Source organism: Alligator mississippiensis, chromosome 5, assembly GCF_030867095.1.
Source record: "Alligator mississippiensis isolate rAllMis1 chromosome 5, rAllMis1, whole genome shotgun sequence".
Taxonomy (NCBI): domain Eukaryota; kingdom Metazoa; phylum Chordata; order Crocodylia; family Alligatoridae; genus Alligator; species Alligator mississippiensis.
The window spans coordinates 4,367,327-4,438,382 of record NC_081828.1 but is presented as its reverse complement, the minus strand read 5'-3'; the positions used below and the strand labels follow the sequence as shown (position 1 = coordinate 4,438,382).

Here is a 71,056-nt window from a genome sequence, read left to right as displayed (position 1 = left end):
CCTTCAATCTGGTGTCCCATGATCGCCTCTTGGAGAAACTGGCCAATTGTCGCCTTGGGTCCTCCACGATCCACTGGCTGGAAAACTGGCTCCGGGGTCGGACCCAGAGGGTAGTAATTGATGGAAGTCACTCATCGTGGTGTCCTGTGACCAGTGGGGTCCCCCAGGGCTCTGTCCTTGGACCCATACTGTTCAACATCTTCATTAATGATGTGGACACTGGAGTCAGAAGCGGACTGGCCAAGTTCGCCGATGACACCAAACTTTGGGGCAAAGCATCCACACCAGAAGACAGGCGGGTGATCCAGGCTGACCTGGACAGGCTCAGCAAGTGGGCGGATGAGAATCTGATGGTGTTCAACGTCGATAAATGCAAGGTTCTCCACCTTGGGAAAAAAACCTGCAGCATCCTTATAGGCTCGGCAGTGCTATGTTGGCTAGCACTATGGAAGAAAGAGACTTGGGGGTCATCATTGACCACAAGATGAACATGAGCCTGCAATGCGATGCTGTGGCTAGTAAAGCGACCAAAACACTGGCTTGCATCCATAGATGCTTCTCAAGCAAATCCCGGGACGTCATTCTCCCCCTGTACTCAGCCTTGGTGAGGCCGCAGCTGGAGTACTGCGTCCAGTTTTGGGCTCCACAATTCAAAAAGGATGTGGAGAAGCTTGAGAGAGTCCAGAGAAGAGCCATGCGCATGATCAGAGGTCAGGGAAGCAGACCCTACGATGACAGGCTGAGAGCTCTGGGGCTCTTTAGCCTGGAAAAGCGCAGGCTCAGGGGTGATCTGATGGCCACATACAAGTTTATCAGGGGTGACCACCAGTATCTGGGAGAACGTTTGTTCACCAGAGCGCCCCAAGGGATTCGAATGGTCACAAACTACTACAAGATCGTTTCAGGCTGAACATAAGGAAGAATTTCTTTACTGTCCGAGCCCCCAAGGTCTGGAACAGCCTGCCACCGGCGGTCGTTCAAGCGCCTTCATTGAACACCTTCAAGGTGAAACTGGATGCTTATCTTGCTGGGATCCTATGACCCCAGCTGACTTCCTGCCCTTTGGGCGGGGGGCTGGACTCCATCTTCCGAGGTCCCTTCCAGCCCTAATGTCTATGAAATCTATGAAATCTATTGAGGTCCCTTCCGACCCTAACATCTATGAATCTATGAAAGTTGGAGCGCACGGAACCAGAAAGGTTTACTTAGCTTCAGCCTACATCTTGGTGGGTGGGCAATATCTTCAACAAGGATTCAAGATTTGGCCTATGTTTTAGTCCCTGGTGAAAAATCTGTAGTGAAGCAAAATCTACTTTTGTCTGAACTAGCCGTTGTCCTAAGGTTGCCAGATGTTAAATGAGTTCAAATGATGCAATGCATGGACATCTGTCAATGACCGCTTATCTCCTCAATCAAAAGGGGCCTGGTCCTACATACTTTGGGCACATATGAACCTCCCATTCTTCAGATGAGTAAACCTGCAGAAGGAATGGATGTTTCCTGTTCAAAAGAATCTTCCCAGTCTCAAATAGTATAAAAAAGGAAGTACCTCTGGATTCTCCCAGAATATGCGGTTTCTGTGAAGACCATAAATACTTAGCGTGACCACGAATCCTGTTAAGCATGACAAAAAGAAGTAACTAGTTACCAGCAGAGTGATATGTGCCATAAATCAAGCTGTTTTGTTCATTTCCATTTGGTAATACATCTTATTTTAAGCCTTGTTTTAAGCAATAGGTTTCCATAGAGAATTTCTTATCCTTTAATAACCATTACCCATGGAAAAAAATCCCTTTACTAAAGAATATTTTACTTAAATTCAATACAGTCACAACAGGGAAACAGCAGGAAAATTCAGGGGAAAACAACACTCAGTAGGTGTTAGAAATGAAAGAAACCTGATCCACATACCCAGCGGTGCAGGGTTTTTATTTTAGTGCCTTCCTCAGCCCATTCTCCTGTCTGATTGTACAGGAGTGCTGTGTTGGGTACCGGAGGGTAAGGACGAAGAGCTTCTTTGATACACATAGTACTATAAATCACCCATAAATCACCTGTCCAAGGTTGTCCCTAAAAAGAACAAAAGAAATAGTAGAGACACCTGGTGGTGGCCAATGGACTACAGCTCAGGTTTGCCAAAGAGATTTACCCTGGGTAGGAGCTGTGTGACTGTAAAATTGTCCGCAGGAGGAAAAATTAGATTCAGCAACTAGAGTAGATTTGAAAAGGTTGGGAGCTCTCACTGAACCAGCTACGGTGGAAGGAAACTGTGCCAGCATTGCTGACTCAGCTCAGGTAAAGAAATGAGAGTTCGCCCTCTTACTTTAATAGAAAAAGCCCTCGCCTCCTTCACTATTTCTGGGTTTAGAAGGAGAAGAGAGATTATAATGTACATATTTGGGTAACCTTCATTAACTGTCCATGTATATAATATTAGGTAGAGCTCATAAGGATTAGGGGCCTTGTTACGTGGTAATTTTAGGCAGGTCCTGGAGCTCTTAGCTGGGGTGTGCAAAGCAGGCAGTATTCGATTCAGATTTAGGTTCGGCCCAGTTTGTGATGTGTCGGCACATTTTGCATTTCTTGTCCTGGTATGATCTGGATCCATTGGGCGTGGTTTGGGTCATAGGGAGTTTGCTTCTGGTGATGAGAGCAGTGAGGTTTGGTGCTTATTTAAAGGCTAGGATGGGTAGTTTGGGGAGGATCTCTTTAAGAATTGTTTCTTCTTCTGGAGGAAAGTGAGTCATTCATCCTCCTCCCCTTGCACCAGTAGATGAAAAGAGTCACATGGATTGGGGGACGGGGGGAAAGGATGATGGTCCTCTTCAGAGGGTGTTGCAATGGATCCAGTCCCCTGCACACTAGGCTGTTCTAGAGGAGCAGTTCCTTTCTGCTCCTAGAGGTCTCCCAGCATTGCGAGGCACTACGTGACCCTCTTGCGAGGTTTTTCATAAAAAACTCTGCAAGTCTTTCCGCTGGTAAGAAATGCTGATCTACACAGGAGAAACCTATTCATTGAGTTCAATTTTAGAGGCAAATCTGCCTGGATTCTTCCCTGCGCCACCATCTGAGCCCTTTCAAGCTTCCCAAATGCACATCAGCTTATCTGCCTCCCTGACAAACCCTAGGGCTTCATGACTGCTTAGCTCCATGCTGTCTCATCCCCTTCCAGGTAGCCTGTGCACACGTACCTAGGGGAAGCAGCCAGAAATGCCCCCAAATAACTTTTTTTCTCCTAGGAAGGGATGTATCTAGGGAAGCTTTCTTCTGAAAATTTCTACAGGGAGGATGTGACAGATCAGGAAAGGACATTGCTCCCCTGATAGGGTGTAGCAGCAGATCAAGTCTTCCTACTCACTGGGACACCAGAGGAACAAGACTCTAGCAGTGATGTGGCTTCAGCCCCGTACATAGGACTCTGCAAATCACAACACTGCAGATCTGAAGCAGACTTCACCCCAGTAACAAACTTGTGCTCCACAATTTTGCTTTTTGTTTAAAGGGCTTCTTTGGCTTGATTATGAATTTGACTGATTGATTGTAATCTTATCCCTGAAGGAAATACAGTACAAGGAAACTTTTATCTTGAGAGTCTAGGTATTTTGCCTAGATTAATACTTAGGGCTACTGGAAATATGCACATCTATTGACTCTGATGATACTCAGGATACTCACTTTGGCACAGAGAAGAATATCCAGAAATCCAGATGCCTTTTCTTCAGGATCTTATCAAGTACTTGCTCATTTTTGAGGACCTCCTTTCTTTCACTGATCATTTTATCTATGTCAGAAGAGTGTAGAAGTCGATTGTCACATTTGATTCTCTAGAATTCGTGGGTCACTACACAGGCCACAATCGGAGTTTCTTCTGATTTTGTTTTTGCCCTGAATTGATATCAGGCATGTGAGGCACGTGAACGTATTGAATGTGCTCCTTAGAATCAAAGCTAACTTTTTGTCTTGTTGAATATACTGATGGCAATTAATGCACAGCTTTACTTCAGATTTCAAATATATTCGGTGCTGACCAACATGGCAGCACTTTTACTCACATCTATGGCTTGAGTCTCTTTCTTTGCAGCAGCATTTAGGTGAACGCAAGAGGGCAGCCTTTATTCATAAAATCGATAGAAAATAAAGAATAATGAATGACCAGCTTATAACAAAGGCATTTTGGACCAAAGAAATTGTAAAAGTTTCTGGATTCAAAAGTGTGTTTGTGAGATATCATCTATTGTCCAAATCCTATGAGCAACCAATGAAACTAGTAGGGCTGTGCAAAGCTTCGGATCACAGTTCGGATTTGGAGATGACTCAGATGATTTGGATGATGAATCTATGAATCTGAATTGAATCACTGGAAGTTTTAGGCTTTTCAAATCGATTTGGAGCTTCCGAATCGATTCGGAAAAAAATCGGAAAAGATTTGGTGATTTGGCCATAGGGTATAATGGGGAATCAATTAAATATCTACAACTTTGTTGTCTTTTGGATGATTCAGATGAAACTTGCAAGGATAGAAGCCTCTGCTATAGCATGATGCATGCCAAGTTTCAAGGTGTTAGGTGCAGGGGTTTCTGGGAAACTGCACCTCAAAGTCCTGACGGCAAAACTCATGTCACGTGTATGTGTTAAGCCACAGTGAGGTAAAAACAGCAGGGGTGGTGGCCCCTGCTGAGGCCACAAAGCCTGCCAAGTTTCAAGGAGATAGGTGCAGGGGCTTGGGGGAAAGTGTACCTCAAGCTGCGGACAAGCAAAACTTGTGACGTGGGTGACACTGTGTGGGTTAAGGCGCAGCGGGGTGACAGCTGCAGCATTTTTTTGCAAGAAACCAACCAACTAACCCACCCACCGACCCACCCACCCACCCACCAAGCCCCCTAACTGTGGGGGCCGCAGGCATGGTTGCAAAGAGGCATTGTATCTTTGCTGCCCACAAAGCTTAGGGAGGGGTGGAGGTGGGCCCCGGGTAGGTGGTGGGTGGCTAGGTGGGTGAGAAGGGTGTAGGGAGGGAGACATCCTACACCCCCTTCCAGGTTACTGAAAATGTCCCACCCAGCAGGATGGGGTTGGGGGGGCAGCCAAAGGAGGCCCTCTCAGGTGCCCCCCCCCGCCCCCATGCACAGTTGGGGCCCCCTTAGGTCCAGATCAGTGACGCAATCGAATATAATCCTCATAGACTACTATAGCAAGAATTATTTTTAAAAGCACACATGCTACAGTAGTCAATGAGGATTTTCTGTAGCGATTTCCTGATGTGCAGAAGTGCATTTTTTGAGACCTGTCCAGTAACCATGAAGGAGTTGCTAGAGAGGGAGTGTGCCAGAGCATCACGGAGGTGAGGTCTTTTCCAGCAGCCAAGAAGAATTTGTGATATTGAGGAACGGAGAAGCATTGCTTGCACCAAACTGTGAACAAGCCTGGTACCAATGCAGGACATGGCCAGTAACCAGGAGGACGGAAAGACGACTATTATGTGGGTCTGCAGAACTCGTGCAAAGTTCAGCCCGTAGCACCTCAGCTTCCACCACTTCAGCAACCGAAGGCCTCCACCATCCAGAGGAGAAACTCAAGCCGCAGCCTCCTTAGAAAATGTAGAGATGTCCTGCAGTTCAGGGAAATGAACTGCTCTCAACTGCATGACTGATTGAGTATTAGATTGATGGCGGGTGGGTTTGTGTGTGTGTCAGGGCCCCAGCCCAGCCGGCAATTCCCCGCCCTCTGATTGGTCACCTGCACAGAAAGGTGTGTTGATTAGGAGGTACAGGGGCACATGCGTGTGCATGCACACACACCCCCCGCAAGGAGCAGGCACACGTGCATGCAATCACACACGTGCAATCACACACATGTGCATGCACACACAAACACACCCCACATGGAGCAGACACACACGCATGCAATCACACACACACATACACGTGCATGTGTGCACACGCGCACACCCGGCAGGGAGCAGACACACGTGAATGCAACCACACACATGCAATCACACAACACCTCTGCACAGAGCAGACACGTGCATGCAATCACATGCAATCACACACACACACATGCATCCCCATACAGAGCAGACACACGTGCATGCAATCACACACGTGCAATCACACACACACGCATGCATGCACACACATGCACCCCTGCACAGAGCGGCAGGAGTCACGCCGAGCTCCCCGGCAGCTGTCTGCCCCACTGCGGTGCGGGAGCGGTGCAGGTGTATTCGGGCCTCTCTCCATCTGCATAAATAGTTCGCCTTGTACTGAAGATGTCCATGCAGAGGACCCATGATGAGTCCGAATTCAATTTCTGAGGCCCTGTTCCCACAGGGCTGCTCCTGAGCGTGCAAAGATAGAGTGAAACCGCCTTCTGTGTGGTCATAGCTTTCATTAGGCATTAGTTATGGCAAGGTAGAAATACAAAACTCCTTGTGTCGCAGACCAACTTGACTACCAAATACATCCCTTCATGCAAGGAATTAATTCTGTTCTTTAGCTGGTGCACAAATCTTTTGTCTGATTTAGCAACTGCTCCTTTTTTGTGCTTAATTGGTACGGAAATCTTTTCCTGGCTGAAGTTTGCTGCTAATTTTTGTGCTTACTCATGCAGGAATCTCTCTTGTCCCTGGCTGATGGTCTGTGTCTTCCTTCCAAACATGCAGATTTTCCCCGCTGAGGGGTACCTCGGCATAGCACAGCAAGCTGGGCATCAGCCCGGCGCCAACCTCTCTGCCCTGGATCAGGCCAGGAGGCCGCATGGACACCGTGCCCTACGTCCAATGCCCCCGATTCCTGGGTTAAACCGGACTGAGCTGCGCCTCCCCTGTCAGCCTTTGCAAACCCAGTGCTGTTAGCAGTGCTTTGTGGCCCAATTTCCCTGAGTGTGGGCAGAGGAGGGCGCTCCAGGCTAAGAGAAAACCCACTCTGCACCTGGGCACACCCACTGCACACGCGTGTTTGCAAGGGCCGATCTCTGCATTGTAACATATCATGCATGGCAAAGCAGTCAGCGTGCTGGAGATGATCTTTTTTATTACACCAATAAAAGATATCAGCCTCTAGCACGCTGGCTGTGTGGTTTCTTAGACCAAGACAACTCCAACCTTCATTCCTTGTGCCACAGAAACTTTCACTCTCATTTTCCTTCCAATCAGTCCTGGGCTGCAACAACCTCCATCAATCCAGTACGGAAAAGTGCTGAGTCTCAGGCAAGAAATAAAGCAATTTGCTCCCACACACACACACACACACACACACACACACACACATATCCCCCCCCCCCCCAAAAAACAATGCACCTTTGTTTAAGGAGGAGGTGATCAGTCCCTTGTCCTTGTGCTGCACGGCTTCTGGCTCCCCACAGGACCTGGAAACCAAGCAGCACCAAAAATCAGGGATCTCTCTGCTTCCCTGCCCAGCTGGGGGCTGACGGCAGCTGCCCCAGGATGTGCACGGTACCAGGAGACAGCTGCCGCTGGGGCCGGCAGAGCTCTCCTGGCCCCGTGCGCATCGGGACCAGGCCCCGTGCCCCCTGCCGGTAGCCAGGCTAGCACCCTGGGGACACCTGGAGCTCTCCCTGGCTGCTGCAGAAGGGCAGAGCAGGGCAGGAGCAGCTTCGTGTCAGGTTGCTCCCATTGGGAGCAGATTTGCTCCCAACAGGGTGCACGTGTAGACATGCTCCCAGAGAAGTGTTACTGCACAGTATTTTACGGTGTGGTAAGTCTATATAGCATTAATAGCACAGGTAGATGCACCCGTAGACAAGTGGCTCAATTTGGTTTGAGCACCGTGTCTCACAGCAAGCTCAACCCTACATTGCCTGCACTAAGTACCCCCGGAGCATCCCCTGCTCCACACCATCCCGGCTTCTTGCAGTGAATTGCCATTTAAGCCTCATGTACATGACTATCCCATGCCTGTTGTGATGCAAATCAAATATCAGGCTGAAGAGTCCCCAGTTAGACTGGTTGTGTCTCTACCAGCTTCCCTCAGCTCCGCTGTCCGGGGCAGCTGTGACCTGCAGGCACTCGGGCTTTAGGACAGGTCCAGCCTGAGGCTGAGCCCTTGGTTAGCTACTAGCCCACTCTTTCCCCCTGTCCTTGCAGAGCTACCCAACGTCCGAATGGGCCTCTGCTCTCGGTGGCTCAGAGAAGATCTTGGTTCTCCCTGTCTGTAGACAGCTCCCACAAGGGCTGGACCAGCATGTAGCAGTCCTTGTGTTACCCCAAAACTTTTGCTCGGGGAACCAGCGGGCTGTTGGGAGAGAGAATGCTTGGGACATACCCTTTTTCACTTTACCAGTGTAGCGATAACACCCACCTTTATGCTGAGAAATCCACTAGTTACCTTGCAAATAAGTCTTGCTTTTGCTTTTGCTCATCAGACAGTTCAGGGTTGTGCTGGGATGTTCAGGGCATTCAGTAGTCCAACGACTCTTTCTTCCCAAACTTTTTAAACGGCTTGTGTGACTTGCATATTTATAATTTGTACCATTACTATTGTTCCTACTAGTGGGTCGTTCCAGGCTATTTGCATACTTGAGCTTTTACTATTGGGGTTTTTTTTTTAAACCTAAATACACCCATGCTGGCATCTTTTTTTTTATTACACTTTTTTCTGTTACACATTTTCTTGTGACTGTTCTTGACAACATTTATGCTCGGACAACGCTTACAGCTGCTTGCTTAAGTCTCCCCCCGCCCCTGACTTGGAGGCTGCTGCAGGTGCCGGACAGTCGCTGGGCATGTTTACACGTGCATTTACACTGGCTTAAATTTACTGCTCAGTCAGTGGGCATAGGCTGGCATTTACACGTGCAGGCATTACAGCACATTAACACTGTGTGTGGTCTGACTTGGGAGTAAAGTTAATCCCAAACCAGCCCACACCCAGTGTTACTGTGCGGTAAAGCATCTACATGTGCATTACTGCACAGTAACTAATTGGTCATAGATTTGATACCCGCATAATGCAGGTATCAAATTTATGCTCAAGCCGGCATAAGTTGCCATATTTACTGCGTAGTGCGGGCATGCACATGTAGATGCACGCCTGTACTGCGTAGTAATTTTGGTTACTGCGCAGTAAATGTGCATGTATAGCCACGCATAGATATATCAGGGGAAGGTTCTCAAGTACATTCGTATCGAGATTTCTTTAGGCACCTTGCTTTAAGCCCACTTATCCCCTTGCCCCAGGTGCTGCTGGTCTCATTCCCCAGGGTACTGCTCACACTCAGTGGCAGATTTGTGCTTCCAGCCATAGTTTCCACCCTGTCAAATGTTCTGTCATGCAGATCCTGCCTCGTTTGACCTCACCAAGTCTTTGCCAGTGTACGGACAACAGGCTGCTGCAGCAAAGGCCATTGGGTAAGAGACATCAGAGCCACACACAACAGGAGTGTGGCAGAGCACATTGAGACACCGAGGTGGGCTCTTCTAGGGGGCTGGTGGTGACATGGCTGCCTATAGGACTTGATGCCCCAGACAGGAAGGCAATGCTAGGTCTTAGTGGCAGATTTCATAGATTCCATAGACATTAGGGCTGAAAGGGACCTCAGAAGCAAATCGAGTCCAGCTGTAGCACACTCCCAGTTATCCAGGGATGCCCTTTGCAGCGGGAGCAGCTGGAACGGCCAAGGCTTTCCCAGGGCTGGCAGGGAGCGGGGCCACTGCTTGCCCAGCAAGGCAGGAGACCTTGCACTCACTCTGCAGCAGAGATGCCAAGAGGACCCTGATTCAGATGTGTAACAAAGCCACTGTCTTCTGTGCCGTTGGTGCATCAGGAAGACTGTCCTTCCCCACTCCTGCATCTGCATATGAATCTTGAACTGTGCCCGACAGTTATGGGTGATCCAGTAGAAGATAGCTCCGAAAGCCCCTCGTTCCTCTTGTCCCGGGGTACGCTGTCATGCTGTGAAGGGGCTGGCTTTGAGCGGAGCCAGACGATGCCCCGTCTCTCCCATACATTCACTCACCGTGGCTCTTCTGTTGCAACGCTTGGTCCAGATGTTTCCCATTGTGGACGAGCACGTGCAGAAGGCGCTAGGAAAGCATCTGTTACAGCTCTTTATGGTAAATGCCTATCGCTACTCCAGAGGGTCTCTGGGACTGGCCCTTTTGCAGGGCCAAGGAGGGCGGGGTGGAGGGGTTACATGCACCTTGGGGCTCATGGGCCTGTTTTGGTCTTTCAGAAGTCCGGGAATGAGCAAACCGCAGACCCGGACCAGCCCTGCTCAGCCCCCACCCCCAAACCCACCAGCTCCACTCTACGCCTCCCATGCCCCGTTCCTCCTGCTTCCTTCAGGTTGAATCTCAGAAAATCTTGCAGGATTGGCCCTTCTCCAGACATCTCCCCCAGACTTATGAACTACACAGCCAGGCAGCCTCCCCTGAAAATCACAGGGAAGAGGTGAGAGGGAGAATCAGATCATGGCAGGGGGCAGTGGTTAGTATTTTGGGGAAGAGGTCTCACTATGTCCTGGCTAAGAGTGGGCAGCATCTCCCCGGGGCAGGGAGCAGGCTTTGGCTTTTCTTCAGTTTGTATAAATCTTTCACCTTTTGCTAAAGGTAGCAGTGATTAGTTCTCAACTAATTTGTTGAGGTCCTGCTTCAGAAGGACTGCCTTTGTGGGTACCAAAATAGAGGTGGCGTTACTACAGCTGGAGAGTTGCAGTTTTAATCTCTTGTTTGTCAGGTATTGGATGAGATGCGCATCTGGGCACGCAGTTCATAGAGTCTGCTCTGGAGACAGGGAACAGCAGGGGTAATGCTGCTGGGGCAGAGAGGGGGTGACATGGAGAGCCCTTGGCACCCACATCCATGTCCCTTCTGAGCCACCCCCACTATCCAGAGTTACCTTGACCTCATGAGCAGGTGGTTCTCCCCTGCCCGAAGCCATGCCAAGGTCAAAACCATGCTTCTTCTCACAAATAGTTCACCTTTTACGTTTAGACTTTGGGCTGAGAGCTCAGACTTTGTTAGCGAGCTCTTACTTTGCTTGGGGGGACGGTCAAGGGACAGAACAGGAGATGGGTGAGAGCCAACAGGATGACTGATAGGTGCCAGCTGCTTGTTCATGTGTCCGCAAGGATGCCATTTCAAGCAGAGGCAATGAACTTGGATATGTTGCACCTGGACTTCAACCACCCAGAGCCAAAAGGGGAGCACACAAAAAGTGGAAACAGGGAGAGATCACCAAAGACGAATATACCTCCTCTGCTCACACTTGTAGGGAGGCAGTTAGACAGGCCAAAGCTACCACGGAGCTGAGGATGGCAACCCAAATAAAAGACAACAAGAAATTGTTTTTTAGATATATAGGGAGTAAAAGGAAGGCCCAGGGAGGAATAGGACCTCTGCTAAACGGGCAGAAGCAATTGGTGATGGACAGGGGGGACAAGGCTGAACTCCTCAACGAGTTCTTTGCCTCAGTGTTCCTAAGCGAGGGGCACGACAAGTCTCTCACTGGGGTTGTAGAGAGGCAGCAGCAAGGCGCCAGACTGCCATGCGTAGACCCTGAGGTGGTGCAGAGTCACTTGGAGGAACTGGATGCCTTTAAGTCGGCAGGCCCGGATGAGCTCCATCCGAGGGTGCTGAAGGCACTGGCCGACATCATTGCAGAGCCACTGGCAGGAATATTTGAACGCTCATGGCGCACAGGCCAAGTCCCGGAGGACTGGAAAAGGGCTAACGTGGTCCCCATCTTCAAGAAGGGGAGGAAGGAGGACCCGGGCAACTATAGGCCAGTCAGTCTCACCTCCATCCTTGGCAAAGTCTTTCAAAAAATTATCAAGGCTCGCATTTGTGAGAGCCCGGCAGGGCAAATTATGCTGAGGGGAAACCAGCACGGGTTTGTGGCAGGCAGATCGTGCCTGACCAACCTAGTCTCTTTCTAGGACCAGGTTACGAAACGCCTGGACACAGGAGGAGGGGTGGATGTCGTATACTTAGACTTCAGGAAGGCCTTCGATACGGTATCCCACCCCATGCTGGTGAACAAGCTAAGAGGCTGTGACTTGGATGACTACACAGTCCAGTGGGTGGCGAATTGGCTAGAGGGTCGCACCCAGAGAGTTGTGGTGGATGGGTCGGTCTTGACCTGGAAGGGTGTGGGCAGTGGGGTCCTGCAGGGCTCGGTCCTTGGACCGATACTCTTTAATGTCTTCATCAGTGACTTGGACGAGGGAGTCAAATGTACTCTGTCCAAGTTTGCAGATGACACAAAGCTATGGGGAGATGTGGACACGCTGGAAGGCAGGGAACAGCTGCAGGCAGACCTGGATAGGTTGGACAAGTGGGCAGAAAACAACAGGATGCAGTTCAACAAGGAGAAATGCAAAGTGCTGCACCTAGGGAGGAAAAATGTCCAGCACACCTACAGCCTAGGGAATGACCTGCTGGGTGGCACAGAGGTGGAAAGGGATCTGGGAGTCCTAGTGGACTCCAAGATGAACATGAGCCGGCAGTGTGACGAAGCCATCAGAAAAGCCAACGGCACTTTATCGTGCATCAGCAGATGCATGACGAATAGGTCCAAGGAGGTGATACTTCCCCTCTATCGGGCGCTGGTCAGACCGCAGTTGGAGTACTGCGTGCAATTCTGGGCGCCGCACTTCAAGAGGGATGCGGATAACCTGGAGAGGGTCCAGAGAAGGGCCACTCGTATGGTTAAGGGCCTGCAGACCAAGCCATACGAGGAGAGACTAGAGAAACTGGACCTTTTCAGCCTCCGCAAGAGAAGGTTGAGAGGTGACCTTGTGGCTGCCTATAAGTTCATCACGGGGGGCACAGAAGGGAATTGGTGAGGATTTATTCACCAAGGCGCCCCCGGGGGTTACAAGAAATAATGGCCACAAGCTAGCAGAGAGCAGATTTAGACTGGACATTAGGAAGAACTTCTTCACAGTTCGAGTGGCCAAGGTCTGGAACGGGCTCCCAAGGGAGGTGGTGCTCTCCCCTACCCTGGGGGTCTTCAAGAGGAGGTTAGATGAGTATCTAGCTGGGGTCATCTAGACCCAGCACTCTTTCCTGCTTATGCAGGGGGTCGGACTCGATGATTTATTGAGGTCCCTTCTGACCCTAACATCTATGAATCTATGAATCTATGAACCTTACGTTGCAAAACAATTATAGTTATGCTAATTTACTCTAACTGAGGATCTGCCAGGGTGACTTGAAGTTTATGTGTATGTATCTTCTCTAGCATTTCTGCTACACTTAGCCATAAGCTTAAATGAAAAAAAACAAGGCTACTTTAACTAAGTTAGTCATTATTTTAATTAGCCCAGAAGATCACCAAAGGCAGTGCCCTGTGGGTTGACCAAAGGTCAACAGCCCAACTGTAATCAAGGCTTTTAAAAAATTGTAATAGAGGGACAGAGAGAGATGTTGAGCTGTTCTCGAAGGCCTCACATAAGAAATACAGTGTAAGCAGGGCTTTGAAAGAGAAGGAAGCACGGGCCAGGCATTGCAAAAGGCCTGGAGCACGGAAGAAGGGTGCAGTAGGGTGATGAGGGGAAAGGCACAGGAAGGACAGGAGGAGCCCATGAAAATGGAGATGTGAGGAAAGAGAGCGTTGCAAGATGAGAAAGTGTCTGGGATATGAGAGGCTGAAACCTGCAGTTCAATCCTGTGCCCACTGCAGTCAACAGGACATGTGGGGCACTGGAGTGAACGCCTGGTGCAGAAAACCAGAGGAAGGGTCAGTGTTGGGAGAAGGGTACAATTCCTATGCAGAGTAGAAGTATGTGGTGTAATAAGATCCAATCCTCCTATCAAACCAACAAGGTATGACACATGGGCCCTTCCACTGGTGGCAGAAGGGAAGTTGATGTCCTTGGGCCAAGATGCTGCAGGAGACACGTTAATGTGCATTAGTCTAATTTAACACATATTACGGGTGCATGTCTACATGTGTACACCCTTAATATACATTAAAAATGGTGAAATTAGGCTGATTGTGCCTAAATTTGATACTTGCAAATGCATTAACGCACATGTAGATGCAACCTGGCACTAACTTTAGTGTTGGGTCTGCCCAGCCACTAGGGGCACATGGCAGGGCTGCAGGGACTTGGCACTAATTTCAGTGCCAAGCCTCTGCATGTGTAGACACCTGCAAAAAATCACTTAATACACATTAGCTTAATCCACATTAAATTTAGTTGTGTTTAAATGCATGTGTAGATGCTCCCTCTTAGTCCTATAAACTGATAATCCCTTTGGTTCGATCCCTGCCTTCGTTGAAGTCAGTGCTGTTTCAGCATCACAGGACTTTCTTCAAGTACAGGTGAATCCCATTCTTGGAACGAAGGGTGATCCGAGGTACTTTAATGGGAGGATTTTCTGGATCTGGTGAGAATTCATAGCGCTGCAGGGTCAGGGCCAGCACTACTTTCAGCTCGTTCATGGCAAACTGCTGCCCAATGCAGTTCCTGGGAAGAGAGAGAGAGAGATGCATGATGAGGATTCAGAATCTCTCCTGGCACCAATTGTATGTATTGGGAAACTTGCCTTCTTCAAGAGTTCCCCCTGCTTTATAGCCTGAGAAAAGCCCTTGATTGCACTTTGCTTTGATACTCTGTCAAACACAATTACCATGCTACCAAATGGTTCCAGTGAAGGAGACTCATGCACTGCCTGTGTGAAGATATCGAAACCATTTCCAGAATTAATCCACCTTCTCTAGCTCACGTGTGCCCTCCTAAGCCACTCGAGAAAGTTCCAGTCTCCAGCAATTTTTTTTTTATCCCTCTGTCCCATTTCTGATCAGCGTTTGGCTTCTCACCCTGCAACTAAATTTAATTTGCATTAAGCGAATGTGCATGATGTGATTTTTTGCAGGCGTCTACACGTACAGGGACTTGGCATTAAAGTTAGCGCCAAGTTCCTGCATCCCTGCCATGTGCCCCTAGTGGCTGGGCAGACCTGGCAATAAAGTTAGTGCCAGGTTGCCTCTACACACGCGTTAATGCGCTTTGACTAATCACATCTAAATTTAATACCTGCATTTGCAGGTGTCAAGTTTAGGCACGATTTGTCTAATTTTGCCATTTTTAATGTGCATTAAGGGCACACGTGTTGACGTGCACCCATTATGTTCATTAAATGAGGCTAATGTGCATTAACGTGTCTCATGTAGATGCACCCATTCTGCACCCTTATCTTCACAGGTGATTTCTGAGTGCTAGACAAACCCTTTTGCTAATTTTTTTTTTCCTCAAACTGATTAGAGAATGAGGATGATTTCCTTGCATCTCATCAGTCGGTGCCCTCTTCTAGGACCATCAGATTATGCCTCCTGACATAGTATAGCTCAGAAACTAAGGGGTTGATGCTGTGATTCGTGAGTGAGGTTCTTTAAACTGTGACATTTCCTTTGGCCATTAAAATGTACGTATCTCTACATTTATGCAATCTAAGCATGTCATATATAGTGGTTAAAATGAAAGGAGTTCTCTTCATATTGCAAATGTTAAGTGTCACTCCATTCAAGGCATTGGAGCAGTGACATTGATTCTTTGCCATAAGGTTTATTAAGTAGCTTTGGTACCTCTGTAAGGCTTGAAGCTGCTGGCAATATGCCACCTGAGAAAGCAAGGTGTCTACTTCATCCACAACCTGGAGAGAGACGCTTGGCCAGCCTGGTTTGTATGCTTACGACTCCATAGCCGCATCGATACGAGATGCTTGCTGCGCAGGAGCTCGTTACTACTGTGCAGGAGCTCATTAGTATTGCACAGTAGTGTTGCAAGGCATGAACCATGACATGGTGCTACTGCACAATACTAATGAGCTACTACGCAATCGGCATCACCCAGAAGCCATGCGGGGATGCTACTGCGTAGTAACATCGGTTTCTGTGCAGTCATTTAGTACTTGGTTATGCAAGTACTAAATGACAGTGCAGTAACAACTGTGCAGGCTATGTCTCATGTAGATGTGGCCCATGGCATTATTATTTCTTTTTTCTTTTTTTTTGGAAGCATAAACTCAAATCCTTCCTGTCTTAGACCAGCACCTGTATGGATGCTCTTATTCCAGAGTAAGAGTGTCGCCTTCTGGTATGGCATATTCCTTTGGGACTGGTTTAAGAATAAGGGTGTTTAAAATGGAATTATATCAATGTAACTATAGTGGTATAGTATAAGGTATAGATACAGGACACACATACACCTTGATCTCAGCATAAATGTGAAGCAGACACGTGATGTACAGCCCCGTAATGTAGAAAGTGACTCCACTTTGGAATAAAGCTATTCTTTGGATACTTAAGACTAACGATAAATTAATAGTATGTGCCCACAGTGCTAGTGGGTTTTGTCCTGGAGCAGCTGTTTGATCAATGCAAACGGGTTACTAGCTCCTCTGTCCCACCTAGTGGTGAGGGGATGAATTGCAGGGAGCTACCTCCAGAGCGAGTGATCTGTCCACTCTATAACTCACACTGGTTTGCACATGAATACAAGTACCATCAGTGGAAACGTGGCGTGTGTTTGCACCCTTATTGCTGGTAAGTCTCCCCAGGTAGACATTAGATCAGCTTTCCTCTTCAGTTTCAGGAACAAAAGAGAAATAACTTCATTCTCCTAGCAAGCCAGACCTCCTGTGTTTGGGTGGTGCTCATTCTGGTTGTCCAGGCCTGCCCCTTTCTGATTCACATTGATTTTTGTGGTCAACCTGAGAGAGAGCTAGAGTCTTTAAAGGTATGTCTGGCACTTGCAAGGAAAAGCCATGCACTCACTCCACAGTGGCTAGTTCCCAAACTGGAAGTTGTGTCAATGCTGAGTATGGTACTGCTTTGGGCTGCGGGGATGTGCCCTAAAACTACTATCTCTGGCAGCATTTCATAGAATCATGGGGTTATAGAAAGTTAAGGTGGGAAGGGACCGCAAGAGGTCACATCTAGTCCAACCCCTTCCTCCAAGCAGGACCAGCCCCAACTACATCATCCCAGCCAAGGCTTTGTCTACCTGGGTCTTAAAAACTTGCAAGGATGAAGAGTTCACAACCTGTCTGGGTAGCCTGTACCAGTGTTTTACCACCTTCCTGGTGAAGAAGTTTTTCCTAATATCCAACCTCAACTTCCCTTGTTTCTACTGGAGCCCATTGCTCCTTTTTCTGTCATCTGCCCCCACTGACAACAGCCCAGCTCCATCCTCTTCAGGGAGGTGAAGGCTGCTATTAAATCCCCCTCAGTCTTCTCTTCTCCAGACTAAATCAGCCCAGCTCCCTCAGCCTCTCCTCACAAGTCGTGTCCCCCAGCCCCACAACCATTTTCATTGTCCTCCGCTGGACTCTCTCCAATGTTCCCTTGATCTGCTGGCAACGCTCCTACCAATGCAACCCAGGATGTCGTTCGCCTTCTTGGCAACATGGGCACACTGCTGGATCATATTCAGCTGATTATCCCCTGTCACCCCCGGGTCCTTTTCTCCAACTCTGCTGCTTAACCAATCAGTCCCCAACCTGTACCTGTGCATGGGATTGTTATATCTTAAGTGCAGGACTTTGCACTTGTCTTTATTGAACCTCATGAGATTTCTTTTGGTCTATTCCTCCAATTTGCCAAGGTTTCATAGTTTCATAGCAGCTAGGGTCAGGAGGGACCTGAACAGATCATCTAGCCTGACCCCTGTCACAGGCAGGAATGAATGCTGGGTTCACAAGACCCCAGACGGGTGATCGTCCAACCTCCTCTTGAATATGCCCAAGGTAGGGGCAAGGATCACTTCCCTGGGAAGTTGGTTCCAGGTTTTGGCCACCCTAACTGTAAAATATTGCCTTCTGATCTCCAACCTAAACCTATTCTCCATCAGCTTATGACCATTGTTCCTCGTTACCCCAGGTGGTGCTGGGGAGAAAAGAGCTCTGCCTATTTGCTGTTGAAGGTCTCTCTGAATCCTAGCCCTACCCTCCAGCATATCTACTACTCCCCACAGCTTGTGGTCAGCTGCAAACTTGCTGGACGTGCATTTCTCAACACTTAAATGGCAGCACATATGGTTACTATTAGAAAGAGCCTCCATCCTCTTCCTCTTGGCTCTTCTCATCAGCTAGACCTATAGGATTCATAGAGCAAAGATGAAGGAGAGATGGGGCAGTAGTTAAAGAGCTGGAGGGTCTTTTTTAAGATGGGAGAGACCACAGTATAAGGGGAAAAGGCAGAGTTGTCAGAGGTGAAGGAGAACAGTGAGCGATGGATGAGAGGAGACGGGATGATGGGATGGGATCACTGAAACAAGTTTAGAGGAGGAGGAGGTTAGAGCATACAAACTTCTGCACCGGAGACAGAGCAGACTCCATATAAGACCCAAAGCAAATCATTTAAATTCCTTGTGCCTTAGTTCCCCATCTCTACAATGAGGATAAGATTTTCTTCCTCTTTTGCCTACTGAGATTATAAGTGCTCGGGTGCTTCTTGCTATGTGTTTGTACACTGTTTTAGGGCAGCAGCACCATGAGCCCAGTTTGGGGGCTTCTGGGTCCTACCTTTAATTCACTGTTAATATCAAATGAATAGGAACTGTTAAGATTGTAAAATCCTTGCTCCACCCCCCACTCCCTTTGCCCTGCCCTTGAATTTCTGGCCCCTCCAGAAGCCCCCACGGGCTGCACCCAGCCATATCTTTGACACCCCTGTTCTAATTGTATGTAGTTATATTCAGGGAAAAGGGATTTTATGGGAATTTTTTTCTTCTTTCTTAATTTTATAAGGTTAACTTTACCTTGATCCAGCAGCGAAAGGCAGAAAGGCATAAGGATGTCTACTGGAGATGTTCTCCGAAGAAAACCTTGACGGATCAAACACCTAGAATGAAAGGGTTCATAATAAGAAAAACCAGAACCTAGTGGTCATTGACATTACAGAGCGACTGGCCAGGACTTTCAGACCGGACTAGTCATTTTGGCTCCCTTAAATTTTTGCATCTGAGACAACTGACGGGATTTCAGTGGATGCGGGCTGAAGTTAAACAAATCGAAACTAGACAAAAGGCACCGATTTTTAATAGTGATGGTAATTTAACTCTTGGAAAAACTGACCTAGGGGGGAGTCAAGGTTGGGTGTTTGAAATCAAGATTGCTTTCCTTTTGAAAATCACAAAATCATAGAAAAAGAGGGTGGGAAGGGAGCTCAGGAGTCATATCTAGTCCAACCCCCTGCTCCAAGCAGGACCAGCCCCAACTACATCATCCCAGACAGGGCTTTGTCTACCCTGGTCTTCAACGCCTCTAAGGTTTGGCACAGCCCAAAAAGAATGACTGAAGTAACACTGGAATAGCTTGGCAGGTTTTCTAATATATTATGCAGGAGGTCACACTATATGATGAAAACGGTCCTTTCTGGTCTAAAGGTCTATGTCTGTTTTGGGGAGGACCCGAATACCCCCCAAGTGACCCTAACATGGTTCTGAAATGGAAAATTATGATCAAAAAAGAAAGGGCGGGGAGGAGGGGGGGGGAATTCAACAGTATTTCTCCGAATGAATATACTGACTTTCACACACCTCTAAATGGAAGAATCGTGATGTCCGACTGCACCACCGCTCAACCAATGTACTAGGGCAGATCAACTAGCAGACACTGGCATTGCTCCAATGGCTTCATAGAAGTGCAAGACTTTACTGCAGTTGAGGACTGACCCAACATTATGCTCTTTATCAAACCATCTCTTACCAGGAACCCATGTTGTTAGGGTGATGTAGCTGTGATGACCTAGGATATATTCAAGAGACAGGGACTTTTTTAGGAGTGACCTCTTTTATTGGACTAAGCGTCTAATTGAGATAGGGATACCCTGTGTCCAAGAGCTTGCCTGAGAACTCTCCAAATGATACAGTTGGTCCAATAAAAGTGATCACCTCCAAATATCCAGGCCTCTGTTTGCATTGCTAGGGCCAGAATAACTAAATGGCGCTGCTAGACGTTCTTGTATATGTGGGGTTTTTGTCACGTGAGACCTGTCCACGCTCTTTGAAGGACACTGCATCGTTGCTAGGTTTGTGGCTTGTTTTTTTGCAGCAGGAGGCTGTCACAAGAAGGAAGAAAGTTTGCTCTATGTCTTAATATATTTGTTAGGGTCAGTTAACTGAGCAAATTTTCCCCTAGGTCTATACTGGTGTTCCTGGAAGCGGGGGGTTGCCTGAGTGCTGTGACTGCTTCAACCCTCTTTAAAAGTCAGGTCTTTATAAGGTGTTTCCGGCAGGTTACTCCCAAACTTGAAAGCACTCAAAATCAGTAGCCACTTCTGAAAATCTAAGCCATTTCTTGATTTGGCACCTGCCTTTAATCTTCTTCCTTTGTAAATTATAGCCCCATATTTGCATCGATGGATTTTACAGCTAAGCCACTGATCTCAGACATCAACATAGTGTCATGATTAGGAGACTTTTCCAGAAAGCTTTGCTTGCCTGCGAGTTCAAACTGGTTTATGGCACAAAATAAAGCAGTTAAAGAAGCTTGGCTCTATTAGTATCTGGTGGTGTTTTCTTCATTAAACTCAAGTGCGTCATCCCTTAACGGACATGCCCCTACAGCATATCCCAATAATAACGTCTTGCACATCACTGGAACATTTTATCTGAGGATGCAAGGCAAACAAGCCCTTGAATGTCTTTCAAGATAAGTAAGGTAATAGTATCTCATGAGGTCCTATTATATTTGGATGAGCTGAAAATACACCAAGACGGCCTCCATTTTTCAAGTCGGGCATCTCCTGTTTTAGACGGCATAGAGCTCTAGTATTATTTATATTGTTATTAGGAGGGTCTCACAGAAGAGACTACAGATAACTATTATCGCTATTTAAACGGAGCATAGGCTTTTTCCTACAGTACCTAATCATCACAGAGAAGGTAGATAAGAGCTCTGAAATCCCTTTGTTGCTTTCAATGCCATGTCTTTCATCACTAGCCAAGAGATTATTTCAAAGCTCATTGAAATCAGTCGAAAAATACCCACTGATTTCAATCAGGCCTTGGATGTCCTGACTTGTCCATGGGAGACAGCCAGAGGTTGATGCAGCCACGATTCAAGTGTCCTAGGCCTGAGGTGTTCTTGTGTAATAGAGCATGGGTCCCCCTTCGGTGCACCCTTCCAAGCCATGGAAGGCCAACATGGAAAAGTCACGGGACTACGGACGTCTGTAAGTAAAGGCTTCTATTCAGCCACTGAAGGTGCTCACTTAGCTCTGGGAATATTCAGGAAGGGTTTTGCAATTCACTGCTTGCAAATCAGAGATGAGTGTAAGGGTAAAAGAAACCGTACCAGTGGATCTTTCCATACGCTGGGATTTCTGTGAATGAGATAAATGCTTATTGCTACCAAAATGCCTGCAAAGCAAACAAAGAGGAGATAAGTTCACCCATGCAGGAATTGATGATCTTCTGTACTCTGCCTTATATAGGGAGTCTGTCTAGAAACACAGGCCTTAAAGTCTATGGATGAAATTGTCTGTGGATGAAAAGTCTACGGATGAATCGGTTGCTGAAGTCAAAAGAAGTTCTGCCACTGACTTCAGTGGGAACCAGCATTACACCGAGCTGCTCCCGGTCTCTTGCTTTACAACCTGCACTCCACCCCTGTCCTGGCCCTAGACGCTCAACGGAGCTGCTGCTTCACTCCAGGTTTTTAGTTCAGTCTGTTCACTACTACTGGCCCTCTACAGCACCCAGCAACCAGGCTGTGGGACCTGCAGCTGTCTCGTTCAAATTTGCAGGCAAATTTCGGAAACAAATTCATCTCTCCGTTGTTCAGATGCAGCTCTCGCTGCAGTCAATGGGAGTTGGGCCAGTGCAGCTGGGAGCAGGACCCCACCATTAAGGATCAGAGGATACAGGGTGTTCAGACCTTCGGGTAGAGTCCGTCCGTCGTAAAACGTGATGGGTTTACTGAGCTGCCGGGCTACCCCTGGGACCGGAGGGTAAAGACGCAGGCTCTCCTTAATGCACATGGTGCAGTAAGTCATCTTACTGAGGTCGTCCCTGGAAGGAATCAAAAGCAGGAACAGGCACTTTAAGTATTCAATATCCCTGCCCTCAATACTTGTCCCTAGACCTGCCCAGGCTGAACTTGAAGGCCACAGGTTGCATTGCCCAGAAAGGCAAATTATCCAGCTAGATAATGAAAGCCTGGATTTCAGAAGAGCATAGCCTGCCCTACATTGAGTGCAGTCAGTGAGAGCCGTGTATTCTCAGCCTCTTCGAAAATTAGGCCCTGGCTTTTTGAGTATCATTCTCGTGGATGTATAAGGCATGCAGTAATGATGTCAACGGGGAGGAATCAAATAAAAAAAACACAAGATCTCACCACTCAACCGTATCCCGGTCTCCCAGAACTGCCTGGACCTCTTCCCTACACCTCTGCTGGTGCTCAGGGTGCAGGGACAGGCAGTAAAAGAGCCAGGCAATCCCGCTGGCTGTGGTATCGTGACCCTCAAACATGAACGTGTCCACCTCGGCTCGTATGTCCTCATCAGATAATCCAACTCCGTTTTCATCCTAACAAGCCAGGGATACTGTCAGTGGCAAAAATTCACCCAGGAACGGATGCTACGTGCAGTCATGCTTCTGGGCAAAGCTGTGATAAATGGGGCAATCATTAAGTTTTGGACTAATCAAATCAAGTAAGAATCCCAAGTTGCTCTGCTCATTATAGCCCGCAAGGCTGCTGCGTTAGAAAGGGGCAGCATGTCCTTTCCATCCTGTACGTGCCGGGGAGAAGGGAACGATTGCCAGAATGCTGCCCACAGCATATTTACTGAGGTTTCCTTCAATCCAGTCTCGAATGGGAAAGCCCCACTCCTCTTCCCCTTGTCCTTTTATGTCATGCTCAGCCAAAATATCTTGCTGGGATCCTATGACCCCAGCTGACTTCCTGCCCTTTGGGCAGGGGGCTGGACTCGATGATCTTCCGAGGTCCCTTCCAGCCCTAATGGCTATGAAATCTATGAAATCTATGAAAAGCCCCCAGTTCAGACAGCATTGTCCCATTATTCAACGGTTAGGCTGCCTGCCCGCAGGATTCCCCAGATTTCGTTTGTGCCTCACCAGGGAACAAGCCCTCCACCTGGCTGTGTTTGGTGCAGACAAATCCCCGTGATACTCACTTTGGCCTGGAGAAGGATGTCCAGAAAGTCCAAGTGACGCCTTTTCTGGATTTTTTCAAGTTCTTGCTCATCCTTGAGTGATTCCCTCCGCTCCTGGATCACCTTTTCTGCGTTAGGTGGCAAGTAAAATACAGCTTTCAGCTGCAGCTGGGGAAGCAGAGCAGTCTCCAAGACTTCCTAAATGCTTTCCAAATTGTGAGGCTCTTCTGACATGTGTATGATAGTGTTCACACTGTCCCAGATCCTAGAGGGACTCAAGTCCCTAACTCCCTCTGCCCTTCACCCTGTATTGCCTCAGTAAAAGTCTGGCAGAAAAGCATCATGCCAGGAGTAGGGACTTCCTTCCACCATGGCCCAACTTACTACATCTGCTACAAAGGTCCTGCTCATTGTTTTTTTTCCCCATTGACCCAATTGACTGCACTCCAGAAAAAACACTGGGCATAATTCGATTTTGGGGAAAGGTTGCTGGCTCCAGGCCAGAGGTGTCATAGGCCATCATAGCAAGCCGGTAGTTGAAAAAGGCTACTCATTAACTGATGTGAACTCTGATGTGAGTCTCAGTCCAGTTCCCGAGTGCTCATGTCCCAGGAAACACTATCACCTTTGGAAAGCACCTGGGCTTGCATATGAAGTCCAGCTTCAAGGCCAAGGAGTGTATGGGCTATGCTGTTGGAGCTACTCCCTCAAGCCTCAGTGGAGTCCTTTCTGGACCAGGCTGGAGTCTTCCCCACATTAGCTCTGTGGGCTGCTAAACTCATATGAACCTTTGATGTTGGTCAGGTGGGACAGCTGGTGCTTGGGCAATGCTTGTTCCCTCCACAGAGCATGCTCCTCCAGCATCCGCATGCAATGCACCAAACATTCCCAACAATGCAAGCTAGGGTGCAGAGAAATACCTGTGTGGAGGTGTGCAAGCTGCAGAGCAATACCTGTGTGGAGATGTGCAATCTGCAGAGAAATACATGTGTGGAAGTGTGCAAGCTGCAGAGCAATATCTGTGTGGAGGTGTACAATCTGCAGAGCAATACCTGTGTGGAGGTGTGCAATCTGGCAGGCCTTCCTGAACTGGTAGCCTTGAGGACTGAGCCAATAGATGAAATCACTGTGATACGGGATGATTTGGAGTCTGTGATGCACCAAATAGGTGAGTTCGTAGACAGCTTGGGTGTAGGAATTGTCCCTGGGAGAAAACAGAATGGAGATGCCTTCATGAAATGATATACTGTAAGCTGTGATGCTCTTTGTACCTGTCTGGCGAATGCGACGGTCAACATCACCGACACTTAGTACCTGTCTATGAAGCAGCGCACTGGTCTCAGAGGCTAAAAAAATCACCAAATGAAGCAGATCAGCTGTGTCTCCATGTACCGTGGGAAACAGCAGAAACACATCTCACCCCTTTGTCCTACCTGGTGATGCTGTGGGACACATGGCCACATGTGGTCCCAGCTCTTGAGGGACCTGGTCCCGCAAACCTCAGGTGTTCCCAGCAGGATTGGGGCCCCTCCAGCCCTGAGAGTGCCTGCCCAAACTTCCCTGCTTACCCAGATGCATCGCTGGGGACCCATTTGGGTAAACAAGGAAAGTTGGGGTTTCCCCACCTCCCCAGACGCACCCCCAGAGATCCTAGGGGTGGGTCTGGGTAAGCGTAACTGGGAGTTACACCACTATTACTGAGGGTAGGACATGGGACAGGATGGCACAGCTAGGTCCCTTTAAGACAAGGACTTTTAGAGCCAGAAGGGATGAAAGGCAAGCTGCAGACCTGCCCCTTCTAAGGGCTGCATGCTGCTAACGAAGACCTCCCGTGATGGTCAGGCTGGGGTTGGGAACTCAGCCCAGCTGGGCTGACTTCCCATCCCCAGCCCAATCGTAGGGCTGGGGAGGGGAACTGAGCCACTGGGCTCGGTTTCTTTCCCCAGCCTGATTGCAGCACTTGGGAGGGGAACTGAGCCCGGGCTCAGTTCCCTTCCCCTGCGCTGTGATTGGCTTCCCGCAGCCCGGCGGCGAGAGACGGGGAGAGCCAGGGCTGCGCTCCCGGCTGCTGCTGGGAGCATAGCCCTGGTTCTCCCCTGTCTCCTACCACCTTGCTGCTGGCTGCTTCGAGACTTGAAACATTTCGAAACTTTTGAAATGTTTCAACTAGCCTCATTTTGTTTCAAGGCTGTTTCGAAGCCCTTTGTCTGGATTTGATTTCACTGTTTCGAGCTCAAGATTGAAACAGTGTCGAATTGAAACAGTCAGTGAAATTTCGCACACCCCTGGCTGATGTTACCGAAAAGCGGTGGCATGGTGCAGCTATAAGGGCAGATGTTGCATAGTAGAGAGCCAACAGAAGTTTTTGCTGCAGTTAGTCCACTGTGGGTTGGGAGCGCTGGTTTCAAGGCCTGGTAGGCTTGTTTGTCTGTGGAGTGAAAGGTTGGGAGTTCAAGACCTAGCAAGGACATAAATGCAACTGTTGGCTAGACCAGGAGGAGCCTTGCAGGTTGTAGGGCAGAGGCTAGAAGGGGTTTGGACCCAAGTAGCAGCAGTGATGGAGATAAAGAGGAAGCAGTGACAACTGATTTTGAGGTCTGCCCCCCTTTTGGCTGAGGCAGCCCCCCCCCCCCCCCCCAATGGGGAGTGCAGAGCCAGCAGGTGACAGACCACAGGGTCACTCGCCAGTGGGTTCCCCACTTAGCCAGGCCTGCCCCTGGGATGTCTGGGGGCCAGTCTGGGTAAGTGGAGAAAGCTGGGGTCTGGGTAAGTGGGTCCTGGCATGGCAGCAAAGGTGCTGGAGCTTCCCCAGATCCTGGGTCTGCATGCCAGGACCTGTGTGGGTTTTCCCCACTTTTGGAGACATCCCCCTGGGGCGGATCTCCATAAACAGGGAACACACAAGTTCTCCGTTTCTAAAGGGTTGCCCTGAGATTACCCACGGTGCCTCTCTACACAGAGAAAGAGAGGCAGATACCCCAGAGCCCCTGCCCGGGGTGGCTCGAGACTGCAAACAGCCGCGGCTGCCCGCACTCTCCCACCACAAAACTAATGACGTCTCCAGCAACAAAGCAGCAGAATTTATTACCGCTTCTTGTTGAGACACCGATTTATCTCCATGTGGCACGACAAAGGGTGGGTACATCTATTTGCTCACCATGCCGCCATAAAAATTGGTATGACTACACAAATGCGACATCGAACGATGTCTGTTTCTACCCAGATGTAACATCTCTGAGGTGTGTTCAGTTATAGTATAGTAAATAATATAGTTTTCGTAATATAATATGACATGGGGCAGGGAATGAGGATCTGAAAGCAAAAGATGGTGACCAAGAACAGAAGGGATGGGTAAAAATATAAAGACTTCCAATGTTCAGCTAGATCCCTTTGGAGGATGAGTGGATTATTATTGTTTAAAGTATAATAGCTGCAGGAATCCTTATTCAAGACCAGAGCACGGCATTATACATATCCAGAGAATATATGTGTCCCTGCCTAAGGGAACTCACAGCCTGAATGGACAGGGGAAACTAAAGGAAGGGAAAGGGTTGCATTATCGGCCTTTTACAAATGAAACTGAAGCTCAGTGAGATGAAACATCTTGCTCCAAAACATACGGGGAGTCTGCGGCAGAGCTGGGAACTGAAGCCAGATCTTAGTCCAGGGCTTTGACCACAAAAATCATCCTTCCTCTCTGCCTCAGCGGGGAGCAAAACAGATATGGCACCCGACTGCAAAGTACACACCTGTCCATCTGACAGTTGCTCTGGTAACTGAAGGCGCATTTCATGATGCTGTCTAGAGTCATCAAACTGATGGCTTCAAAGAGCTCCATTGACTTGTCCTCTGTGATCTGTTGTTCCCATTTATCCTAATGCCAGACAGAGACAGAGGTGAGCAGGTGCATGTGGCAGGTTGGCTTCCAGCAACCTGCGAACTCCTGGCTGTAGGAGCCTGCAGGTTGGCAGGGACTACAGCCCAGTTGGGACAAGCAGGTTGGCAGCCCAGCTGTAGGCAGTAAGCACTGATTGCAGGCTGCCTAGGAGAAATGGACCAGCTGCAAAGGATAATTAGCTGACCCACAGGAAGCTAAAAGCTCCTGGGGAGAGGAGACAAGCAGATGGAGAGGGAGAGGGTTGCTAGACCAGTGGCTGCAACACTGGGCCAGGGACTTTCAGGTCCCCGATGTGGTGCTGCTGTCCCCAGCCCCTGGTCTGCTCCCAGACCCTGAGTCAAAGACCACGTGAGGAGAAGGACTGTAGTGTGGAGAGAGCTGCAGGAAGCCAGAGGCACCTTCTCAAGGGCTGGAGAAAACTCAGGACTGTGAGTGATACCTGTACGGACTACGTTACATTAGGATATTGAGTGCTGGGGATGTTCCTGAGAGGCAAATATGCCTGGGAAAATAAAGGACCGTGTGAAGGCAAAGACTGTTTGAGCTAAGCAAAAATCCCTGAACCTGCTGTGGTGCAGAAAGTCATAGCTCTGCAGTATCTGCATTGACCTTGCATTTTAAATATACATCGGTGACATCTTTAACTATTTCCTTATTCTAGGCAACAAAATAATGGGGGAATTCATTAGCTGCATTAAACATGAGAGATGCCAGTATGGAATAAAAGGAAGCCAAGAGTTCAACTTGGGGTGCTTGTACATGTGACAGGGGTTTAGTCCTTCAGGTTGCACTCTATGCCACCTAAATTGAGTTTTTAATTGAAACCTAGGGTTTTATTTTTCTGTCACCGTATATATGTCATTGTCCGGGTGGCTCCAGGTGCCTACTGAAGGCAGAAGCAGCAAGGGGCCCGATCTTTTTATTTTTTCCATAAGAACCTGCCAGCCTCTCCCATGGCCGGGGGCCATTAATCCGTCAGCTTGCCCCCCTGCCAAATGAGAGGCAGGCAGTCTCTGTCCAAAAAAAAGGATCAAGCCCCTTGCTGCTTCTGCTTTCAGCAGGTGCCAGAGCCCGTCAGGACACCTGGGGCTGCCCAGGAACGGGCTGGCTTGCTCCTGGGGCAGCATGGGGCGGGTGGCAGGAGCACAGCTGGGTGTGCTGGTGGCGGGAGATGCTGCCAGGGATGGTGTGCAACGTACTAGAAGCTCAGGTAGGTTTTGGGGAAGTGGGATCGGGTACCAGCAAGCTTGGGCAGCATCTGCCCAGCTAGAGGAAAGGTCCAGCCCCCACCCCTGCAGCTCAGGGGCTTCTCAGCCCACTAGCAGCTTGCTGCTCCCTGGCCCCAGGGCAGGCGGGGAAGCTCCACAACAGAAAGGATCGGGCCCCCTCACCATTTCTGCCTTCAACAGGCTCCTGTAGCCAGCAGACCTGGGGTCACCCAGGAATAAGTTGGCTTGCCCCTGGGGCAGCACAGCAAGGTGTCAGGAGGGGAGCTGGGTGTGCTGGCAGCGGGAGAAGGTGACAGGGGCAGTGGATGGGGCACAGGACCCCCCCGGGTAGGCTGCTAGTGGGCCAGGTGCTTCCCCAGCTTGGAGGCGCCTGATCCAAAGCTTCCCCGAGTGAAGTAGAAGCCATGTCCATAAAAGTGTCTATAAAACAGGAGCCATGACTGACCTCACCGAGCCGTTCTCTTCCCATGCCCTACCTGTTTGCTCAAGCGAGGATAAGGAAACCCTAGAGCAATGGTTTTCAACCTTTTTTTTCATTTGTGGACTCCTAAAAGTTTTGAATGGAGGTGCGGACCTCTTTGGACTGTAAACGTGGGTATTCATGTACTTGTGATTGATCATAGTCATCTTTCATGGATCCCTTAGACTTTGACTATGGACCCCCAGGGGTCTGCGGACCACAGGTTGAAAACCACTGCCCTAGAGAATTGCTTCTCATCCCCTCCCAACCCCTACATCTAGGGCTGCATAGGAGGGCAGGGTTTTGGATTCAACCCCTGTTCAGCCCCATGAAGGCAAGGGAGATTTTTGCCCTCCAGACCGAAAAGCTGCCATCAGTTCTCTCTCTCACTGCAATATTCCACAGCACGACAATAAGCAATTGTTAAATAATAGTGAGAAGTTGGTCAGCATTTGGGGTTTTAAACCTCTGAGGAATGGAATAATAGCTTTATAAGTGTTGGTGCGTCTAACTTTTCTTTTTGTAAATACAGCCGCTCCAGAGGCTGCTTTTGTTCCCAAACACCATGAGATTCCTTCTACTACTCCAATCAAAGTCCACATTAAAGAAATAAAGCTTTCCAGTCAAAGTATGTTACGTGGCCCCTGTAGCCCCAACTCGCAGACGATGTAGATCTGTGACCGCTCCCATCTAGAGGACAGCTCCTCAACTCCAGATGCACACATGCTTTCAGTGGTGAAGGTCCTTCATCCGATCCCTACTACGTCATCCATTGCCTCCTCATTCTCACGGTACCAAAGCTTGTTTTTTCCCCTGGTCTCTACTCTAAATCTACTTCGCTGCAACTTGTAGTCATTGCTACTTGTCATACCCTCTGCAGCGAGGGAGAACTATTATTCTCCCTCTTCTTTGCAAAAGTCTTTGAGATGTGAAGACTATCACGCTCCCCCTTCATTGTTTTTTCTACAAGTGAAACATGCCTAGTTCTCTGAACCCTTCCTCACACAGCTTCCAAGTCATTTATCATTTCATCACCTATCTCTGGACTGTCATTAACATCTTGGCATCCTTCTTAACGTGTGGAGACCAGAACTACGTACAAAACTGTAGGCGAGGCATAAACAGCACCAGGCTAAGTGGTATTATCACCTCCTGTCTTGTACCTAATGCTCCAATTGATACAGCCCAAAATGACTTTTGCGTTTCTTTTTAAACAACTGTATCATATTGCTGATTCATGTTGAATTATAAGCCACCAAAACCCTAGGAGCCCCAAAAATGCTGCCACCCAGCCAGTTATCTCCCATTCTGTATTTAGGCTTCTGGTTATTCTCCCCTGTGGGAAGCACCTTACAGTGGTCTGTGTTGACCTCCATCCTGGAGTCCCTACCCCAGCTTTCCAACCTGTCAAGACCCCTCTGAACTCCACTCCCATCCTCCAAAGTGTTTGCAGTCTATCTCAGTTTTGTTTCATTTGCAGGTTTGCTCAGGAAGCTCTGTATGCCAGCATCCAAATCATTAATGAATACATTGAATAGCCCCGACCCAGGACAAACCCCGTAGAAACTGGCTACCATTCTGTTCTTGATCCATTTATAATTACCCTTTGATTGCATTTAGTGAGCCAATTATCTGTCCACTTCGTAGCAATTTTATCAAGCCCGCATTTCTCCAGTTGGCTTTTAACATGAACCCAGCAAGAATATTACGGTCCAATACTTTGTCTTGAACTCATCAGAAACAAAGATAGGATATTAATATACAGGATACCCGTGATAATTCCTACCAGCATCACTTTAGTAGAGTCTGCAAGCAATGGCACGTAAGGTTTCAACAGATCGTAATGAAACCCCGGAGTTAGAAGTTTACGATGCTGGTACCACTTTGGACCATGTAAGACCAGTAATCCTTTCCCTGGGGAAACACAAGCAATTAAATTCAGATCTTCAAGATGACAGTCAAAGGGTTTTTGAGTGGCTTAGGGAAAGCTTTGATCTATAGTAACCACATTGTTCTCCTTATCAAATTTTACCATGATTAGAGAGGTATATGCTCCAGGTGATGACTTTATTGTGGACACATGGCTTGCATGTAAAAGAAATGAGAACCTTTCTGAACCTTCACTCCTAACCTCAAATAAAGTCCTCTGGCTAGTAAGGCTGAGATTACATGTTCAAATTTGCAAGTGCTAATAGTAAATGTTGGTTGGTGTGAAGGTTAGTCTCATGAGCTAAGGATCAATGCCACATGAAGGATTAATACCATCGATAATGGCAAGTCTGAGCAGTGCATGAGAGGCTTGGTGAGTAGGGGCATGTCTGAGCCCCGATGCCTGGGCTGTCCCTGCTCAGGGGAAGCATGTCAGGAGTTGGAAAGACATGGGCATTATGTAAAGGTTAGTTATTTAGAAACATTTTTATTGGACTGAAGATAAATAAGAGAGGAAAAAAAAATAAAGACTCTAGACCGGTGGTTTGAACCCTTTTTTTCATTTTTGGATCTCTAAAAAACATTGAATGGAGGGGCAGACCCATTTGACTTGTAAGCATAGGTAGTCATATACTTTTGATTGATTACAGTCATCTTTTGCAGACCCCTTAGGCATAGTCTGCAGACCCTAGGGCAGGTTGAAAACCACTGCTCTAGACTTTTATTTCAATAAATCCTGGGGGGTGGGAGACGGCTAAGTTCTGGGGGGCCCTACCCAAACCCAAACCCGAGCTAGCCTCATTTGGCTTGAGGCTGGGGAAGGCCAGAATAGGCTGCAAGGAGGGTTCAGCAGGAGGGGGTTGGCACATGTCTGGTGGTGGGGCTTCAAGTGGGGGACGTGGAGCCTGCCTGCAGTTCCCTCCTGGTGAAGGGGGCTGGTTTTGGCACCCTGAGTCCCTCGTCACCCCCACTGCCAGCTGGTATGGCAGCAAGCCAACCAGCCACTCCAGCCAGCCACCGAGCTCCCTGGCCCCTGTGGGGAAGCTGCAGACAGCTCCTGCCATCAGGCTGCAAGGCGGAGGGCTGGAGCTGGCAACCTAAGACCCCGTCCTGCTTGCTGGCTGACATCCACCCACCCCTCCCAGGGACCGGGGCTCAAGCCTTGGCCAGAGCCAGTAGCACCCTCCTTCCTGTGGTCTTCCCAGCTGCCGCTTCAAGTTGAAAGGGGCAGTGTGGGTGGCTGCAGTTTTTCAGGGGAGTGGGGCAGGGGGCATGCCACGCAGGCTGCCTGGGGTGGGGGGGTTGCTAAGGAGCACCCCCCCCCAGTACTCCATGGCTCACTCTTGGGAATCCCCAGCTGCCACAGAGTTCAGGAGGGTAGAAAGTATGTCTTTGGAGCAGGGAAAGGTAGGGAACAGAGCATCCTTGGATGCTGGAGGACTCCAAATTGGTTGTTTTATGTCAGCAGACTGCTCAGAAGTTGGCTTGCAACTAGCTAGTTAATGCCAATCAATGATTGATAATCCTCCAGTGAAGTGGCGTAACTTTAAGATACCCAAAGGGCATCAGTTAATGAGCCTGAACAAGCAGCCTTTCAAGTTTGAAGCACTTTCAAGATTAAGTTTTAAGCACTCTTAATGAGAGCTAATTGCAACCTGTAATTTCACTCCAAGAATTAAATTAGCTTTTAGCAGCTGCTCAGGTTCAGGCTTCTCTGAGTGTATCTGTTCTAGACAGGCCTTGAAGTGGATGTGCAGAAATAACGGAGCTCCTGATTAGACCAGGCACAAGGACTAGCTTCCAACTCGGTAAGACGCTTGTTCTTGCAAAATTCATAGCCAGATTTCTAGACTTAAGAAATTCAGACAAGCAGTTAAATTGTTGGCTCTTGCTTCGCAGTGAATCATAAAGCCTCTCCAATTGCCAGCCCTACCTGGATTAAAAGTATGTAATAGAATTGCTTGCCCATATGAGCTAGCAGCATACCCCCTTCTGCAGACGTGCAATGAGACCTCATCTACTCTAATTTTTCTTGATACACACAGCTAATATGGTGATTTCAGAAAGCTTATGGCCGCCTCTGTACATCATGGAATAGGCATTGCCATATTGGCTATTTATATGTCATCTATTTTTCTTGGCAAACCTCAGAAACGTTTCTGATGGAGAATGTGAACAAGACGGCAAATATACGTACCAATCCACGGAATTAAGTGTTTATAACTCATATTATCCTTGGGATCTGTAAAAGTCAATTGAGAAAGAGAGAAGGAAACAGTACTTTATTAATGCTGTTCTGCTGGTTTGCACTTGCAAGAATAATTATTTGATTCAATCTTTGGAGTGAAGTGGAATCATTGGCATTTCTACTTTGTAAATCAGGACTACATGGCAGTTCAGCACAGTTGGGAAGTTCCTGCATGAAAGATGCCAGGCTGAAATAGCAGAGGAAACTGTAGGTCTATATTTAAATAGGAACAGTGAAAGCTATTCAGTCCTAAAATGCATCAGTTGTCTCCACATTTCTACCTGCGTGTGTTAGATAGATTTTATATTCTCACAGATACACACCTTTTCCCTCAAAAATCAGCCTCTCATATATGGGCACTCTATGATTTTGTAAAGAGCTAAAGAGGCTGTGCCAGAGGGATGGGGAGCAGCTCACAGATGGCAAAAGTGCCCTAAGAAAAGTTAACTTGATTAATGAAACATGGAGACCTTCATAAAGGAAAGGATCGTGAACACCTGTAGAGTGAAGAACAATGAGCCATTATGTCAAGTAACTCCCTCCAGTGCCTGAACAACAGTAATACCACAGCTGCTGCACTGTAAAGCAGGAATTGAACCAAAGTGCTTGCACATCTGGGCAGGAAAGTCCCCTTCCTTGCTAAATGCATGCATCCCTATATTCATAGAAGTTAGGGGCTGGAAGGGGCCTCATGAGATCATCAGGTCCAACCCCACTCCCCCCAGCAGTCTTTCCTGCCTAAGAGCAGGGGGACAGGACCTGATCATCTCCTTTATAAAGGTCTTGATGTTTCATTAATCAAGCTAACTTTAGTTAGGCAGACAGGGTTCTTTGGGTAAATCCGGTATCTTTTATTAGACCAACTCAAATGGCTGGAAAAATGCTTCTTTGCAAGCTTCTTTTGCACTGAAGTGCCAGCGCATCAGAGAAGACTCAGTTAACTGAGTGTATCAAACAAGCTTTCATTCAGGTGCCCCCACCACCATTTTTAAGTGCAGGGATGCTGATACAGGAGACCTGGTGGCACTTCAATTAATTTGAGTAGCTCCAAGAGCCATAGTCTAAAGTGCTGCTCCCCACCCCCAGAGCACATGTAAAAGTGCTCATAGACCCACCCACGGAGACCAGTTTTCACCAGCAGTCAGGAATTCAGCTTTAGCTAAGCAGGAAAGGGAGAGTAAGTCAGCTGAAGGTTAAGTTGTGTCTCAGCTCTGTGCAGCCATAACTCTGGGAAAAGCTCATTTCTTCATTCTGCCTTTCAAAAACAAGGTGTATAATTTATTTGGGGCATGTTGTATGTGAGAAAATACAGTATTACTCTATAGCTATTGTAAGTGAGGGCCAACGATTTCAGTGTGCTTTATCACTGTAAGTTTCCTGAAGCACCTCAAAGTTTTGCTTTGCAACCAAGGTACTGGGGGGGGAGGGAGATGAAAAACTGGTATCCAGCTTTTAAAGCCAGCAAGCTGTTTCATGGTCTTAAACCATTCAGCAGAACTTCAAAGCTGGTAGCAGTCTATGGTTGTGGACAGCCTTGTGACTAGCCAACTGTTGCATACAGGAAGGTATAAGAGCCAAGGATTTCTTTGGAATAACACAGCTGTACGATATCGCTTTGCTGTGAATAGATAACTGCCTGGAAACTTATGCTTAGTGTTTTTACTTTGCAATCATGTCGTACAGAAGTCAGCTATGCCATCCCTTACCTGCTCTTGTCAATAAAACCTTAGCATATTCAGGATGGCTGATGTTCAAGTATGCTAAGAAGCTTCCAAACCACAGAGGGAAAGCATCAGGGTACTTTAGGCTCCAGGCCTCCACTGTGTCCAATGTCTCCTCTTCTTTTTTAAACTGGAGAGGAAGGGAGAGAAGAAAATTATAATAGTTGGTTAACACCTGTCCCAACAAGCTCAAGGTAACCTTTCTATGGCCAACTGAAGGGCAACATTTTTAGGACATGACTGTTACAAAGAGTGCATGGTTCCTCAGAATTTACTTGCTCTCTCAGAAGATGATGGTTATTATTCATCACAGTCGAGGATGATTATCTTCCATTATTGCTTTGTCTGTGTGTCAAAAGATGGCTGACAAGGCTGATCCAGGCTCAGCAGGTTCTACTGCGAGTCAGGCACATGTTTCCGTGTGGGCTGGGTGGGGCTGGGTGGGTTGGTTATTATTAAAAACTGCATAAAATAATGATTTGTCACCAAGCGGGTCTAACGGGAAAATGACTTTACATATGATGTCATAACCGAGTGCCTGGTGTATATTACACATCCCTATTTTGTGCCTAATCTACACACAACGTAGCCATTTGTACCTCTTAGTTTGGACACCTGTCTTTTAAGAAAACCCCTGAATATTTATGAAGAGGATTTGCAGATGACACAAAACTGGGCAGGACTGTGAACACACTGGTGGATAGGAGTAGAATTTGGAAGGATCTTTGTGAGAGGGGAGGCAAAAGCCCCCCTAACTCACCCCAGACCCCCTCCTGATGCTCCCCAGCAGTCACTGCAGGGGCAAAGAAAAACGGCAGCTAGAGAAAGACGCCGGCACAGGCTCGGCAGTTCCAGAGCTGCCTGAGCCTGTGAATTGGTGGGGGCCGGAGGCACGGCTTCAGCAAAGTGTGGATTGCTCAAAAGGCAATTGGGAACACAGCTGAGCCGGCACTGGGGAGCGTGGAAAGGAACGCTGGCAGGGAGACGCCGGCTGCAGAGCCGGGGACCACAAGCCCTGGACGCAGGGGAAGGAAACTGAGCATCTGCCAGAGGACACTGGCAGGCGAGGCAGGGAGCTCAAGCCCCAGAAGCAGGGGGATGCTGGGGAGCTCCACTGGAGGGAAGCAGTCCCCCAGGGTGCCCAGGAGAAGGGCCATGAGCCCGCGAAAGCATTCAGATACCGCACCGGGGAGGGGCAGCGAGGGGCCACTGACACCCTCAGGCAGCCCGGCCAGGAGGGAGGCGTGGGAGACCCAAGCAGCCTAGCCATAAGTCAGGCAAGCTTGAAGAGGAAGGGACATAGACCTAAAGGGCCTGGCTGAGAGGGCCAGCAGGGGCCCGACACAGGGCGGCCAACCCTTCCAAACCTCTACTAGGCAGAAAGGGATGGTGGAGTCCTCAGTAAAACTGAAGGTCCCTGGGAAACAAGATCCCAGGAGCCCATCAGCGGGCGCTGACCTCTTACGTTCAGTTTTCTTCTAAGTTACAGTTAACCCCAGATGAGGGCTTGTTTAGTTGCCCAGGTCACAGTCCAAAGACAAAGGACAGCCTTGGGAGGAGTGACGGCCAAGACTATCCAACCCATGAAGGCGGGCGGCGAGCATGAGACAAGATCATCCCAGCGTAAGACCTGCAGAGAGCATAGTCCACCCCGGCCATATGGGGATGTAGTGAAGGTGGGGTAAAGAAGAAATTGGAGTCCCACGAAGAAACCCAGGGTTGAGATCTCCTTCGACCACCTACAGGGAACTGCCTCCCAAGAAAAAAGAAACAATAAACATCAAAGACGTGGCAGGCAAGTAGGAGCAGCACCCAAACCATCTTGGTGATGCCGAATCCAAATATCACTCTGACATTGCTGGGGAGCAAGGTGCCAAGCAAGAAGGGGCCAAAGCCTTATAACACCTACCAGTGACAATCTTGATAATATGGAAACCTGGACTAGAGACAATCAAATGAATTTCAATGCAGACAAACATAAGTGCCAGGGAAGAATAATCAAAAGTACAATTACCATATAGGAGATAACAGGGTGGGTGGCAGCACTGCTGAGAAAAAGATAGGGGTTTTAGTGGATCACAGACTCAGTGGGCACATCTATACGTGCAATTGCTGCTGGATGGGTTTATTCCAGAGTAATTTACCTGGGCAGGTGTCTACACATGCATGCATTTTGGAGCAGATTTGCTCTCAATGAGAACAGCTGGGAGAGGGCTGCTCCCATCCTGCCCTGGCTCCCTGTGGATGCTAACCCAGGGGCTGGGAGAGAGCATGGGGCCAAGCGACAGCTGTCTCCTGGTGGGAGCTGGGAGATTGCTCCCTGCCCCTGGGAGCTGCCTGTTGCTGGGATGGACTCCGGTGGCAGATCCCCAGTGGGGACAATGTCCCCCTGCCCCAGCAGTAGGAAGCTCCCAGTCCCAGCTTCCCAACTGGGGGCAGGGAGCTTGGAAAGAGCTGGGGGGAAGGGCAGATCCCAGCCCCCTGCCCTCATCCACCAGTGGGGCAGCTGGCAGTGATCCCCCTGCTGGCTGGGGTCTCTACTTGAACCTACTGTGGGATCAATAAAGGTGGAAACACACCTCGCTTGATGTCTCATTTGTGTCACCATAAAAAATGTTATGGTGGCACAAATTGTGAGCAAACAGCAGTCACTGCACTTTACCATGCCACATCAAAGGTAGTATGACAAAAGGTAGTAACAGACTATTCCACTTTATTGTGGCAGATATCTATTAGCTCTGTGGCAGGAGAGTAGGAGCAGCCTGAGCTGCTCCTACTCTCCAGCTGCCTCGAACAGGTGGTCTAGGGGCTTGAAGGTCCCTTAAGCCTCCAGAGCACCTGCCTGTGATCAGGGGGAGTGGGAGAGATCACATCACCTCTTCTTCCACACCATCAAGGGTAGGACGACGGGCAACATGCACTTCATCCAACAAAGCACATCAGTCAATCCACTTCATTCGGCAACATCTATTTCTAGCCTAAGTTTGATTTCTAGAAGTTTAACCTTCTGGGATCACACGGTAAGCAATAGTTTTACTTTTTCTCATGCTTCTGAAATGCTTCTCAACTCCCAGAGCATGAGGGACCACTATGCATAGGTAAACGAGCAGGTTTGCTTTGGCAGGGTCTTTGTGGTTAGATAAAGGGAGAGAGAGAGCTTATACCCTTATATAAACCTGAGAGGTGCTTATCCTGCAACTAATAATAGATTCCTCCTAAGCATCAAATATCCTATTTCTGAGACAATGAAGTTTCTTTAGACAAGGTGTCTCCAGTGCGGATGACTATTCATCTCTTTCTAACAAACAGCAGCGGGGTGGACAAGGTGTATCTCACAACTTTGTCTTGTGTCCTTCATAAGGGAATAGAGCAAAAGCTTCTTCATTAAGTGAGAGAAAAGGAGCTTTTGGGTACTAACGATCTATTCAAAGCATATCTGACACCCATAGATCTTAGTGCAATATCTGTCATATATCCATAATAACCAAGGCCAGCCCAGCAAGAAACAGGAGAATTATTTGGTGTCCTCACTTCCTACTCCTGATCCATAGAAACTTCAATGGCCTGCCACTGAAAGGGCAGCTGAGGGAGACACTGGACAGACAATGGAAAGGTCCCTGATAGCAAAATGTCAGTGCCCTGAAAGTACTGAGACAGCTGAATTAGAGGCATGTTGAGAAAAGCTACAGATTGGAAAAGGTTCAGCTTCCTGCATAGTAGACTCTCCCGCAGTTCAAAGTACATCATGCTGTTTGCAGCCTTCAGGTCAAAAGGGAAACTAAACAGTTGGTAAACTGGCCGACACGCTAATCTGTGTCATTGCGACCACACCTGATATATGCAGATCGGGGTTGGATTGCTCAACGTGTCTTCAAAGTGCTCCCAGCAGAACTAGCTTGCCAGTGAGCGAATACTTCTGGGTCAGTAGGAATAAATGAGGCAGAAAACAAAGGATTGCTTTGCCCCAAGTAAAGCTCATTCACTACAAGAGCTCAGCTTGGTCTTGCTCTGTTGGCAGGAGGGGAGCCAGACAATGGAATAGTCTATCACAAAGGATCATTGGAAATAAGAGGTCTAGTGTTGTGTCAAACAAAAGGATTAATTCAGGGCTACGGGTTCAGTTGTGTGTCATACAAGTAAGTTAAACACGGAAGTTAGTTTACTGCCAGTCTCTCCTCTCTGTATTTTGTCCCATGATTGTTTGAGGGGAAACCCTCTTGGGGACAGAGACCAGAACCCAGGGTTCACGTCTCCCAGTGAGCGTCCCACGCATTAGGCTGCAATATCCTGCCTCCTCCTGCAATTCTCTCCCTCTCCCCATCCTAATAGAGTATTTTGAATTCTTTGCTGCCCACGGGAACGATTTCCCTAGGAAGCGTGAAAAGTGCTCCCACTTGGAGAGTGATCTCGCACGGAGTCCCAGACAGCCAGGCATCAAGGGCATTTCTGGGAGATGAGCTGGAGGAGGCACTTGGACCCAGGGCTCTTGCTTCCTGAGCAAACCCTGTAGCAGCTAAGCATTAATTAAAATGTGGGCGATATCACCAGCTCTTTCTGTGTGGGTGTGCTTTAAAAGGAAAGAGAGTCTTGTTCACACATAAGGTGCCTCCCCTCTGCCCTAAGACCGACCAGAGAGGGCTGGGATTTCATGCAGACCTCTCTCCTGTTTCATCGTGACCAGCTGAAGGCAGCTCCCTGCTCGGGGGCCAGGCTGGCTGTTCTGGATCCAACATTGAGGCAATGAACTCTCCCCGTGGAAAGCAAAGGGAGACTAAGCCCCTCACTTAGGAATCTGGGTTTCACATCAGGGGCCAAGCATCTAACTTTTGGGGTATATCTACATGAGACATGTTAATGCGCATTAGCCTAACTTATGCACATTAAGGGCGTGCGTCTACACGTGTGCCCTTAATGAACATTAAAAATGGTGAAATTAAGCTAATTGTGCCTAAATTTGATACCTGCTGAGGTGCGATTAGTTAAAGCACATTAATGCACATGTAGATGCGACCCAGCACTAACTTTAGTGTGGGGTCTGCCCAGCCACTAGGGGCACATGGCAGGGCTGCAGGGACTTGGCACCAACTATAGTGCCAACTCTTTGCACGTGTAGACACCTGCCAAAAATCACTTAATACACATTAGCTTAATGCACATTAAATTTAGTTGTGCTTAAATGCACGTGTAGATGCGCTCTTAAGACACCTATATCCTTCACTGGATGTAGCTGGAAGACAATCATTCACATCCTGTGAGACACCGTGTCTAAAGAACCACGGAAAAGCAGTGTGATTCTTATGTCCCAATTCCTGTTGAGTTTCCATATAGTCTGTTGCCCTATAGTATTATATATAGCCTTTATAACCTAAAGTACTGTATAGAGCCAAACTTTTATTGAGTCTATACACTTTCTAGAAAAACCTCAAGTGACCGTACTTCAGATTTTATCTCAGGTTGCAATTTCCTCCCTAATAAACCCAATTGGCCTGGAGAGATTTAACAAGTTGCACCAATTGTTCTTTTAAACTAGTCCATCTCATCGCAGGGACGTAAGCAGATAAATGACTTAAATACAACTTGACTCCTGAGAGAATGACTTGAAGTGTAACAGATGTACTAAAGATACTAAAGAATTGATAACCGTCACGCTCAAAATGAATAGTTTGGGGAGAATTAAGCAAGTGTTGATTGATTCACAACACCAAGCGTCCTGATCCGAGAAATATTTTTCTAAGGAAGAAGCTGAGCGGAAAAGAACCTCACCGGAAAATAGCGAGCGGATGTTCTCCGGATTCGGTCGGGAGAGGGTACCTGAGCTGAATTTCCATGCCAGCACTGAGCAAAATGTTTGTCAAATTGGCAAACCAAGCTTGGATTTCAGCTCTCAAATGAGTCACCTGTTTTTGGAATTGATTTGGCTGATTCAACTTAAAAAAAAAAAAATTCAGGTCTTCAATCTAACTGGCAGCTCAGTAAAATTCATAAAACTGGTCCCTGTTCTCACTCGTCAGCTCTCTAAAGCAGTGTTTCTCAACCGGAGTGCCACCTTTTACTATATCCTTTTAAGGAGGCCACACGCTGTTAGCACTGTTAGGTTTGCACACAAGATAAACCCAGACATTTTGAATAGAAATCCTTAGCTGCGGTCTATCTGAGTTCTTTGCAACAGAAAGAGACTGCTCTATTATTTTTCTGTTGTCAAAACAGCAGTGAAAACTAAGAGCTGGCACTTTCCAAGGGCTGTTTCGAGTCTATCCAGAAGCGCCTTGACTCGAACAAGGCTGAGAACAGCTGCTGCAGGGGAAACCATATCCCCCGTCTCCGCAGACGTCAGAAGATTCTTCACTGACTATTCTTGGAGACAATGCATCGCCCTAGTAGCTAAATACTAATTATTATAATTGTTCTGCATTCACATGCAATATTTAATTCACAGTTCCTGGCAGAGCATCTCTTGTTTTAGTCATGCAGCATGTTGCGTGTGGTTCTTGTTTCTGTATCTTTGATTTTTTTTTCCCCCCCTCTTTTGCCTTCTTTTCTGTTACATGGATAGAAATATGCTGCGATCCCCTTGGAGGACTGCAGACTTGGCTGGCGAGCACGGGAGCATGCACTGGCACAGTGCTGTATCAAACATTTCATCTGGCAAGGGAATAACCTCCACTCCCACTACAGAGGTAACAGCATACCCTTGAACTTTGGTACTATTCATGCGCAGAAACCAGGAGCACTTTACAAACAGTGTCTTTGCACAGCAATACTGGAAAATGCTGCAGTGGCTTTGTTCTTTGCTTTTTGCTTATTCAAAGCCAAAGAAACGTGGGACCAAAGCCCCAGCGGGTATAATCCAGCATTGATTTTAGTAGACTTATGCTGCCTTACCCCAGCTGGCTCATAACCCTGTATAACAAGCCTACCCCGCCTTTACCCCCAACTGAAAATTACCTCTTTGTTGTGAATTCTGCTCTTTACACGGCATCCCCAGCTAACGAAGGTCGAGGAAGCATTGCATATGGCCTAATACGAATGCGATGCATGGTCACAAAAAAAATGAAGATTGTCCTACGCTCCGGAGAGAGAATTTTCTCACGGACCACGGCATCAGCGACCTCCTTCCCCCAAGATCAAAGCAACAGCATCAGTGACACATACACACGCATCGCAACACCCTCCTGCTCCCCGTTTCATTCATTTTTAAAAATCACCTTCCCCAAGGGATGTTGTTTTCTTACCAGGTGGGTATGGCCGTACAGCCAGTGGGTTGGATGGCCTGGGAAACTGGCAAAAACTCTGAGCAACTCCTGCCTCCGATGATACAGCTGGCTGGCTTTTAGCAACACGCAGGTCAGGCAGAACACAGCGGCCAGGTGAAAAACCCGGTAGACGTCCACATGCAGCCAGGACGAGGTGGTCTTCAACACGTTTTCCAGCACAGAGAGCATGTTCTTCCAGCTTGTACCCAGCTTGCACACGCTGCCAAGCTTCCTGCCTCTTGCTTTGTGCAGCAGTTTCCTTGCACAAAGAGGCAGTCTCCGAAGCTGATTGACTGCTAAATCAGGAGAGGCCTTAAAGCAACACGGGCTTTAAAGAGCATCCCAGGCTAAAAGCAACATCACTTACCAGAAAGAAAACTCCACCTGCTACAGGACCGGGGGGGGGTGGGCAAATGAGCTGCAACGAGTGTCCAAGACTGTGGAAGATGAGGCTCATTTGGGGGATCTGCAAGAAAAATGAGGAGATAAAGATATATTCAGTTGTTGATTATGAACAGAGGTCCTGCCTTTCTCTATTTTAAAAAAAAATCCAACATTTTCTGATTTAAATCCCTCCCCCAAATTCACATTTTTCCGGGATTAAAATGAAAGGCCACTATATATTTTTCCATGATTAAAACGAAACACCACTATATATAAAAATGTGGATTTTCATTTTTGGTTGTGTTTTGTAAATTGGATAAAATTTGGGGGGGGGGGGGGGTTTGACAGAGAAAACCAGGATCCCTTGTTATGAAGCAAACGCCATCCTCCCCATGCAATGGTGGAGGCACGGGGACTCTGGAAAAAAAATGTGAGTAGGTAGTTAAGTTAAGGGGTACACACACAAGGGAGCCAAATTTGGGTGGCTCGGATTTTCTTAAGGCACTTATAAATTTTTTGAACACTTGATTTTGCAGTTTTAATGCTTTTGGGAGTAGCTGGTACTCTTGGGTATCAGGGTTGTCTCGAGAAGCCTGGAAGCTGTTTCCCCCCTCCATTGAATGGATCCTTTGCTTTGGGGCTTTGTTTTGTTGGTCACAGTTGGCAGTGGGAGGTTGATGGGGGGCTCCAACCACTTTCGAGGAGGAGGATGTCCAGCAGTTACAAGGCTTTCCACCTCTGGACCCTCAAGTTTGTACCGGTCCAAGTCTCCTCTCCACACCCCGTCAGGTCCCGAGCCCTGGTCCGGCCCCATCTGGGCTCTACATCTAAGCCCCAAACCCAGTCCACCCTCAGGTCCACGTTCCAGTCTCCACTACCTTTCCTAGTTTCCTAGACGTTCGGGTCAAAAGGGACCTATGAGATCATCAAGTCCGACCCTCTGCCCTGGGCAGGAAAGCGCGCTGGGGTCAGATGACCCCAACCAGGTGTCTGTCCAATCTCCTTTTAAACACCTCCAAGGAGACAACACCACCTCCCTTGGAAACCTATTCCATATTTTGGCACCCCTCAGTTTAAGGAATTTTCTCCTGATGTCCAATCTGAATTTGCTGTCTTCCAGTTTGTGGCCATTATTTCCAGTGACCCCGACAGGTGCCCTAGTGAACATCGTATCCCCTATTTTTTGCCCCCGATGAGTTTGTAGGTGGCCACGAGATCACCTCTCAGCCTCCTCTTGCGGAGGCTGAAGAGGTTCAGGTCTCCCAATTGGTCCACGTCGGGTTTTTTCTGTAGGCCTTTAACCGGATGAGTGGTCCTTCTCTGAACCCTCTCCAGGCCATCCACATCCCTCCTGAATTGCGGCACCCAGAACTGGACTCAGTACTCCAGCTGCGGCCTGACCAGTGCCACATAGAGGGGAAGTATCACCTCCTTGGACCTGGTTGTGATGCACCTACTTGTGCAAGAAAGGGTGCGGTTAGCTTTACTTGTTACCTCCTCACACTAGTGACTCTTGTTCATTTTGGAGTCGACTCCCTTTCTGCAGCTGTGCTCCTTAGACTGGTCCCTCCAGCCTGTAGGAGTGTTGATTATTCCTCTTCCCCCGTGGGTGCAGCACATGACACGTATCCTTATCAAACTGCATCCTATTCTGTTCAGCCCATTTCCCCAGCCTGTCCAAATCCACCTAGATTCACTCCCTGCTGTCTAGTTTATGTGCCTCCCCCCATAGTTTGATGTCATCAGCAAACTTGGGCAGGGTGCTTTCTACTCCCTCGTCCAAGTCACTGATGAAGATATTGAATCGTAACGGTCCCAGGACAGCGCCTTGTGGGCTCCACTGCCCGCATTTCTCCAGGTAGACTGACCCGTCCACCACTGCTTTCTGGGTGCGTCCCATAAGTCAATTTTCTACCCACCGGACTGTGCAATAATCTGCATTGCAACTGCTTAGTTTATTTATAAGAATTGGGTCAGACGCTGTGTCAAAGTCCTTTTTAAAATCTAAGTAAATAACATCAACCTCTCTTCCTGCAGCCAAGCATTTTGTGACCTGGTTGTAAAATGAAATCAGGTTAGTCAAGCAGGATCTGCCTGCTGTGAACCCATGCTGATTGCCCCGTAGCATTATTTTACCCTCTGGTCCCCCACAAATGTGATCATTAACAATTTTCTCAAAGGTGAAGGATACAGGTGAGACTAACTGGCCTATAGTTAACCTGGTTCCTCCTTCCTCCCCGTCTTGAAAATAAGGACCACGTTGACCCTTTTCCAATCCTCTGGGACCTGTCCTGAGCACCACGAGTGCTCAAATGGTTGTGCCAGCGGCTCCGCTATGACTCCAGCTAGTTCCCTAAGCACCCTAGGATGAAATCATCAGGACCTGTTGACTTAAATGCATTCAACCCCTCCAGGTGCCTCTTTACTAAGTCAGCTCAAATAGTTGGTGGGTTGGTATCTATACTGGCCTTAGATTCATAGATTCATAGATGTTAGGGTCGGAAGGGACCTCAATAGATCATCGAGTCCGACCCCCTGCACAGGCAGGAAAGAGTGCTGGGTCTAGATGACCCCAGCTAGATACTCATCTAACCTCCTCTTGAAGACCCCCAGGGTAGGAGAGAGCACCACCTTCCTTGGGAGCCCGTTCCAGACCTTGGCCACTCGAACTGTGAAGAAGTTCTTCCTAATGTCCAGTCTAAATCTGCTCTCTGCTAGCTTGTGGCCATTATTTCTTGTAACCCCCGGGGGTGCCTTGGTGAATAAATCCTCACCAATTCCCTTCTGTGCCCCCGTGATGAACTTATAGGCAGCCACAAAGTCACCTCTCAACCTTCTCTTGCGGAGGCTGAAAAGGTCCAGTTTCTCTAGTCTCTCCTCGTAGGGCTTGGTCTGCAGGCCCTTGACCATACGAGTTGCCCTTCTCTGGACCCTCTCCAGGTTATCCGCATCCTTCTTGAAGTGCGGCGCCCAGAATTGCACGCAGTACTCCAACTGCGGTCTGACCAGCACCCGATAGAGGGGAAGTATCACCTCCTTGGACCTATTCGTCATGCATCTGCTGATGCACGATAAAGTGCCATTGGCTTTTCTGATGGCTTCGTCACACTGCCGGCTCATGTCCACTAGGACTCCAAGATCCCTTTCCACCTCCGTGCCACCCAGCAGGTCATTCCCTAGGCTGTAGGTGTGCTGGACATTTTTCCTCCCTAGGTGCAGCACTTTGCATTTCTCCTTGTTGAACTGCATCCTGTTGTTTTCTGCCCACTTGTCCAACCTGTCCAGGTCTGCTTGCAGCTGTTCCCTGCCCTCCAGCGTGTCCACTTCTCCCCATAGCTTTGTGTCATTCGCAAACTTGGACAGAGTACTTTTGACTCCCTTGTCCAAGTCGCTGATGAAGACATTGAAGAGTATCGGTCCAAGGACCGAGCCCTGCAGGACCCCACTGCCCACACCCTTCCAGGTCGAGACCGACCCATCCACCACGACTCTCTGGGTGCGACCCTCCAGCCAATTCGCCACCCAGCGGACTGTGCAGTCATCCACATCACAGCCTCTTAACTTGTTCACCAGTATGGGGTGGGATACCGTATCGAAGGCCTTCCTGAAGTCTAAGTATACGACATCCACCCCTCCTCCTGTGTCCAGGCGTTTCGTAACCTGGTCATAGAAAGAGACTAGATTGGTCAGGCATGATTTGCCTGCTACGAACCCGTGCTGGTTTCCCCTCAGCATAATTTGCCCTGCTGGGCTCTCGCAAATGTGAGCCTTGATAATTTTTTCAAAGACTTTGCCAAGGATGGAGGTGAGACTGACTGGCCTATAGTTGCCTGGGTCCTCCTTCCTCCCCTTCTTGAAAATGGGGACCACATTGGCCCTTTTCCAGTCCTCCGGGACTTGGCCCATGTGCCACGAGCGTTCAAATATTCCCGCCAGTGGCTCTGCAATGATGATAGTTAGCTTTGCTGCTATCCTGTTCCCTCCTTCCAACCCGCAGAGCTCCTCATCCAAATGTCCTTCAGTTCCCCCTTATGGTTTAGCTGTACATCCCAGTCCCGGTCCTGCATGCTTGGGTCCTTTCCCAGTAACCAACCAGCCCACTTATGGCCCCAGGACCAACTTTGGGTTCTTGTCTCTCATTCATCCCCCTGACTCACACCCTGCCCCTCCCATCCGCACAAAGCCAGTCCCCTGCTAAATGTCAACTCCTTGCTCCAAAGTTTGGAGACGTCCGAGCTTTGCAGAGAAACAGTCATCAGCTGTTATATTGGCACTGGTCTTTCAGTCACTTCCAGGCCTGATCTCCCTTTCAGTTCTCTTCAATAATAATTATTATTCCTTCATTCATAATAATAATAATTATTGTTCAAGAATCATTATAATTATTCCTTGGAGTCTTGTTGGAGAACAGCAGAGACTCGCTGTGCCTAAAGAAGGGTGATTGCGCCCAAAAGCTTGCTAAGATCTTTTTTCCAATGACTCAGTTGGTCTAATAAAAGAGATCACATCAATTCAAAGCACCTGGCCTGCCTTCATTAATGAAGGAAGATAGGCCGAACCAATGGATTGCTATTTAACCTCGCTCTGAAAAACAGCCGAACCATATTTATTGCCATGTCCCAAATGGTTGTAATACAGGTAGACACACAACAAGGACAAATTCCATCTTTTTGGCAAAGTTTTAAGCATCAGGAAGCAAAGTCTTATTATGGAAAAAAAGTGTTGGGCAGCCTTAACTCTAGGAGTCACTGCCTGTCCTGTCTATAATGCAGCTGTGCTTTACAGCACTGGCTTTGCTCAGCCCCAAAATCACTAGATTTCCTCTGGGGCTAGGGAGAACGGCAAAGTTTGTCACAAAGAAAAGACAGGGAGTCATTTTTAGGTTCTGCATCATTAAGTGACCCTGATAGTCTTGATTTTCGTCTCTTCCTAAAGCCAACATGCTTTTGGTTGTTGTTGTGAACCACTATTCATGTTTTAGGCAGAGCTGTACAAATTTAAAGGTGTGATTTTTATACCAAAATCATTCAATAAGTGGCACGGTGTATGCAAATATTTTGTTATGAATCTAAAGCACACTTACTGGAATAACTCGTGGCTGGTAGGTTGGCAGTCAGAAACGAAAGGGATATAACCAGTTTGATACCGGTCTGGGGGAGTCTCCCCATTACACAAAACTTTTGCGAGATGAAGTATAACCTTTTCAATCCAACCACTGAAAATGTGTGTTGTGCGGGTAGGTAAGCAGCCAAAGATTATGGTGCTAATAAGGGTCCCTAGGGAATTAGAGTGAGGACCTTTCTTTGTGAATGAAAAGCGTTTTTCTTTGAACAACTAAATATTCAAGATGTTCATTTTTAGTTGAAAATGTTTCAGGATTTGTTTGGTTTTTTTTTAATGAAAAACTCATATTTTTAAACTGTCGTTTTGGCAGAAACCTCAATTTCCACCCACCCCCCAAACCCCTGTTTCTGGCAGAAAAGTTCCAACCTGTCCTGTGGGGAGTCTACACCCGAGCTGGTCTGAAATGACCCCGATCTGGGTGCGTAAATTCAGTAAGGCTTTTGTGAAGGCAGGGTCCAAGCAGAGGTCCATTATCTATGGAAAGAGAAGATATGCCTGTTCTTTCTGCATTTTCACTCCGAGAAATTGCTTTGTAAGTGCTGGTGAAAGCATGGGACAGGCGACTTACCCACCTCCCTGAATCTCTAAACAAAATAATCTAAGTGATCATCACCTCCATCTACCATCGATCGTTCGAGGTGTGCTAGGTGACGGCTGCGGGCAATCCTAACTTGTGCCCATTGCTAAACTCGCAGTCTGCGCCTGATCCTGCTTGGTCACGCTTCTGACACCTCTAATTCTCCTTCTATTATGGGGAGATCGACCCAACAACAGGCAACCCAAGTGCTTTGCTGGATACATTGAGTGTTCTCTGCAATGATCAACATGTTCAGACGAACTGCCGTGAGAAAATTTCCTACAGAAAATACTGGTTCAGGAAGCAATGCTCCTTTCAAGTGACTCATGATTGCTCATTTCTTTTTATTGGTACCACGTGAGAATGCATAATTATAAGGATCCGATGGATATTGTTCTGTGACGCTCGTCAAAACCGTCGTTGAGCTGCTCTCGTTAAACAAATAGGGTTCCCACTAGAGTCACTGTTAATGCTGCATTAGGATTTGGTGCACACGTGGGGAACGCTGCCCCAGATGCGGGCTCCGGAGACCTGCTGACGGCTGCTAGCAATTCATTCCTGATTGCAAAGCAGGTTTCCCAAATCTTTCAGCACGCTGGCAGAGTAGCAAAGAAATTTGTCCTCGTTGTAGCCCTCCCAAGTGGGGCAGATAGAAGTGGTAGTTTTTTGCCTGGGGTGCCTGAAGTTAATACACAGATGTGACTTCAGTGTAACGAGGGAAAACCTGGCTTACCTTTGAGCTAGCTAAAACTTGGGCACCAGCATGCAGCCCAGGAGCGTAGGATAATGTAACATGCTTTGTGGCATGGCTGCAATATAAAGTAAATTGAAAGAAAAGAAAGCCAACTGCAGTTTAAAGACCTTGAAGCCTTTGATTTGCAGACATATTCAGTGAGTACTGTACACTGAATCTGTGTGTTGTTCCAGTGCTGCATATTTTCATTTTCAATTGTGCATATCCAAAAATCAAAAGATTTGCCACTGGTCTACCAGGACTTCCTTGGTCTGGATAGTCCAGCAGTTACTAGCACCTGCTGCTTCAGAAGCAGCCACACTCACGTGTGATACACACCTGGCCACATCCAGTATGCATGTTTACACACCTACACTGAAGGGAATTGTACAGCGAGGGCAAAAACAACAATCTTTTCCACTGATACAAGTGTTCATTCACTCTTACCCCCCAAAGCCATACCTCTCGGCTCATTTTATTATCTAGCTTGGTCCACTGCAAAAGCTGTTCTTGGTCAAAAATGATAAAAACATTTTTTTCTGTCTTAAGTATATGTGAATCTTTTCTTTTTTTTTAATCTGGTCTCAATGTGTGCCATCCTGACATAACCCTGCAACAACTAGCCACTGCCTAAACAAATCCCTAGACTGATGGTTTGCAACCTTTATAGACTCAAGGTTCCCCTTGTTAGACGCGAGGCATCCTTTGGAAAATACCTGCTCTTGGCTTTCACTCATTTACTACAGGAAAATAATAGAGCAAATCTACTCAGACCACAGCGGGATGTTCTTGACACTACAGATTCCTATTTGAAACCTCTGGGTTTCTCTTGGGAATGATATGTAAGCATGGCCAGATCTGGGATTTAGAAAAGCTGGGTGCAGATGTTGTGGCACATCATCATACATAACACAACACACATTTTTCAGCAGTTAAAGGGAAACGATATGCTTTACTAATACCCTAAGGGAGGCCAGCCCTATGTTGTTCAGTTTACGCTCAAAGCAAAAACAAAGAGAGCTACTGGAAAGTGCACGAATTTGCTGGATGATATCAAGAGGGTCCCCAACCCTCCAGGATTGCCCTGGAGACTCCAGGGATTAGATATAAATCTCCAGCAGACAGCTGAGAGTCACCTGGGAGATAAACGATAGGGCATTCATTAAAATAGATGTGATGAAATGTTGAATCTGATTTTATGCAGTAGTCCAGCAGGTTTGTTTTAAATGTAATAGTCATGTGCATTTGCCTTCCTGATGTAAAGTCTATGCACTGTAGTTCATAACTGATATATGAAAGCACACGGGCACGTTCGCATTGTCGCGGGCAGGTTGGCGTTCCAGAAATCTCCCGAAATAAATTCAAACGGGGTTGGCAACTACTAGGCTGGGAGGGGGCTAGGGCCGTGTTGAAGCTAAACCAACTAGAACTCGGTTGCTTGGAGCCTGGGGCTAGTAACACCAAGGTGGCCGGTGTGATCTCTGTTTGGACTACATCACCTCTTGAGGTCCTCTCCCAGCCTGACTTCTTGATGAGGGTCTAAGCGCAGGGCCATTTCAGGGGAAGGAGTTAAAAAGCAGTCTGCAGGGCTGTGAAAGAGGAGCTCCAGGGCGAGGAGGAGCCGATAGAGAGTGGAATTGGAGGGGGAAGGGGGGTATTGTGGTGGGGCTGGGGCGGATTGGGGTGTCCTGGTAGGGTTGGGTGGGGGTTGGGGTTTCGTGGTGGGGTTGGGTAGGGATTGGGGTGTCCTGGTGAGGTGGGGGGGGGGATTGGGGTGTCGTGGTGGGGTTGGGTAGGGATTGGGGTGTCCTGGTGAGGTGGGGGGGATTGGTTGTCCTGGTGGGGTTGGGTGGGGATTGGAGTGTCCTGATGAGGTGGGGGGGATTGGGTGTCCTGGTGGGGTTGGGTGGGGATTGGGGTGTCCTGGTGAGGTGGGGGGGATTGGGTTGTCCTGGTGGGGTTGGGTGGGGATTGGGGTGTCATGGTGAGGTGGGGGGGATTGGGTGTCCTGGTGGGGTTGGGTGGGGATTGGGGTGTCCTGGTGAGGTGGGGGGGATTGGGTTGTCCTGGTGGGGTTGGGTGGGGATTGGGGTGTCATGGTGAGGTGGGGGATTGGGTGTCATGGTGGGGTTGGGTAGGGATTGGGGTGTCCTGGTGAGGTGGGGGGGATTGGTTGTCCTGGTGGGGTTGGGTGGGGATTGGGGTGTCATGGTGAGGTGGGGGATTGGGTGTCGTGGTGGGGTTGGGTAGGGATTGGGGTGTCCTGGTGAGGTGGGGGGGATTGGGGTGTCCTGGTGGGGTTGGGTGGGGATTGGGGTGTTCTGGTGAGGTGGGGGGTTTGGGTGTCATGGTGGGTTTGGGTGGGGATTGGGGTGTCCTGGTGAGGTGGGGGGTTGGGGTGTCGTGGTGGGGATTGGGGTGTCCTGGTGGGGTTGGGTGGGGTTTGGGGTGTCGTGGTACAGATTGGGGTGTTGTGGTGAAGTGAGGGGGGACTGGGGTGTCATGGTGGGTTTGGGTGGGGATTGGGGTGTCCTGGTGAGGTGGGGGGTTGGGGTGTCGTGGTGGGGATTGGGGTGTCCTGGTGGGGTTGGGTGGGGTTTGGGGTGTCGTGGTACAGATTGGGGTGTTGTGGTGAAGTGAGGGGGGACTGGGGTGTCGTGGTGGGTTTGGGTGGGGATTGGGGTGTCCTGGTGAGGTGGGGGGTTGGGGTGTCGTGGTGGGGATTGGGGTGTCCTGGTGGGGTTGGGTGGGGTTTGGGGTGTCATGGTACAGATTGGGGTGTTGTGGTGAAGTGAGGGGGGACTGGGGTGTCATGGTGGGTTTGGGTGGGGATTGGGGTGTCCTGGTGAGGTGGGGGGGATTGGGGTGTCGTGGTGGGGCTGGGGGGTGACAGACAGCAGAGCTGCAGAAGAAAGGGTGGTTTGATTACTGTTGCAGAGATGTATTTGGTCCGAGACACAAAGAAATGCAGAACTCCCGACCTCGTGGCTCAGAGACGATACCATTTTTTAGGCCAATTAAGAAATCGTAAAATAAATAAAATAACCTTTTTCTGCAAACTTTCGGGCTCACGCACCCTTCCTCAGGCTCCGGGAAAATTAAAGCTGGCAAGAAGTGTATATTTAAACACTGGGACCATTTACCATCTTTACTTTTCCCGGAGCCTGAGGAAGGGCCCGTGAGCCCGAAAGCTTGCACGAACAGATGGTTTTGTTGTTGTTGTCGTTGCACCTTCTTAGTTGGTTGAATACAAGGTATCATCTCTGAGCCAAAAATAGCATTTCTAGTCCGATTAGCAGGCGTGAGGAGCCACGCACATGTGCAGAGTGGGGAGAGATTAGCAGGAATCGGGGAGAGGATCAATTCAGGGATCCCGGTTTTCTCCAATTTACCCCCCCCCCCTAAGTTTTTGGTTAAAAAATGTAAGCCCAAATCCACATTTTTTCCATGATTTAAATGAAACACCCTTAATCTAAAGACGCATAAATAGCAGTGTTTTGTTTTAATCACAGAAAAATGTGAATTTATGGTTAGGGGGTTTTTTTATGGAAAATTGGGGGGGGGGGAGGGGTTTAATCCGTTGAAATGAGGATCCCTGAAATAAACCACGAAGCTGCCGGTCGGGAAACTCGACCCAACTCTCCGAACACCCCGGGGCTGACTGGCCCTTTAATGCCCTGTCCTCCCCTTGGCTCCGGCAAGCCAATCAGAGAGGCTGTTACTTTCAGATGTGCCATGCCGACTGTTTCCCTGTCCTCGGCGGCGATTGGCCTTTTCATACCCCCCCTTCCCTTTGGCGGCCAGAGAACCTATCAGAGAAGCCGTTACTCTCAGAAGTGCCCTACCAGTGCTTCCCAGTCCTCAGCGACGATTGGCTCTTTCATGCCCCCGCCCCTTGGCGCCGGCAGACCAATCAGAGAGACCGTTAGTATCCGAGGGGCCATGCCTTGTGCATACCTGTCCTCAGCAGCGATTGGCCTTTTCATGCCTCCCTCCCCCAAGCGGCGGCAGACTAATTAAAAACGCCGTTACTATCAGAAGTGTCATGCCGGGTACATCCCTGTCCTCAGCAGCGATTGGCCTTTTCATACCTCCCTCCCCCCAAGCGGCGGCAGACTAATTAGAGACGCCGTTACTATCAGAAGTGTCATGCCGGGTACATCCCTGTCCTCAGCAGCAATTGGCCTTTTCATGCCTCCCTCCCCCCAAGCGGCGGCAGACTAATTAGAGACGCCGTTACTATCAGAAGTGCCATGCCGGGTGTATCCCTGTCCTCAGCGGCGATTGGCCCTTTCATGCCTCCCTCCCCCAAGTGGCAACGGACCAGTTAGAGACGCCGTTGCTATCAGAAGTGCCATGCCGGGTGTATCCCTGTCCTCAGCGGCGATTGGCGCCTTCATGCCCCCGCCCCGTGGCGGCCGGCCAATCAGCGGCGCCGTTGCTAGCAGGTGGGGCGCGCCGGCTGGTCCCGGCCGCTGAGGCGGCCTCCCCTCAGCGGCCGCCATGGCCTCGGCGGCACCAGCGGCGCTGTCGGCGAGCGGGCGGTGGCAGCGGCCGCGGCCCCAGGGCGCCTGGCCTCGCTGACTGGCGTGCGGCCCCGTCCGCTTCCTCGTGGGCCCCGCGCAGCCGCCGCAAGCTGGAGAGCCGGGGCGCGGCGGCGGCGCGGGGAGTCGGGCCGCAGCCCGCGGGGGCCCCGGCGACGCCGCACAAGAGGATGAAGAAGCGCAAGGAGCTGAACGCGCTCATCGGCCTGGCCGGCGACGGGCGGCGCCCCAAGGCGCCCAACAAGGGCTCGGGACACCGCCTGCTGCGCACCGAGCCGCCCGCCTCCGACTCGCGCTCCCGCTCCGACTCCAGCTCCGACGGCGACGACGGCTTCGGGCCCGCCGCCGCCCGCTTCCGCCTCGCCAAGTGAGCCCGGGGGGGGGGCTCGCCCCTAAACCTGGGGGGAAGGGGGTGGTTAAGTCCCTCGTGTTGCAGCCGCCCCTAACGGGCTGTCTGAGGTGTCGGCAGCTCAAAAATGAGTGAAAACGAAGAGCTGACCGCTTCCGGCAGTCGGCTCACATCCAACCAAGGGGTTCATCGAGCCTAAAAAGGTGGAAAACCACTGGCACGTACAAGCCAAGTCTTGATTTTTGTGTTTTCATCGCCAGTTCAGGCCTTTTTGGGCAAAGGGAAAAATAATTTATTTCCATGTGGGCTTCCTCTTTCCAAAAATCTCAACTGTTATCCTGTGTTTTTCTTAGACCCTGTTTGTATCCCCAGTGTAACTGATGTGCAGCTAGCTAACGCTGCCTGTGCTGTTGGCGATACGGTCTTTCTGCCGTGCACTTATTTCCGGTAACTTGTTTCCCTGTGTCGGTGCCGCTGTGTGACACGGTCGCTGTTATTGTGAATTTTTCTTCTTTTATTAAATTGCTGTCAGATTGCAAGAGAAACGCCACTTTTGCGTACACTGGGCAAATTAGTTATACGCCTAGTGTATATATCTCTGTATGGTAGGTTTCTGTCTGCTGCTTGTAATGAATTATTCGGGGTTTTTTTTTACGTAGACACCACTTTTACTTTCTTAATGTTTAGAGAATGATTATCCTTTTTGCATCTGAGGGAAAAAAGAGTTTTCTCATTTCCTCTTGCGCGTCTTCCATCTTCTTTTGACGTTACTTAATGAATGCAGTACATAGTTACCCTTGCGACATAGTTACCTGTCAGACGGTTTATATGATTAATTATTATAATAATTATTATCCAATGTTATTACTGTTTAATTATTATTATAATAATTATTATTATCCAGTAAACTTCACTTAAGGTATTCTGGAAGTTGGTTTCGTTTGTTTTGTTTTTACAAAGTCGGTAATGGGCGTCATAATCTTTAGAAAGTCCTCGTTAAACGATTGTGAGTAATGGATACGGTGGAAATGAACCTGAAGTAGCTTTGGTTTTATTGTGTTTTGTCACCGTGTATCCAGCACGAGTAATAAAGTGGGATTAGAGCGGGGATTAGACGAGTTGAGCACAGTTTGCAAAATATGCACGTACACGCTGCACATAATCTACTCTTCTGTGTTCATAGATTCGTTGCGATGCATCATTACTGCTTTTACATTAAATTGCTACTATAAATTGGTAAATGAATTGTTCATTTCAAGTAATAATTATTTACAAGTCTAAGCATAACAAAGCAATATATTATCATGAAAATCTGAATGTTGCAGCTCGGAACAATAATAGAAGGTTTGGCTTTTTTTTACAAAAACTGCTCGTCAGACCCTTTGCTGATGTCTCCTTTCCAAAATCTTGAACTTGGTTTTTCCTTAATGTCAATCTGTTGTAATAGAGTAGAAAAGTTACAAAGCAGAAACGTGACAGTTAAACAAAGGATGGTGGGAATACCCATTTTCAGTCTTGGAGTTCATTGTATTATAAATTCTGTTTTAAATGAGGGGTTTTTTTCCCACTACTGTTTGTTCTGTTACTCCAGATTTAAGGAAGCTCACTTCCAAGATTAAATGTGTATCACAACCAAAGCAAATGCCCTATTTTATTAGGGACTCAGTTATATAATTGAGGGGCAACCTTTTTGGTAGGCATGTCACAAATTAGCTTTGCACACTTCTCAAGTGCCACTCCTGCCCAGTCTGCCTCTTTGTTTCCATCTTCCTGCTCTGTGCTCCGTGCCTAATCTGCTGCTTTGCTTTCTGCATCCTCCCCTTTGCTCTCTCTGCCTGACTTGCTGCTCTGTTTCCTGCCCTGTCTGCCACTGTGCTACCTGCCCTCCCTCCCATCTGCTTTGTGGTACATGTGCCATAAGTTGGCTACCCCTGAGTTATACTCACTTCAGTTTTACCCACATTTTGAACATTGCTTTATGGCTTCCTCTGCAGATTGATAAGTAACATTTTGTCATTTGTTTGTTTTTTATCTCAGGGGAGAATACCTACGATGCTGCAAGTTCTGTTACCCACTATGTGCTTTTGTCATTCTGGCTGCTTGCGTGGTAGCTTGCGTTGGCTTAGTGTGGATGCAGGTTGCCCTTAAGGAAGATCTGGATGCTCTAAAGGAAAAGTTTCGAACTAGTAAGTATTGGGATTTTTCTTTGTTTTTTTTAATCAATTAACTTGTCTATTTGTAATGGTAGCTGTTGGGAGAAGCAGTCATGCATAATGAAGTATGCTGTGTCATGCTTCAAATCTATTTACTTGACAAGTTCTGGTTAGATAGTGTTAGCACTTCAGCTGCCTGTTGACTTTCATAGAGAGAATTAGATATCATTCTCATAAAGCATGAAAAGATTTCCCTGAGTCTGTAACTGTGTTGGCATGAAGCTCTTCCTGTCATGTACTCCACTTTGAGCATGTCATATGAGACAGTGGAACCACGTTAGAGCAGCACTGGGTTTGTGCTCGGGTTTACTCTTGGGTAGCCACATTTGCCTTGTTTTCTGGAGTTGGTGTGCATATGTCTCTAGTGGGTTAGGGAATAGAGAAAATCCCACACAATTTACTGATTCGTTTTGATGCACTGCCTGGGGGAGTAGTTAGTTGATTGCACGATTTCACAATGATTACACACTTCATTTATACAACACAATTTTATTTTAAAATTCTTTGCTACGTATATAACACTGCTTAGCTTTAAGAAACACCACAAACATTAAGAGCACAATAATTACATATATCAGAAACAATGCTTCGAATGCACTTCCTTCCCAAACAATGCTATAAGAATTAGTATTACAAAAACAACTACAATTACAACTAAAAGTTAAATTTGAATCAGTACTATTATTTTTCATAATATACTTACAATCCTAGAACTCCGAGAAGCCAAACACCTCAATATGGTTTCATCCCTTAGTAGTACAATTTAATGGGTTGGCCTCAGTAGTACGGTTCAATGGGCTCGCCTCAGCAATACGATTCAACGGGCTGGCCTCAATACTGATAGGACAAAGTCCCCTTCTTTCAGTCCCTTTTGGGCGCTCTGCAGCTTCAGCGTGAACTAAGAGATTCGTGTTCACGGAGAGGGTGGTTCAGGTGATCAGTCTGATCCAGCCTACACTTGCGATTCTTCCTTGGTTGTTCTGCAAGTATAGTCACCTCCAATTTGAGAGAGTAGGTTACAGTTTTTATTGAGTGAGCTGCCGTCTTGGGCCACTCCTACTCAAACCTGTCATTACCCCCAAATTTGGGCTCGGATCTTACTCAACAGATTCTCTTGCTTAGTAATTAGTTTCTTTTGTTGATCATTTTAATTATTTTTGGGGAACTTCCATACCACTGCAAGTGCCCTTTTCTTACCAATCTGGTCAAAAGGCTCTAGGGTTTGATCTCTCGGGACTCAGGTTATTTGCTTAAGGATCATTTTCAGGTTCTCTTTGTAAAAGACTTCTGAAGATAAAATTCAAGAGTTAAAACTTTAAGCAAAGTCTGGATCTTTCACACGTAGTCCAAAACAATGACCTAGATAAGGAGATAAATCTTATTTTCTTCCTGAAACTGGCTAATGGACAACCATTACAAACATTCAAACTATTTCATTCAATATGACAGCATGGTGCAAGAGAGAGTTGCTGGGGGATGTTTCATGGTGCCTTAGATGCTGAATTGCAGCATGGTTTTGAGACTGTTTGTTTGGTTTTTAATATAGTGTCAGCAGCATTTGAAAAGAAAAAAAGGAAGAAAAATCCTTTGTGTTTGAAAATAGTCTTGATTCCCCCCCCCCCCCCCCCCAACTGAATTGAAATTAATGGAAGATGTTTTGTTCCTTTGGCCTTCTCCGTCAAATCTCAATCCTGTCCCAGTTTTTGTGCTGTCTGTACCATTTCAGTACCACATTAGCTGCTTTTGCATCTTCCTAAAACTTGCAATTTGTTTTGTTCAACCTTGGTCTTCCAGGATTAATATTTCTTATTGGTTAGTCACCATCTCCTGTTTAATGCTGGCATGAGCATGTTTGTCTGTTGACTCTGTATTTCAGGAAAATTGGGTTTTATTTATAGACTTACTATTGTGTTTTGCTTGTTTGGGTTTTTTTTAGTTTTTGGATTTAGGGATTTATTCCAAATAGTGCTGAGCAAGGTATCAAACTAATATTTGAGCATGTGTGTTCAGTTTTGGGCCCTTCACTACAGAAGGGATGTGGACAAATTGGAGAGAGTCCAGCGGAGGGCAGTGAAAAGTAGTTAAGGAGCTGGGGCACATGACTAGTGAGGAGAGGCTGAGGGAACTGGGCTTAATTAGCCTGCAGAAGAGGAGACTGAGAGGATATTTAATAGCAGCCTTCAACTTCCTGTAGAGGGGTTGCAAAGAGGATGGGGCTGGACTGTTCTTGTTGGGGTCAGATGACAGAAGGAGCAATGGGCTCAAGTTGCGGCAGGGGAAGTTGAGGTTGGATATTAGGAAAAACTTTCTCACTTGTAGTCATGTTGCAAACCTGATTGAACACTTAATTTTATATCATCCACTCCCAAGGACCATTGATGGAAAAATCAGAGTACTTAAAACAGTTCTACGTTTGTTTGTGGGGGGGGGTTGCCATGGAAAGGTTTATCAGGGCTCCAATTTATTGCTCAGAATATGGAACAAATCAAGAAATTTTCCTCTTGCAGGTAGAAACTGTTTAAATAGATATGACAGATAAAGACTGGTAAAGAAGCTTTTAATATCCATATCTTGTAAATGAACACTGAGGTACACAGGTTAGTCTGGCCCAGAATTTGGAAAGAAACCCTTATCCTCCTGAGTTCCACTCAAGGGCTTTAATCAGAAAGACCATTCTTGCTTTATTTTTTCTTTCTTTTACAGTTTAACAATATCTCATTGTTCTCATTATACATTCCTGGAATTCAATTGAGAATAAATACAGTATTTCTGTGAAAAGCAGACACCTTTGCTTTATGCTTTTACAACTGGCCACAAATATCTGTTTCCCTATCTGTTCTTGCCCCTCAAAGATTTTCTCTTAATTAACCATTTTCTTTTAATCTTGTATTTGGGGACTTGCTGTAAGCTAATATGCAAACTGAACATAAGTTGTCGTTTTAATTGCTGAACCAGGTTTATCAAAAGGATTTTGACACCATCTTATTTTTTTCACTCAAATATAACAATTTAATATTGGAAAATATCTAACTATTAATAGTAGATCATTTTAAAAATCTCAAGTGTTTTCACCATGGACAACTGACTGAAGCTTAAAAATCATTATAAAATTAAAAAAATTAATTTTCAAAGCAGTGTAGAAATTTGAAGCAGGTCACTGAGGTGAATGATAAGAAACACCAATGAAAGTATGAAATCAGTAATATTCACCTGCAAGGCATCCTGAAATTTGTAATAAAGAGGATGGCAAGCTATCGCATTTCTTTGTGAGCTATTTAAGTGAATAATCTAGAAGTACCCAATTAATCTGCCAGTCTGCATATACTAAAAAATATCTTATTTTCGAAATTATTAAAAAGAAAAAAAAACTTTCTCTTTTTTCCCCTTAAAAAAAAAAAAAAGACCATGAGAAATCTATATAGTTTGCTTAGGTCTGAGATCTGTTTTCTCTTCTTTAATGTGTTATTAAAAAAAAAAAATCAAGGTTTTCTGGTTGTTATTTTTTTAAGGGATTAACTCCCACAACTAACTAACTTACTAAACTTCCTCTCTCATTTATTTTTTCTTAAACTGTATACTTGATTTTTATTTCCAAATCATTATACTCAGGACAGAGTTGCTGTTTGTCGATTTGTTTTACTGGCACACTTTTTTTATATACAAGTAAAAGCAGTTTGTTTGGTATTAACTGTGTTCAGTACTCTGTCATTCCGTCATGTGACTGGAAATCACCATAATCTCTTTGGGAATTTTCATCATGGTCATTAATCGTATTTGTATGCTTGGAAATGAAGTCCAGTTTCACTTTGTGTTTCACTATGGTGATACAGTTCTTATAACTTGTGCGATTTGTGCTGTATCATAGTTGGATTATATGAAATAACTATGCTTTGATAACAAAACAACAAGTTATTCAGTGCACATGAATAGATTTAAAGGTCACCAAAATATTATGAAGCTACCAGAAAATACCAAGCTTAGTTGACCTTTCCAAAGTCATGCCCTCTCTAGAGTGTAAGCATTGAATACTATTAGATTTAGAAAAGTGCCATTATTTTAAAAGGATTATTCTGTTTGATCTTGAGCACCTTGTACACAGACAGTGCCGTGTTCTTAATGTCATTGGTTGTGACTTGTGTAACAAATGTTAATGGTAAAACACCTTGTTTTATAATTTGCTCTCTTTTTTCTGTGTCTGTTTTTTAGTGGAGTCTAATCAAAAATCATCATTCCAAGAGATTCCTAAATTAAATGAAGATCTGCTTGATAAGCAAAAGCAGCTAGAGCAAATCGAGACTGGAGACATGGGGCTAAACAAGATTTGGACAAATATTACCGAAATCAATAAACAGGTAATATGAACAAATGCATTATTCTAAACAAGGATCTGAGATATTGAAATATTTCTAATTAAGCTGTGCTTATGCTTCATCTAAAATGTAAATGTGAGTTGTCAAATACTTAAAAGCACACTCTCAACCACTTCCCCAAGGACTTGATGCCAGACCTTATGTCCAGTGATGCCAAACTTTTTAAAGCAAAGTTGAGAATAGCTATACTTGCCATATGTTTTCCTTGAAAGTAACGGAAATCTCATTAGCTTTGAAAAATTCACCCAGAGAATATTATAATGGATCAAAAATAATGACTGGACCTTGGTCAGCTGGGGTGAAATATTAAATGAATCGGCCTAAACCTGACAGGTGCTTTCATATTCTTGAGTAATATAATCTTGTCACTATTTCTCTGTGTGCTGGGGGGTTCAGCTTCCAAATAGGAACCTAAGAGAAGGGAATTGGCACATGTGTTTACCACAGAGGGTGAAGGGGCAGAAAGATGCCAAAATCATAATCCAAGTTTATAGTATTGCAAAGATAAACAAAGTGCTCTTTGTCTTAATGGATAACATCCTGATGCACATTCTGAGCTAGGTTATCAGGTGGTACATGTCATAACTTATTTGAAGTCACCGATCCATGTAAGTTCAGGGCTAGAAGGGACTTTACAAGATCGAGTCCAGCTCGCCTGCTCGGGGCAGGAAACCAGTGAAGCTGAGTATCTGAACCTTTGACAGATCAAATTTTAATCAAACTTCCAAATTTAAAACTGGTTGGTAAGAATCTTAGCATAGTTGTTGGGTATCAGTTTTGAGGGAGGGTAGAGATATACCATAAGTCTGTGAAACTGACTGCTTTTAAAAACCATTTGCATTGGATAAGATAGTCACCTAAGTTACTGGAAAAATCTAACCCAAAGTGACTACAGATGAAGATAAACATCTATTGGGATTTTTTTTAAGGAAGTCCACTAAGCACCAATCTGTATCTTTAGGTAATTACAAAACTTTATAAAGAATCTGACATTTGGCATTAGTCACTTACAGGATTTTATAGTTTGGTCAATTAGGCTGGATCTTAATTTGACTGTTCCTAATTTCCTAAGCTGCAGAGGAAAGCTGTCTCAAAAAAATAAGTGTTGAGAATTCAGCTTTACCCCATGAATATCTTCAATTTGCATCTGTGCAGCTGTAGACGTAGTGAGCCAGCTAATTGAGGTCCACTTTATTGCAGGATTAATCTTTCTTCTGTGTGAGAAACCACTTAGTCATTTTTTATAATTATTATTGAAACATGGTGAGTTCATCTGTTTAACAATTGGAGGTTATCAAATGTCACCTGGAAGGATTTTGCACTGCAAGGGACTATGAACTGCTTTTAAAGCGGAATCTTTAGCAAATGATTACAACTTGTAGACACTTACTTACTAATTGCCAGCCTTGTAACTTGGGATAAGTTATATTTTTGAGCCAGTCTGATTGACTCATCTTTTTAATGACTCATCTTTTGTTGCATTGCTTCTAACCTACCTGTGAGTTAAATTGTCTCTCTGTCTCTCTCAGATTTTAACTGTCCTAATTTTGTAACCAAGTTTTTTGGCTGGGTTATGCACCTGACTTGCATTTTGCGAGTACTAGAAGCAGGCTTTAAAGGGAGGAGACGGCAGAGTTGTGTCTTCCTGTTCCCGACAACAGTGACCAAATATGTGCATTTCCTGGTTTCAAAAGTTGCTTGCTTATGTAATTTTTAATCTCTTGTGGGGAGCTTATAAAAACGGGCAAATACAGACTAAAAACTATCTTGAAAACAAAGATAAAGGGCATTAGCTTTGAGTCTTACAGTTGGAGCAACATTTTAAACAGAATGTAAGGAGTGGAGCTGTTGTTTTTTTAATGTAGTAGCGCTGTTTTATTTATTTGGGTATACTGCCCTCCTCAGAAAGGTTCAGGGTGACTTACAGCTATCTATAACTTACAGTAGAAATTGTAGATCAATGGTGTTCAGTATATTCTTATTGATGACCTGTTTGGGCCCATCATACTAGTATCAGAATGCCTCTTAATAACTTTTGAAGGCATAAGAGCGTTGCTATTATCCCCATTTTCCAGGACTGAGTCAGAGGGATGAAGACTTGGATCCCAAAAGGTGTTTTTGGTGCTAAACCCCTTGATTGACCATGGAGATTAGAGCCAGGTACTGAAAGGTATTAAGCACTGAAGTGACCTGTCTAAAGTCACACAGGGCAGGAAGCTGAACCCACATTTCTTGTATCACAGGTAACTTCTATAACAACTTAGCCATTCATTTTCTTGCTCTTCTGGCTTAGGTGACTCCCATGTGACATAAAAATGTCTGAAAAATATCTGAAGCGGTAGTCACAGTACAACAAAGTATTTGTTGAATATTGAAAGGATGAAAAAATACCCAGAGTGGAAGTGTCCAGTTTTGAAGATGTCTGTTGTTTTTTTAAAGAGTTTCTATTAATGCAGAAGGCATTACAGTTTCTTTGTGTCTCTGGTCTTGTGAATAATGTAAGATGGTATTTCCTTTTTATAGGTCCTATTTTCAGGCACATCCATCTCCATCCAAACAGTTGCTCTCTTCTTGTTTTCTGGTCAATTAAATAAAAACTCATTTTATATGAAACCTGGAGGAAATGGAGAAAATGCTTATATTTTTTAAACAATCTGTTAATACAACAAAGTGACTTTTCACAACTCTAGTGAGCAGATTTAATATGCAAGTGAAGGGCAGATTTTTCTAAAAATAATAATAATGTTAGGGTGTTATTCATCTAAACAAAAGCATTCTAGGGAGTCTGATAGGGTCACTATGAGCTCTGCCTTTTGAAGTCAAAGATTTGTGGTGAAGATGCTCTGTGACTTTCAAGGCCCTAGCCAATGAACTTTTGGAGTTGAGTTTTGATTTATGAGAAGGGTTCATTTGTGCCACAAACGTTAGGGTGACCTGCCTGTTCTTTTTGCCTGAATGATGGTGATGACTGATTGGACTGGGGATTCTGTGCACTTGCAAGAAGAGCATGTGGCCCCAACTAGCCACTTCTATTTCTTGGTTAAGTTTGGTCATGAGTTGCAAGTCATTAGGGTTAGGGAAGATCAAAACAAGGAGCTCTCATGTCTTTACTAATTATAAGTCCTTCTTTCTGCTTTGTAGATCTTGTTGTTGACTTCAGCAGTAAATCACCTCAAAGCCAATATCAAGTCTGCTGCTGATTTGATTAACCTTCCTGTCACAGTAGAGGAACTTCAGAAGGTAAGTATTGCAAATGTAGCTTTTAATTGGCAACATACTATAACTGAACAGCAGCTAATTACAGAACCCATTGCAAATTTTCAGGAATTTCTGAACTTTATACCTATATGAAAAGAGTTAATAAGCATGGTGATATGGTGCCCAGGAGGGCTGGGAGCTTCTAAAAGGTACAGTACTGGAAAACCAAAAGGAAACTGTTTGGCATGATGGAAGCATAAGAATAGTAAGAGACCAATGTGACTGCACAAGGAGCTTATACGATGCTTCAAATGCAAAAGGAAAAATGTACAGGCAATGGGAGGTCACCAAGGAGGCGTACCAGAAAATAGCAAGAACCTCCAGGGACAGAATCAGGGAGGCACAGGTTAAAAAAAAAAAAAATTAAAAAAAAATGAGCTGCACCTGGTCAGGGAGGTGAAAGACAACAAGCAGAAGTTCTATAAGTATGTTTGCCAAAAAAGAAAGACCTATAGCTTCCTTGGTTCACTGTTAAAAAGCCAGGGTTGCGTCTTAACAGAATGCTGCTTGAAAGCCATTTTGCCTCGCTCACTTTCACAAAAAAATTAAGCAAACAGCTAAGGGGGATTATGTGGATAAGCAAGGGGACAAAATGAGGGATGAGATAACAAGAGACAAAGAGCTTTTGATGGGCCTGATGAACTTCATCCCAGGGTACTGAAGGAACCTGCCAGAGGACATCTTGAAACCTTTGGTAATAATGTGCATTAAATCATGAAAGATGTGCCAGATATCTGATGACTGGAAAAGGGCCAATGTAGTGCCCTTTAAAAAAGGCATAAAAGGAAGACCTGGGGAACTACAGACCAGTTAGCCTCATTGCAATGCTTGGGAAGTTACTGGAGCATATGATAGGGAAGTCGTATTTGCAAGCAGCTGGAGCAGGAAAGGCTGATCGCAAGTAGCTTGCATGGATTTACTAGGGACAAATCATGCCAAACAAACTTGATTTCCTTCTTTAACAAAGTACTTGAGTAGATTGAGAGAGAGAGTCTGGACTTCAGCACAGCTTTTGACAAAGTCCCACCTGACATTCTCATAAACAAAATTGGAAAATGTAGGTTAGACAAAACTACTATAAGGTGCAGAGACAACTGGCTGGAGTTGCAAGCAAAGGTTAATTATAAATGGATCCATATCAAAATGGCAGGGGGTTTCACATGGAATCTCACAGGGGTCCGTCCTGGGTCCAGTGCTGTTCAATGTGTTTAGTAAAGATTTGGACGCAACTGGGATGGAGTGTGAACACTTTGGAGGACAGGAGTGCAACTAGGAAGGATCTTGGTGGATTGGAAAGTTGGGCTTGAGCTAACAGGATGGAGTTCGGTGCTGACAAATGCAAGATGCTGCACCTCGGGGAGGATAATTATAAATTTAAAATGAGCAGCACTCTGGAGAAGTATCTGGGAGCCTTGGTAGGTCACAGACTTGATACGAGTCTGCAGTATGATACAGCTGCACAAAAGGCTAATGCAGTTTTGGGATGCATCAAGAGAAGTATTAAGTGCAGGACACGGAGGTGATGGTACTTCTCTGCTCAGCTCTGGTTGGGCCTCTCGAGTGTTGAAGGTGGTTAAGAAGAGACATCCTAGCAGCCTTCAGATACCTGAAGGGCTGCCCATAAAAAAAGAGAACACCTCTTCTCTCAGGCTGCAGGTGGATCAGTGGCTTGAAGTTGCAACAAAGTAGATTTAGATTTGGATATCAGGAAAAGCTTCTTTACTATTAAAACAGTAAGGCAGTGGAATAGATTGCCTAGGGATGTTATGAAATCTCCATCGTTGAAGGTATTCAAAAAGACGAGCATTAGTTGGAGAACATCTAGGCATAGCTATGCCTATGCTCTACTCTGAGTATTTCCAATGCTTCTGGGCTTTGGGTGCCACATGGGACCAGGAAGAAGTGTTTTCCCCTCCTGTTGTTACATGGCAGGGTTTTTGCCTTCCTCAGAAGCATTGGATGTTGGCCACAGTCGGGGCTGGGGTTTCGGGCCAAGGTGTGCCATTGGTCTTGTTGGGACTAAAACCTGGAGGTGCCTGGTGAGAGGGTCGTGTCCCTCTGCTTTGAGTCAGACCAGTTGCCACGTTTGGAGTAAGGAAGGAATTTTACATCATGATCCGACTGATACGGGCTGTGGGGGATTTTGCCTTCCCCTGAAGTCGGTGGTCATGCTGTCCTCGCTTCGCCTTCCTTGGATCTCTTTTGCATATTGTAACAACCTTTGTAGCATCAAAACATTGCCCCCTTGCTTTATCTGTGGCAAGTTAGGGTGTTATGTCTTATGGGTGTATCGGAGTTGACTCATTTTGCTAACAAGTTAGACAGTGGATCTTTATTAGGATGGTTTTGGATAGGGATGATCCTGCCTCATGCAGGGGGTTGGACTATATGGTCTCTGGAGGCCCCTTCCAGACCTGCTCTTTTATGAGTCTATGAAATATCATTAGCTTGGCTTTTAAGTGGAAATTCTTTCAGATACACTTCATGTGGCTTTGCATCAAATGATTATTAGTTCGTGTAAACTAGAACATGGTGGGGAGATTATCCATGAAAACCCATGTCTACAGAATTAAGCAAAAAAGATGTACTATAACAATGTGTCTGTTCCATGGGGGAGGGGTCACCTTGCTTTGAAGCAAGTAACCTTTCTTAGACCATGGGGGACCTTTAACAGACTTGGCTGAAAGTGTTATCCTTGCAGCCCTGAATCAGTATTTCATTTAACTTTCATCAGTATATAATGGAATTACATCACTTGTTATGAAGATTAAGATGATTTTCCCAGCATAATTCCACTTATAGTTTTTGGAGGTTTTTTATACTGACACTTAAGAACAATTATAAATGGAAAATTATTTTCTTGAAAGAGTGAGCCAGCACTGTGAGATCATTTGTAGTGTTTTGTTTAATGTAAGCTTGGTAAAAAAATTATGAAAAGTAACTATAGTGCGCACACTAATCAGAATTTCCAAGTTAGATGTCTGCTATTTTCTAATGATGTTCACAATATTATGAGTCAATAAAATTGATTAGTGGCTTGAAAATTTTTAAATGCAAGACTTCTCAGAATGGCTTTAAATGCTCTAAAGTTACACCGTTTTGCATACTCTAAATGAACAAAGCAGGCCATTTCCATGTAGCTTATAATCCCTTGAAAGAAAAAGCAACTGATGGCACATAATAAGTATACATTACCTTCTATTAGTTTAATGCTTTCTGCATTTCATGCTTTAGTTGAGCGTATCCTCAAAATGAGGAAGCCCATTTGTTCTTTGAACAGAGGAGCCCCAACTTTTTTTTTTCCATTATAGCTAAAAGCACAAATAGGCGCTTTGTGATAAGTCTGCCTTCAGTGGGCTAGAGGTCTGTGGGCATGTCTTGAGAACAGGAGGTGGGAATGCGGTGAACAAGCAGATGAATGTGGTAAAGAGCTGGCAGAATGTAGTTATTCTGTTAGGGTGTTGGAGAGAGAACTAGTTCTAGCTTGCCACCTTCTTTTCATACCCAGCAGGTGGGAGATCTACAGAAAACTCTACCAGAGGTAACTCAAGTAGTTTCCCAAGAGGTGCCAAGGTGGACAAAGAGGATTGGTGCCTCTTCTAATGCTTTCCTGACATCTGTAGTGCAAAACTGTGGCTTACAGGAGCTACGGGTTCCACCAGCCAGTATTGTTTTGAGTTTGAATGGCATGGCACAGCTGCAGTTTTATGTTGAAACTACCAAGCTTAGACTTTAACTAGATGTGCCCAAAGACCCTGAAGGCAATATTGAAAAATCTGGGGCTTGAGGCCCAACCATTTCTGATTCTAGCATGAGACATTAGAAGTAGTAGCATGCGTTTTCATTTTCTGATGTCATTTTGCTTTCACTCTTAAACTTCATACGTTCATTGTTATGAAAGGAAAGCTGGACCCCTTCCAGGGAATCCATTATGCTTTTATTAAAGGATAAGTGCTGGAAAAACATTACAGGAGGTTAAATAAAAATATTTTAATAGCACTTAGGTTTGACAGTAAAGAGGTGAAATTTTAAACTTGGTATCCTTCACCTCTGCTGTGTGTGTTGCAGCATAGGAGAGCATAAAACAACTGCAGACTCTGCCTGAAGAAGGGTGCTTGCACCCAAAAGCTTGCAAAGAACAATTTTTCCAACTACTTATATTTTATTTATAAATATATCGCATTTACCCAATGAAGCTTGTCTGCCTTGTGAAAACACTGCATGCAGAGATCCTAATGTTCTGTCTTGAGGCTAGCCTTCCATTATAGGGAATGGTTATTATCCCTTTACTAGGATTTAGGAGTATTTTAAGCTGCCTCTGCAGTAAGTGTTGTCTGTGATGGTAGTAGGGAGCTCTTTTTCCAGAGTTCAGCAGGCCTGAAGAAGAATACTCTTTGGCAGAGTTCCCTCTGTAGAGTGGCTGATTATGGTTGATGGCAAGTGGTGAAAGCTCTGGTGATGCAACGTTAACCTTGGGGTCCTGACATTCTTCAGGGTAGAAAGAGGGTCTGTTTCTACTTGTTGGGATTTACAAAAGGAAGTGGTAGAAGAAGGTCCTTTGCCTACTATGTCCTAATTGAGTTGGGCAGTAAGAATCAGAGGAGACTTAAGAAAATGAATGTGGATAGTTCTAATAATGATCAAAGAGATCATGTGAAATGGAACATATATAGTTGGATGGCTGGAGAGCATACACCTACTTGGATGAGGGCCCAGTTATGCAAGGTGCAGTTCAGCACATGATAAAATGGTTCCTGCAAAGCATACTTAAGGTGAGAGGCAAGAATTGAATTCACAGGAATGAGCCCAAGGAAATACTGAGATGCAGTTGGTAAGCATAATGCATCTGCTTTCTAGCCACTGAGTTTTCCTGAGTAGGGCTTAGCTTGGGATATTACCAGGCAGCTCTTCCCATACATGAGGGGCTGCACAGGAGGTGATTTTTTTTTATTTTTTTTTTTTATTTTTTACCCTTCAAGCAAGTGTCATTAATCATAGCGTTCATCATGCATTTGCTAGGTTTATTGGCAAAGAGGGAAGTGGGGGGGTCACAACACTGATAGTGTCTGAGATAATGATGTGGTGGAAAATGGTTGCTATTCAGTGCCAAAATACTGATCTCAAACCTACACACCCACAAATGTACAAATTACATTTCGTTGTACAGCTTTATAGCCCAGGAACATCGTCACTACTTCAGGATTCTCATGCCCTTATACCTCCCTATAAGCTACCCATATAGAAACAGAAGACTATCTACTAGGTGGAGGTGGAAGCTCTATCAGTCATGCTGAGTTGAATCAAAAGTTTTGACCTGTGTGTGTAAAGAATGACTTGTGGTCTGTACTTGCAACTGGAATCCCCCAGTTCATCACATAGGCCTTGCAGTCTGGCTGTCTGGCATTCCATTAAGACATTCAAGTCAAGGACTTTCAACTTGTACAGTCAGGCCTGGCTGAGATTATACGGCTCCTGTTTTTGTTTTCAGAGCGTAGCTACCATAGGTAGCACCTTAACCAGCGTTCATCATGATGTTGAGACTATGCAGACTGCAATTGAAGAACACAGGAAAAACATAGAAACACTCCAAAACAATATGGTAAGAACATGTAATCTGAAACAGCTCTTAATAAGAATAGTGCTAGGGGTGTGCCAATAAAGATTTTCTTGGCCAATACCGATAGCCAATGATTAACCAACCACCTTAGCCATTGCCCATTCGATAAATAATATTTAGTGATAGTGCAAGGCATTTTAAACTGCGCACGCAGCAGTGCCGGGCCTGTTTGGAGCCCCAGAGCATGCTGCTGCCTCAGCGCCGTCAGCTGCTGGGGAGAAGCCGCTTTTGCAAAGGTGCCCAGTGGAGCAGAATGTCCCTCGCACGGCACCTTACTCCACCTGCGCATAGTCCAGTGCTTCCGTGGCAGTCCCAGTGCTCAGGCCCCTGCTTCTTGTGGTGTTGCCATATCAGCAGGAGCTGGTAGCAGTCCTTTTGTTGCTGAGCACGGTGCCCCCTCCTGCTTCTCACCGGGACCTATAGTCATCATGGGCCCAGGCCAGCTGTGGGGCATGGGGACTGGACTATGCTCACCAGGGTGCTCTGGACACAGCCATCGTTTCGGCTGCAGCAACCAAAAAAAGCCAATAACTTTTGACATAATTTCTCCTTTTATCAGTGCCGATCTGATAGCTAACCGATATATCGGTGCACCCCTAAATAGTATCCAGTATTGTGTAACCTGTGTAATATTTTTCAAGATCTGTGTAAATGTAGCAATACAACAATAGCTAGTAGAAGTCATATGGCATTAATGCTACAGTTACAAGAACTTATTTATTTTTTTAGGGACAGTATTTCTGGAGCTTACCTTCAGGTTGTCGTATCTGAAATATTGCTTTCCCATTGCTTTGGTAGGGGGTCTCACGAGGTTCTCTGTCCCTTCTGAATAGTGCAAAGGACAATTACAGAGATGCTTTGCACAAGAACCAGCAGGTTGTGAATATACTAGGAAAGTGCTATGAGGTGTATTTGGGGGTTGCTGGCCCAAATTAAGATGCACAACTAAAAATTGATCACAGACCAGAAACTTCCTGGTGATGTTAGTCAACACAGAAATGAGTAACTTTCATAGGGTTATTTAATTTGTTGGTATTTCCTTTCATTTGTATTAAGTTAAATGTTGAGCTTGTCATCCCAGTTGTGCGCTTAAAGACAAATCTCCAATATCCATGTTGTTATTTTCTACTTTAATTAGGTATTTAATCAATACATACCATAAGCTGTTTTCCCTCAAGAATTCAGTTGTGTAACAAGGTATTTGTTTAACATGCCTTCTCCTTTTTTTTGGATCAGAATGAATACACAAAAGAGAATAGAGAAAAACAGGTGTCTTCACTTTCTTCCACTGTCACACCAAGAATAAACGATAGAAATCAGACTGGGAAGTGCAAGCAGGTATTTCTTTCTTTAAATGCCAGCAGCTCTGCAACTGTTAAAATTATTAGTGATAGTTAACCTTTGTGCTCACTGTGGTGATATTGTGCACTATGTTCATGTCAAGGTTGAATTTGAATAGCATCCGAGAGAGCCAAATAAAGGATCTTACTGTAGGATTTTCCTATATACGTAGAAAACCTGTTCTAAGTAGACAAGAGTCTTAGTGCTCAATTAAGTGGTGTTTTGCATTGTTTTACTTGGCGGGTGTATTAGAAAGACTCAATAGTTTATCCTGTTCTTCTTGTGAGACTTGTGACTGAGTTGAAGACTTAAAATAGAACTGGCTTTAATGGTAGGTGCTTGCCTGTCAAATTGAACAAAAGCAGTGGTGTGTGGATGAATCGCTCTGGAGGTAAGCTGTGGAAACAAGCATTTAGAAAAGAGTGAATTGTACATAAATTTAGATGGGAGTGGATCCATTGTATTTATGCAGCATCTGTTTATAATTCAAGCAGTTTTGATGTCAGAGGGAAATCTTGTAAAGCTCTTCCCATCACACACATTCTGGCTACGCAGTTGCTATTGGTAATGGTCCTAATGAAGCCAGCCCAAAACAGGTTAACACTTAAATTTCCAGGCAGCTCTAATCATCTTGTATTATTATTACTGTCAGCAGTTAGCTTAGCACTGAGAAATCCTTTTCAAATTATGAAGGCTAGAGTCACTTTCTGATGGTCAGGAAGAGTTG

The 71,056-nt window shown here is 46.5% G+C and overlaps 2 protein-coding genes across 3 annotated transcripts in view; one reads left to right on the top strand and one right to left on the bottom strand.

Annotated features, from left to right (window-relative positions):
• Positions 1-13,255: 13,255 nt before the first annotated feature.
• Positions 13,256-42,108, bottom strand: LOC102558229 (cytochrome P450 4B1). The gene is made up of 12 exons (XM_006259485.4): positions 41,799-42,108; positions 34,552-34,696; positions 32,795-32,839; positions 30,455-30,582; positions 26,831-26,955; positions 24,134-24,285; positions 23,103-23,209; positions 22,304-22,494; positions 21,845-21,978; positions 21,263-21,327; positions 18,724-18,806; positions 13,256-14,430 (listed from the first exon to the last, which is right to left on the bottom strand). Exons 1-12 carry the CDS (start codon positions 42,006-42,008, stop codon positions 14,262-14,264), a joined length of 1,554 nt encoding a protein of 517 aa, XP_006259547.1. The 5' UTR covers positions 42,009-42,108; the 3' UTR covers positions 13,256-14,261.
• Positions 42,109-53,114: 11,006 nt separating this feature from the next.
• The window catches only part of EFCAB14 (EF-hand calcium binding domain 14), a 26,601-nt gene continuing 8,659 nt past the window's right edge, over positions 53,115-71,056 (top strand). Inside the window, exons 1-6 of one of the 2 annotated variants that reach the window (XM_059727809.1) lie at positions 53,115-53,548; positions 55,568-55,716; positions 59,950-60,095; positions 63,255-63,353; positions 68,860-68,970; positions 70,225-70,326. In XM_059727809.1, the coding sequence (XP_059583792.1) occupies positions 53,352-53,548; positions 55,568-55,716; positions 59,950-60,095; positions 63,255-63,353; positions 68,860-68,970; positions 70,225-70,326 (804 nt within the window). In that variant the 5' untranslated portion in view covers positions 53,115-53,351. The remainder of the gene's footprint in view (positions 53,549-55,567; positions 55,717-59,949; positions 60,096-63,254; positions 63,354-68,859; positions 68,971-70,224; positions 70,327-71,056) is intronic. The other variant, XM_059727808.1, reaches the window with a different exon arrangement.

Excerpts from the sequence above, each read along its gene's own strand:
- LOC102558229 (XM_006259485.4), bottom strand. The coding sequence starts at position 42,008 with ATGCTCTCTGTGCTGGAAAACGTGTTGAAGACCACCTCGTCCTGGCTG. Across the intron at positions 26,956-30,454 it reads ACTCTACTAAAGTGATGCTG|GATAAATGGGAACAACAGAT; the intron begins GTAGGAATTATC and ends GTCTGGCATTAG. Across the intron at positions 14,431-18,723 it reads CCTTTCGCTGCTGGATCAAG|GAACTGCATTGGGCAGCAGT; the intron begins GTAAAGTTAACC and ends CTCTCTTCCCAG.